This window comes from Erinaceus europaeus, chromosome 6, assembly GCF_950295315.1.
Source record: "Erinaceus europaeus chromosome 6, mEriEur2.1, whole genome shotgun sequence".
Taxonomy (NCBI): domain Eukaryota; kingdom Metazoa; phylum Chordata; class Mammalia; order Eulipotyphla; family Erinaceidae; genus Erinaceus; species Erinaceus europaeus.
In genome coordinates, this window is record NC_080167.1 from 63,326,404 (window position 1) to 63,398,492 (window position 72,089).

General features: G+C 43.5%; 1 protein-coding gene across 2 annotated transcripts; it reads right to left on the reverse strand.

Moving 5' to 3' along the window:
• Window positions 1-499: 499 nt before the first annotated feature.
• On the reverse strand, window positions 500-54,373 carry ODAD2 (outer dynein arm docking complex subunit 2). 2 transcript variants are annotated; one of them, XM_060192645.1, is made up of 16 exons: window positions 54,045-54,373; window positions 50,738-50,895; window positions 47,933-48,125; window positions 47,139-47,245; window positions 46,804-46,940; window positions 45,495-45,611; window positions 43,286-43,491; window positions 41,733-41,828; window positions 40,343-40,490; window positions 16,261-16,407; window positions 15,488-15,697; window positions 14,329-14,571; window positions 13,645-13,755; window positions 12,685-12,839; window positions 11,545-11,787; window positions 500-784 (listed from the first exon to the last, which is right to left on the reverse strand). In XM_060192645.1, the coding sequence occupies exons 1-16, from the start codon at window positions 54,266-54,268 to the stop codon at window positions 652-654; spliced, it is 2,628 nt and encodes an 875-aa protein (XP_060048628.1). In that variant the 5' UTR covers window positions 54,269-54,373; the 3' UTR covers window positions 500-651. The 2 variants fall into 2 exon arrangements, with proteins under 2 accessions (XP_060048628.1, XP_060048629.1); XM_060192646.1 differs by lacking the exon at window positions 500-784 and adding an exon at window positions 817-942.
• Window positions 54,374-72,089: the final 17,716 nt, after the last annotated feature.

Here is a 72,089-nt window from a genome sequence, read left to right on the forward strand (position 1 = left end):
ATGATCAATATAACTCAAAATTTATATTTTCAGTGAAGTCAGTACCAGTAACAGTCTAGGACTGGTAAAGACCTTCAGTATGCTTTTATTATTATTATTATTATCTTATGCCTCCCGCTCTCTCACATGCTCTTGTTTTTCACTTTTTTTGCATGTGTGTTTTAGAGTTTTTTCTTAGGATGGTTTGTAGGCACATATGGCAGCTGTAGTTCTTCTGCTTCCAAGGTTATTACTGGGGCCCTGTGCTGGCATAACAAACCCACTACTCCCGGTGGCCATTTTTTCCATTTTATTGGAAAGGACAGAGAGAAACTGAGAAGGGAGTGGGAGAGAGAGAGGGAGAGACAAAACCAGACACCTGCAGATCTGCTTCACCGCTCATAAAGCTTCCCCCCTGCACGTGGGGAGTGGGGCCTAGAACCCGGATCCCTGTATGGGTCCTTGAGCTTAGTACTATGTGCACTTAACATGGTATTTTTTTCTTTTTAAGTTTTAAAAATTACTTTATTGGTAATAATTTATTTAATGACTTATTTGATTAAGATTGGTGGTTTATGCCGCCAGATAAATTTGATCACAGTAAGTGAAGAACATTTAGTGACCTGTGTTGACAATGTTTGACACAGTGTCAGAGCTTCTAAAACAGACTGATTAGCAGACACTTTTTACCTTTGCATTTTCAATGCAGGGACAGAGGGCCCAAGCTGCACTGGCCTTGACGTCCGGGTGAGGATTTTTCAGAAGGGACCACAACAAGCGAACTCCATCCAAGCGGTCAATTATCCTATTGTGAAACCAAAGATAGTAGCATACACTCTGATTAGAACAGGGAAATGACAGCCACCAAGTTGTAGATGCTGCTATGACGGCCAACCTGACTTCCCTAGGCGGACGACCTCACCGATGTGTCCTGGAACTCCACCTCTCCAGAGCCCTGCCCCACTGGGGAAAGACAGAAACAGGCTGGGAGTATGGATCAACCTGCTTCTGCCCATGTCCGGCAGAGAAGCAATTATAGAAGCCAGACCTGTCACCTTCTGTACCCTGTAAATATCTTTGGTCCATACTTACAGAGGGATAAAGAATGGGGAAGTTTCCAATGGAAGGGGTAGGATATGGAACTCTAGTGGTGAGAACTGTATGGAATTGTACCCCTCTGATCCTATGGTCTTGTTGATCATTATTAAATCAAAGAAAAAAGAACAGGGAAATGAAATTTTAATTGACCTGGCGACTCAAAACTATTTTAACTACCTGTTACACTTGTGACATTTTGCATGGAATTTTATTTTGAAGCAGACTAGTATTTTTTTTTAGATGTACAATTTAATACTTGATATCTACTTACATTGTGAAAGGGTCACCTTGTAAGTGATGACATTGTGATTGGGATTTTTTTTAACAAAACTACCAATAGCAGGGATCTAAGGTGCTATTGAATCATTAGCTCTCTGGTTTTGGTTTTTAAACTAGAACCTGGAAAGCAAACTCCATGATAGTTATGATTCACATAAGCTTAAAATCAACTCATGTAATTTTTAATTAGCTGTACACAGACTGTCACCAAAATGTAAGAATACTGGTTTCTTTCATATAGGAACATCTAGATACTTTCCAAAACAAATATTTATGCCTCAAAACGGTGCAATTACCTCCTTTATTTGGTCTGTGTTTAATTGACTTACCTTACTGTATGACATATTTTAAGCGCCCCCAGTCCTAATCTAGTGTTAGGAATTAAAATCATTATACTACAGAGCATCCTTTGTCGGGCACGAATAACACGTAACTTGTTTTCCATGTGTTCCCTTCCCAGCAAGGCTAACATTGCAGACTGTGTTATAATTGCTTAAACACACTGTAATCAAAATATCTTCATGACTAGCTGAAAAATGAATTATCATCAGAGTCATCTCTACACCATCTGTCTTCTGTTTATATATCAATCAGACCTGGGAGCATAACCTCGAATTAAGTTCCACTGAGGACTTGCAGTGCAAAAGGAGGCCAAACACAACTTAATGTGCTGTACAAACATGGCTTTGTTCTGAAAGATAGCTTAAATTCAAAGCAGATGAAAAAAAAAAAAAGATAAAGAACATCAAAATCACTTTTGACTTTTAAAATCTCAAATCAAGTTAAACGTATGTAGGATTTTAGCCACAGATAGAATAAATACTCCTAACTTAAAATGCCATTCAAATTCTTTCTTGAAAGTTGACATTAAAAAAAAACACCCTATGTTTCTTGATTACCTGAGATGAATTGGCCAGGAAAAAAACAGAGAGAGAGAGAGACAGCATTATTCTAAAGGTTTCCAGAAGGACATCAGTTTTGCAAAATCTTATGAGACAACAGATAATGCAAATAGCTTGTGGTCACTATAGCTTTATATGGTGTATACACTGCCTTTAAAAAAATGATTTGCAATAAGAAAAAGTGAAAAGAAAAACTTTGAACACACAGTTTACCTAAATGGTTCTCCAAAGCAAAGGCCTTCTGTTAGCATTGCTCCAAGAGCAAGTAAAGCTTCAATTCTCAGCTTATGGGGTCTGTAAAGAAAGATACTGAACACTTCACAATTGGGGGGGTAGAAATAAAGTGTCATTACTTGCACATAACATAACTCCATGTTAAAACACCACCACCACCACACTGGGGGGCTAGGAGAGAGTACAGAGGTAGAGCACTAGACTTTTCCGTAAGTTAAAGGTTTGATCTCCAGCACTACCACATACCTGAGCTGAGCAGATGTGCAGTACTCTGGTCTCTCTCTCTTCTTCTTTTCTCTCTCTCTCTTTATCTCTCTCTCTCTCTCTTTCTCTCTCTCTCTCTCTCTTTCTCTCTCATTTTCTGACTCTCACTGGCACTTTATGTATTTCTACCTCTCACAGAAATAAATGAAATCTTTTTAAAAAACATGATGGAATCTACAAAAATGTATAAGAATGAAATTAACAAGGTTATCATTGCTTGTAAAGCTGAACAATAAATTTAAAATAATTACCAATCACAGTCACATAGATACATAGGGAAGACATAATGAAAGGAATGTTAAGAGTTCGACTTTGACATTTGCAAGATACTGCTGAGAGAAATGAAAGAAAATCTAAAAGTGCGGGTGGCAGACAGCTTGTCAGGAATGATAACAATATCCCTAAGATTTCCTTTGCCCCTAAATCAGCTACAGATTCCTGACATATATTAAAATGCCATAAAGTTATTAAACATATTTAGACAAGATGATTCTAGCATCTGTATAGAATTACAAAATATCTAGAATTGTCAAACACATCTTAAAATGTTGGAGAACACATGCTACTTTGTAATCTACAATAACCAAGAGAGTATGCTGTGCATAATGGCAGAAAAATATACGGATGAGAAAAGGACCTCTGAACTAGGCCCGCTTACACAGTCAACTGAATTTCAACTAAGGGCCCTCCCTGACCAATCAAATGAGAGACAGTTATTGATTGACTGATTGATTAAGAAAGGAGACATTAACAAAACTGTAGGATAGGAAGGGTACAACTCCACACAATTCCCACCACCCGATCTCCATATCCCATCCTCTCCCCTGATAGCTTTCCCATTCTCTAACCCTCTGGGAGTATGGACCCAGGGTTGTTGTGGGTTGAAGAAGGTGGAAGGTCTGACAATAAAGTTCCCAAACCTAGATATAGACCAGGTCCCGAGATAGAACATATGTTCACACATGTCCATAAACCAGGGCAAAATATATACCTGAAAGCAGAAGTACAAAAAGAGTCTGCAGTGAGTACCCCACAACACTTCATCTGCACTATTCCAGCCTTTAGCTCCATGATTGTTCAACAATTTGTTTGGCTTTGTATGTTAACTCTCTTTTCAGCCACCAGGTTCCGGATGCCAGCATGATGCTGACCAGACTTCCCTGGACAGACAACCCCACCAAAGTGTCCTGGAGCCCCGCTTCCCCAGAGACCCACACTACTAAGGAGAGAGACAGGCTGGGAGTATGGATCGACCAGTCAACGCCCATGTTCAGAGAGACAGTGTTTTTAACGCATGCTGCTGGCAATATCAGAAGAAAAGAGTGACTCCAGCTTCCTTTCCACTCCACATTTATAAATCCAGGGCAGAGAGCTAGAAGAGAAGAGTTCTGGAAAGCCCAGCAGTACAACAGAGGATTTGCTTACATAGGGCCTAGGTTCAACCCCCAGAACCATATGTAACTGAGTTGAGCAATAAGCACTCTTACTTCCTTCTCACAATAAAAATAATTTTTAGTTATTTGGTTTTTAGATAAGGACAGAGAGATAGTGAGGCAGGCGCACACACACACACACACACACACACACACACACACACACACACACACACACAAAGAGAGAGACTGAGACTGTAACACTGAAGTCTCCTTCAATGTGGTGGGGTCTAGGCTTGAACCTGGGCCGCACACAAGACAAAGCAGTGCCCTGGATTTCAATGAGCTTTTTCACTGGGTCCAAAATGTTTTTTGTTTTAAAGAAAATTTAAAAATTAGTTTGAGGTACATCAACAGGACATAAGAAATAAAACCCAGTAGCAGTGAAAGAAAAATAGAAATTGAGCTTTTTCAAATTAAAATTTTCTGCTCAGACTATAGTCTTAATGTTGACCAGGAAAGAAATTAATGCACAGCACCAAGATCAAACAGTGGACCTGTAACTAGAATATATAAATACATCTATATAAATATATAGATTCTTCAAATCACCAAAACCTCTAGAGTAAAGAGTGATGGATTTGGAAGGCTTCTGAGAAGCTTTTAGGGAACTGATACTGTGTGTTCTCCCTGGTGTTGGATGGCAGTCATGTTTCATGGCTTCCCAGTAACTTACCCATATGGAAACTTACGGTATGCATGTTCCTTTACATTCATTACCCTTTACAAGTTGAAAGTCTACAAGAGTCTGTTAATTTTGTTGCAAACGCCCTATTCTCTATTTTCCTACCTAATGGCAGGATAGTACTGAATAGCCCATATCTTCAGCTACTCAACTAAACACACTGCACAACTGGCTGGCTGAGATATAGAACAAGGAAGCACATAATCTACATAATCCTCAGGTTAATGAAATAGCTCATCTGGATAGAGTGTCTGTTCTGCCATGAGCAAGACCCAGATTTGAACTTGGCCCCAACTGCATTGGAGGTAGCTCCACTGCTGCAATGCCTTCCCCCTCTCTCCCTCAACATCTCTCCTTTTTCTTCCTCCCTCCCTCCCTGTCTCTCTCCCTCCCTCCCTTCCCTCCCTTCCTTCCTTCCTTCCTTCCTTCCTTCCTTCCTTCCTTCCTACCTTCCTTCCTTCCTTCCTTCCTTCCTTCCTTCCTTCCTTCCTTCCTTCCTTCCTACCTTCCTACCTTCCTACCTTCCTACCTTCCTACCTTCCTACCTTCCTACCTTCCTACCTTCCTACCTTCCTCCACCAGGGTTATCACTGGGGCTCAATACCTACACAACAAATCCATTGCTCCCAGGGGCCATTTTTTTCCTTTTATTTTCCTTCTTTTATTTGATAGGACAGAGAGAAGTTGAGGGGTAGGGATTGAGAGAAAGAGGGAGACCTACAGCACTATTTCACAACTGATGAAGCTTCCCTCACGGGTGGGGACCGGGGGCTTGAACCCAGGTATTTGCACATGGCAACTGAATGCACCGCCACCAGGCTCCCTCTCAGTCTATCTGGAAAAGTAGGCCTGGAGCTATGATGTTCCACACATGACAAAAGAAATCGACATAATCCTCAAACAAAATCTCCAGTGCTTGCTTTAAAATGAAAAAATGAAGATTCAGAAGATTAAATGGTTCACATAATTATGCTTTACTTGACATCTAGGTATCAGTTAACTCCTTGTGCTTTTTTTTTAAATGTTATATAGACAAAAAAACAAAATGAAAAAATAAGAAATAATTCTTGTTGATACAAACATGGAAAACGGTGCTCGCTTCGGCAGTACATATACAAACATAGAAAACATATTCTATTTTATGCTTTGCATGAATCCTAAAAGGTCACCAAAAACTGGTTCTGTGGTAAAAAAAAAAAAAAATGTCTGGACAGCCACAAAGAGATTAAATCTCTCTGTGTACAAACAAGCCTGGCTTTACTTTTTTCTCCTTTCTAAAAAGAACAAATAAAGCTAACATAAGAAAAAAATTTTTAACTATGTAAATGTAACATAATTATGTTTAAACCACAGAAGACAGGAAATTTAGAGTTACAGATTCCATGGCAAGTTTTAATTCTATCCTTGTGCATATGTTTTATAGAAAAGTCTTTCATTACATGATCACATAACACTAGACCATGTAACAACAGGTTCAACAAATGTTTATTTTACAGTGTGTGGAAGGAAACTATTTTAGAGGATGGACTATAGGAAATTCGTATTTATGTAGGTAAACTTATGTACAATTTCTTAGAATTCTGGGTATGAACAGGATATTAACAGAAATATTTCTTGATTATCTTCTAACAAAAAACAACATGAAAATGAACTCTTTTTTAAAAGTAGACATATATAACTTGAGAGCTAACCTCCAGATTTTCGGCTTATTTTGAAGTAATGAAAAGCTTATGCCATTATGATTTTAGCAAGTTTTGAAATATGGATGCCAGGAACTTTGTATAAAAGCATAGGAGGGGACTGAAATAAATCATTATGAACTGTGAGTAAACTGAATTAAAAAAAAAAACACCCATCCTCATTACTGTGACAGTTTGTTGGGGCTTCTGACAACACAGTTTTCTATATATAAAGAAAAATTAGGGGGCAAGGTTGCGGCACACATGGTTGAACACTTAACACACATTACAGTGTGTAAAGATCCAGGTTCAAGCCTCTAGTCCCCTACCTGCAGGGGAGAAGCTTCAAGAGCAGTGAAGCAGTGCTGCAGGTGACTTACTTTCTCTCTATCAATCTCCCCCTTCCGTCTTTTTTAAATTTTTAAAATATTTATTTATTCTCTTTTGTTGCCCTTGTTGTTTTATTGTTGTAGTTATTATTGTTGTTGTTATTGTTGGATAGGACAGAGAGAAATGGAGAGAGGAGGGGAAGACAGAGAGGGGGAGAGAAAGATAGACACCTACAGACCTGCTTCACCGCTTGTGAAGAGACTCCCCTGCAGGTGGGGAGCTGGGGGCTCAAACCAGGATCCTTACACCGGTCCTTGTGCTTTGTGCCATGTGTGCTTAACCCACTGTGCTACCGCCCAGCTCCCCTCCTTCCATCTTAAGTTCTCTCTGTTTCTATCCAAAATAAAAAATAATAATTTTTAAAACTTTTTTAATAATTTGATTTGACCTTCGAGAAAAAACAAATTGACTTGACTTTCTAATATGACCTGCATTTCAGGTTAGGAGCATTTAACACTGATACAAACAAGTACAATTATTAGATTATCCGGATAAATAAAAAGTCCTCAAGATCTTCAGTGAAAAGATAAATGACCTACAAAAACAAAAGAACTAGGCTAGTGTCAAGTGTTAAAAGAAAAAGTAAGGAGGAGGCAATAGCAGAGCAGCATTTAAGTAATTCAGTGTTCACAGTGATCAAGTATTTGATTGCTCTCAGTATTTATGGGAAAAGCAGCTGGCTAGACACATGCATTTCTGCATGGGTGAGGGAAAAAATCAATAAAGTTTCAAATCAAATCAAATCAAAACAACCCATTTTGGCAATCTGTAGACTAAAAGAAAATAGTCTATAAACATATACCAAATAGTTAATAAAAATATATAAGAAATGCAAAAACTCAATCCCAAAAGAGCAAATAGCTTGAACAACAAATGGGCAAAGGAACTGCAAAAACATTTCTCTAAGGAAGACATACAAATAGTCGGCCAGGTTTATGAAAAAGCACCGCACAGCACTCATCATAAGGGAAATAAAAACCAAACCACAATGAAGTGCAGCTTTCCTCCCTATTCGAAGGGAGATTATCCAGAAAGAGGAGGCAATATTGGTAAGGACATGGAGAAAAGGGAGCCCTCGCACACTGATGGTGGGAACATAAAGCAGTGTAGTCACTACGGAAACCAGTTACTTGGTTCCTCAGAAAACTAAAAATACAACTATGTGACCCAGCAATCCTACTTCTGAGTATACAGCCAAAGGAAATGACATCAGTATCACAGACATCTGCATTCTTGTGTTTACTGTAGCCAGTGTGTGGAAACAATTAGAGTGTCCATCGAAGAGTAAGAGGATGATGAAATGACGACATGCATATACAGTGGCAAATTATTCACTCTTAACACAGAGAACTCCTGCTTCAGGATTTGCGAATGAATTTGAAAGCATGATAAGGGAAGTGAGAAAAACTCAGATAGATATCACATGATATCACTTGTATGTGGAATCTGGAAATGTTCAACTTTAGGCTGTCAGGAGTTCTAAAAGGGAGATAAAGAACAAAGGCAACAAATCTTCCATAATTAGTATGTAAACTTGTCTACTGTACAGCATGACAAGTTTAACAGCTACATTGTATCGTAGATTTGAAATTTGCTAAAGGACAGGCCTTCCTTAAGTGCTTTCCCAACACCAAAAACTCAACAGTAACGATGTGGATTGCTGGTTATGTCATTTAACTTGATAGTGGTAGCCATTATGCCAGGTAAACATACTAAAAGGCCCTGCTGTACTCTTAAATACACACAACTATTTTGTCAGTCATAACTCTATAAAGTTAACAAAAAAGAAAGAACATTCTCACTAAGTAGGAACTTGGGAAATTCTGTAGCCATGAACCCTTCTTAACTTTTCTACTAGATGAGCTCCAGACAATCAGAGTATGTCTGTGAAATCAGAAAATAAGCGATGGTTAACATTTCAACACGCACTTAAGTCCATCTAAGATTAAAACAAGGGTAAGGTTGAGGGTGGGATAACAGCGTTCAAATGTTATATATAACAACAAGTAGAAATAATATAATTTAAAGGGGGGTGAGAGTGGAGGAAAGAAAGGAAAATATGATAAGCTCACTGCCATCTATATGAATAATGGGTCAAAGTTAAGAAGACTAGCAAAAACAAAGAAATGAACCGTCTACTGACTTCTCTTAAAACTTTTGGTATTTTTTAAAATGTTTATATTTCCTAAAGACCATGTTCCTTGTTTTGTAGTTGTGTTCATTATATTTCTTTTGTTGCTAGCCACCAGGCCTTTAGTTCAATCGACTTTATGCTTCTTCCGAGCGGTAGCCTCTTTCTTTTTACACTGACATATCAATAGACAGTTCGGAAAAAATGTGATGTGGTTTCTTTTGGCTATTTCATATCCTGTCTTAACAGTCTTGTGATTGTAGGAAAATCATTTGTCTGAATTTATAGGTTTCCTTTTGTGATGCGAAATTGCCTCAAACACAATCCTACCCAAACCTGCAATTCCATTTGCCCTTAGAAACATACCTCCACTCAGTTTTGATCACTAAGTTCGTCAATCTTGCTCACTCCAAATCTCTCAAAGTTTATAGTTTCACTGTGCTATTATCTGGCAATCATTGTCTCTGGTATCCCTTTCACTCCAAAGCATCTCCAGCAGTCTCTTTGGGCCAGAAGACTGTTGCAGACAATATAAAATGACATGTCCATATGATTTCTCCTGAGGCCCCACTTATCTCGATGTTTTATGATGTAAACCTCAGCATCTGATAGGACATTCCTCACTTCTTCCAGGGATCATTTGCTCCCCTAATCTCTGTTTTGTTTGAAAAATATGTTGGCTGTGCATCTCAAAACTATGACATTTATTTGAGGGGGGAGGCTTGAGGTCTGAAGACACATGTGTTAGACGTCAGTATATTACAGGTCAATAATAATTCACAGTATTCTGCAGGTGTGTTTAACATTTAAGATATACAATTTTTATTGTTTCCTTGTTTGGGGGCATATGGTTTTTTTTCCCCTCCTACCTTGGCTCTCTCTCTCTCTCTCTTTCACATTATGGATATTAACCAACACATGCTTATTTATTATCATATCATCTGCTCCATTATTTAGAAATTATGTCTCCTCAAATTAATCAGAATGTCCTTGAGACCTGATATTTATTAATGACTGTGTGTGACTTTTATAATTTTGTTTGGAATCCTGCATTTTAAAGAAGCTTTTGGAGCTTTTTCAGAAAAGCACATAGCTGTTTTCTCTATACTTCCTTTGCATGGGTTCAAATGAAAAGTGAATTAGTATAGTTTTATCGAAAATAATTTAAAGGTATACTATGAAAAGTAATTATAATATTTAGAAGGATTTTTTTTTCAGTTTTCAACTATATAACCTGGTGATAACTCATGTGGAAGCCTTTAAATCTGAAATACAAGATATAAGTGGGACCTTTGCAGGAGTAAGTTTAAGTGTATACAAATGAAATCCAGTATACTGAGAAATTAGTAGTCCCCAAGAGAGAAGATGATTTGGGACACAGTTAAGACAGTGAAGACACTGTTAAGACACTGCCAGCAAAGCAGACAACCGTAAAATCCATATGGAAGGTGTAAGGGAATCTCAAGATTGCTTCTCAAGCCAAATTCAATCCCATCACAGGTCTTGTCTGCAATATTCTTCCACTGGGTTGGCGCCTCATATTTCAAGGCCTGGTTCAAACATTATCTCTTTCCTCTTCTCTCTTTCCTCCACTTCCACTGGAACTAAAGTAACTACTTTCCACCCAGTTGTTGCTTCTTTCAATTGTTTTTCTTTCTTTCATAATGCTTAATGCAATCAGTTCGCTTGCTCAATGAGAACTTAAAGCTGCTGTCTCTACACTCAACAGAGGCCAAGTACTAAGAGATCAGGGACTTCAGTCAACAGTATTGATATACCTTTCCCATATTTGGAAGCTACTTACTCTCTTCCCTGATCCAGCTTTCTGGTCCTATTTCCAGCCATGACATCATTGTCTATGCCATCCTCTCTTTTCTCCCTTCCCCAGAGTCCTTTGCACTGGGGCAATGTACCACACCCAGTCCAAGTTTCACTGTGTGTGTGTGTTTCCCTTTCTGCCCTTCCTTGTTTCTGTGAATAACTAGTTATTTTAAATTTTTTTATCATTATTATTTTGCATCCAGGGTTATTGCTGGGACTGCACTACAAATCCACTGCTCCTGGAGACCATCTTTTTCCCATTTTGCTGCCCTTGTTATTGTTATTGCTGTTGGATAGGACAGAGAAATCAAGAGAGGGGGGAAGACAGAGGAGGAAGAGAGAAAGACAGACACCTTTAGACCTGCTTCACTGCTTGTGAAACGACCTCCCTGCAGGTGGGGACCCAGGGGCTCAAACCGGGATCCTTATGCCGGTCCTTGCATTACTAGTTATTTTAAGTCCTTCCAATATGCCCTCCAGCTCATTCAAGGAAACAAATTGGCTTGCTGATTTAGTAACCTGACACTATTTACATGTAAGCACATTTCACTTATTAATCATTCATGCCTATAAATGCGAAGAAATGGTTTACCAAGCATTACCCCCCAACAGTCTCAGACAAAACCCCTCAGTCTCTAGGATCACTTACGCCATACTCTCGGGCTCCACGGCACAGGCGCCAACTGCTTTTGTGACGTTGACAAGAAGAGCCTGGTTTATTCCAACAAGGAGGTTCACAAGTGGTTGAATGCCACCGCACTTCCGGACAATGACTCTGTTTTCATACTCCTGGCAGCACTCTCCCAGTGCGCCAACCACATTTATAAGCACTTCTTCTGGCTGATCAGTCAAAAGGCCCACTAAGGTTTCAATGGCTTTATATTCCCGAAACCTAAAGGATCATGAGCCAAAGAGAGGAGAAAGGAGGGTGAGAGGGGGGGAACGGCATTATTTTTGATAAAAAGTGGGCTGACCATGATCCTGACAGTGATGATGCTGATAGCTAAAACGACCCCATGTCAGTTACATGCTCATCCCGCCCTTACAACTTCATGGTGCAGATATTATTCTCATCCCCCTTGCTGGAGGTTCCCTTATACTGAAGGGTTCACTGGGCTATGTGAGCAAAGCAAAGACAAACACAGTTTGTCTCATTCAGGAAAGAAAGGTTGAGACAGGTTGAGCTGGCTCAGCATTTATTATTAAGGGGGTGAGTTTAACATACACAAATGGGCAAATCTGAAGAGTAAAATAAACCAGGGGCTGGGTGGCGGTTCACCTGGTAGAGCGCACGTTACTGTGTGTGAGAACCTGGGTTGAGATCCCCCGGCCTCACTCGCAGGGGGTAAGCTTCATGAGTGGTGGTGTGGTGTGGTATTGTTTCTCCTTCTCTATCTGTCTCTCCCTCTGTTTCTTACCAGCTAGTTAAAAGGAAAAAAATAAGTGGCCATCACAAACAGTGGAACTGTGCCAGCACCAAGCCCCAGTGATGGCAAAATAAATAAATAAATAAATAAACAAGCAAATAAATAAAATACAGCAGTTGGTCATAAAGTTTAAAAATCCATTACGTTGGATGAAATCCTATTTGAAATTCACTATTTCCAGGTGGTGGTATAGGAAGTAGGAAACTTTTCTAAGTTTCTACTTAATTCCACTAATTTAATTCAGAATATACATCTAGGGGCAGCCCTGGAATTGATGCCTTAAGATAAGATATATATAACACAATCACATTAAATTACAAGAACGTGTTTTGGTCAAAGGTCCCCCGAGAGCCTGCTCTTACTTGGTTACATTCTCTTTGCTGATGGAACATTTCCATATCGCTCCTGTCACGGCAGCCAGCCGTTCCTTATTGTCAGTGTTATTGAGCAGACTGGCCAGGGGTTTAAGGCCTCCGTGCAGCCTGACCAGGTCCCGGGTTTCCTCGTCTTCAGCACACTGTGTGGAAAGGCAGATCAGAGGCTGTCAGTGATCGAGGCCTATCAGGTGTTCAGCAGTTGCTACGTAGCACGCTATTCGAGTTGCTGTTAAACGTCTCAGAGAACCATATTCAGAAGATGCCTTCAGGTAAGACACAGTCCCTCTCTGTGCAGATAGCTCTCTTGACAGTGTCCTTCTGCCCTCCATGTGGCTCTGGCAATGTCTACAAGTTTCTACATATGTGGCCATTCTCCCAAGCCAACTCTGCAGTGGTTTAAGCTTCTATGGAGAGGAGACAGAGAGGCTGGTCAGTGAGGCAGCTAGAAGGCTGCGTGCATGAGTGACTTACAGTGATGCAATTTGAATCTTGAGTAAACACAGTAGAGGAGACAGATGAATGAGTATTCAGTGAGATCCTCAATCACTGACAACTGCCCTGCTCCCCAATCTGAGAGATGAATAATCTGCCCAGTCGAGATTCTAGGCTCCTAATAGAGTGTTATCACAATAACAAATGATGTGTACTCAAACATGTTTATCCGTCTGTCTTTGCCACCTTTAAAATGTCCAGCGTTGGTGTTTCCAAATGACCGAGCTTCTCTGCCTATAGAGTGAAGGATAGCAGATTTGGCATAGGCAAAAATAAAAAGAGTCAATGAAGCCGTTGAGGACACATCCAATTCCATAGGATCTGGACTAGTCTCCTCTAAGGAAAGGATATTAAGACAGGAAGGGAAAAGCAGAAAGTGAAAGTGGGCCTGGCTGTGGCATATTGCACCAAAGCAAAGGAGACCATCACCGAGCGGCCCGGGCGCCCTGGTACCTGGTAGATGGCCATGGCACAGTGCTCCTGCAGCTGCTCGTTCTCACTGTTCAGGTTCTTGACCAGATTCTCGATGATTCTCTCTGCTTTGATGGCAGCTCGGTAGTTTTCCTGAGGAGACAAGTGTGAGTATTTCTGTATGCAGAGTGCACGGACACCACTTTCTATTCATGGTTACTACACAGAATGGCCTTTCGTAGCAAACTAAGAAAGTCATCCCAGCCTAAACTGCTGGCTGAACTAAATATTTGAGGGTTTACTCACCACTCAAAAAGATACCATAAAGGTACCGTTTAATGAATGTTCTCTTAGTTAAGTTTTCTCCGACAGAAGGCTGACTTGGACAGAGAACATTCTGAGCAGTCAATAAGAACCTTAAAAGCTATGTTTTAAGTTGGGGCAGCTGGTGGCATGCTCAGTAGAGCCCACCTGCTACAGCATACAAAGATCCGAGTTCAAGTCCCCAGTCCTGATCTGTAAGGGAGAAGCTTCACAAACAGTGAAGCAAGTCTACAGATGTCTTTCTGTCTTTCTCCTTCTCTCCTCCTTCCCTCCCTCCCTCTCTCATCCTTCCCTCTAGATCTCTATCTGCCTCTATTCAATAAATAATAAATAAACTATTCAAATTATTTTTCAAGTAAGGCAAAGTCAGTGACAAGAGATGAGAGAAGCAGATCCTGGCACCTCAGAGGCACATTCCTGCAAGGTGCCCACCACCGGAATCAGCATGTTCTCGTGAGATGTCTTCAGCAGCCGAGCCAACAGAGGTATGCCTCCCGCTTTGCGAATGGCTTCTTTGTTTGTGTGACTCTTGCTGCAGCTCCAGAGGGCCAGGGCCCCACAACGGGCTACTTCCACATCTCTGGTCTCATAGAGACTCAACTGAGCTGGCTCTGAGGAGTTCTGCCCACAGTCAAGGAGAGCGACCTGGAGAACAGACACAGTAGACATGGAGTTCCTTCCAAAATGAAATGCTGCTCATTTTAGATATGCTGCCAGTTATTCATTGGGCTCGTGTTGCCACTCTCCCAACTAACAGTGAGACGAGTTAGTGTGTGGAGCTCTGACTCCCTGGAGGAGAGGCCTCGTGGTGAGGTCACCTGACTGGGAGGGCCTTCGGTACCCACAGACCAGCTGCCTCTTCCAGGCCCTCGCCATCACACACACACACACCACACACACACACACACACACCTACCTATGAACACAGGTGAGCATTACAGCTGTTTCTGAAAACTTACATTGCTCCAAAACTGGGGGGGGGGGTCAAGTTTATTTTCTTGTTGTTTGCCATTGTAAATACAGAAAAATGAGGGGGCCAGGTGGTAGCACAACGGGTTAAACACACATGGTGCGAAACACACAGACTGGCATTAGGATACCAGTTAGAGCTCGAAACTCCCCACCTGTGGGGGGGGGGGGGTTGCTTTACAAGTACTGAAGCAAGTCTGCAGGTGTCTATCTTTCTCTCTCCCTCTGTCTTCCCCTCCTCTCTCAATTTCTCTCTGTCCTATTCAACAACCACAACAGCAATAACAATGATTACAATAATGAGGGCAACAAAAATGAGAAAAATGGCGTCCAGGAGCAGTGGATTCGTAGTGCAGGCACTGAGCCCCAGTAATAACCCTGGAGGCAAAATATATATATAGAGAGAGAAGAGAGAAAAATAAAATCTCAAGGTCTTGTTACACACACACACACACACACACACACACACACACACACGTGCACACACGAGCACACACATGAGATTCCCAGAACCCTCGGTGTCCAGTTAGAGTCCAGGAAGGGGTGGTGGGAGGTGATGCCTGAGTGGCCGCCCATGGTACTCAGTACTCACCAGCTTGGTGATGCCCCCGTACTGCCTCACCACCCGGCGGGCTCTTCTGAACTTGGCAACGTTCGCAATGGTCTCAGCTGCCAAGCACTTGAGACTCTTGTGTGGCGAATCGAGTATATTAACCATAATCGGTAAGCCCCCAAGGTCAACAATACTACGTCTGATTTGAGAATTATGACTTATTTCCTTCAGGATTTTCAATGAACCAATCTAAGTGAGAAAAAAAGTTACAGGTGAAAGCACGTGTACTATGAAACTGGCACTCTGCTTTTTAACATTCCTAGTCTACCTAAGATACCCCCCCATTAACTTTTCTTTTTTTAAAGAGAGTTTTTATTCCCAGGTGCTATGCACAGCCTCTGCATTTTCTTTCTTCTTCTTCTTTTTTTTTTTAATAATTTACTTATCTATTCATGAGAAAGATACGTGGAGAGAGAGAGACAGAGAACCAGAATCACTCTGGTACATGTGCTGCCAGGGATTGAACTCAGGACCTCATGGTTGAGAGTCCAATACTTTATCCACTGCGCCCCCTCCTGAACCACCAGCCTCTGTATTTTCCTTCCTTTCTGTAACAAACACCCATCATCCAAAAAGCACAGACCGATGGCAAAGCCCAGAGGGAGAAAGAAGAGCAGCTGATGTTGACAGCAGCAGGTTATCAGTAATAACGGCTGCCAAAGAGAAGAAACAGGAACAGGGAACACCAAAAGCTGAGGACCAGGGGGTGCCATGAACAAACATCTCCCTCCTCCACTGCATCACCCACTTACCTTACACTTGACTTCATCAGTATCAAGCAGATTTATTAAAACTTCAAGGCCTCCAACGTCCCTGATGGCCAGCTGGCAGGTCTCTTGGGCCAAGTTGAAATCCTTCATGGAGCACAGTGCGATCACCGTGGCAGTTTGGTTTCCTCCCTGCGGAGACACATCATCACAAAAAAAGGGGGGGGGTGGTTTAAGACCACACTCCTTTGCAAAACGGCTCATCCACAGACGGTACATTCATATTTTTTTTCAGCTCTCTGAGTGGGCTGGAATTTACTAAGTGGATCACTGCAGAGTTGTGAAGCCCAAGAAGGCTGTACGGAGCAGCATAAAACATTATTCCAGGGAGTTGGGCGGTAGCACAGTGGGTTAAGCGCAGGTGGCGCCAAGTGCAAGGACTGGAGTAAGGATCCCGGTTCGAGCTCCCAGTTCCCCACCTGCAGGGGAGTCGCTTCACAGGGGGTGATGCAATTCTGCAGGTGTCTATCTTTCTCTCCCCTCCTCACTCCATTTCTCTCTGTCCTAACAACAACGACATCAATAACAGCAACAATAGTAACTACAACAATAAAACAACAAGGGCAGCAAAAGGGAATAAATATTTTTTAAAAACATTATTCCAATTAAAAGAGTTGACATTTAAAGGTAGACTGCCTGCTTTAAATGGCTAAGCTCTTAGGCCGTGTGAGTGCATTAAACAGAGCCAAGGGACAGCCTTCACAAATCAAGCAAGGGATATAGGGACCCCACCCCCAGCTCCAGAACAGAGCACAGCACCACGCAGAGCATATGTAAGCATATTTAGAATAGTCTGGAACAGGGAAATTCTCCAGAAAAGGATGTCACGTGGGAAGCAATAAAAAAAAAGAGGGGGAGGGCAGGTGGTGGCACAACTGGTTAAGCACACACACTATAATGCTCAAGGACCTGGGTTCAAGCCCCTGGTCCCCACCTGCAGGGGGAAAACGTCACGAGTAGTGAAGCAGGGCTGCCTGTGTCTCTCTGTCTCTCTCTCCCTATGTGTACTTTCTCAATTTCTCTCTGTCTCTATTAAATAATAAATAAAATTGTAATATTAAAAAAAAAGACCCATGTTGAGGCAAATCCTGAAGGACTGTTAAGTGAGATAAGCCAAAAAAGAGAAGGATAAATACCAGATGACCTCACTCATAGGTGGAGCTTAAACAAAGACGGGCAAACACTTGCGCTGGGTCTGGCATATTACACCAGAGCAGAGGACTCTGGAGAAGGAGGGTGGAGGGGGCTTTGGGATTCTGATGCATGATGGCGGAGGGGATATAAATTGGGGATGAGAGTGCTTTGCAGACACCTATCACAAGAGAGATGAGAAATTGTACCCACGTGTCAACAACTGTACTGTAATCCACTGAGCCCCCCAATAACACGGAATTAAAAGAAACCCATGTTAGGGCCATGAGTAGGTGGAGTCATGCATGTGAGCTGGGACAGGGAAGGGAACCCCATGAAGACCTGAAGATGAGCCCAGTGGGTAGCAGGTGGAGATAAATGGAAACTCTACCGCTGTAAGTGGAGGTCAGGATCCCAGAGGCTTGTGCATAGCAGCGTCTATGGTGGAGAGGAGTGGGGAGGAGGTCCTTTAGGTTGAAAAAAAAAATCCTGAGAGTTTTTTTTAGAAGATAGAAAGCTTGATCAGTGAAACAGACCTACTAGGAAATCAAGATCAGAATTTGTCACAGGAAGTCTTAAGCAATGCCCACCAACAGTGAATGCTGTGAGCATCTGCTGACGTACACAGCCCACTCTTCACCACTACTGAGAAGGTTCCACCCTAAGCGTTCCAGGGGGGCTTGACTGGTGCATAAAACACAAAAGCAGTAGTTCCCAGTGAAGAGGATAAACAGTTTCTTTGTCTATTTATCTTATTGTATTTATTTATCAGACAGTGACAGAGAGAAATCAAGAGGGAAAAGGCAGCTAAGGAGAGACACCTGTAACACTGCTTCACCACCCATGAAGCTTTCCCCTGCAGGTAGGAAGCAGGGGCTTGAACCTGGGTCCTTGTGCATTGTAATATGTGCTCAAGCAGGTGTGCCACCACCTGGCTCCTAAAAATGAAGTGCTTTTTCCTTTTTTTTTTTTTTGCCTCCAGGGTTATCTCTGGGGCTCAGTGCCTGCACTACAAATTCACTGCTCCTAGAGGCTATTTTTCCCCATTTTCTTGCCCCTGTTGCTGTTATTGTTGTTGTTGCCACTGCTGTTGTTGCTGTTGGATAGGACAGAAAGAAATCAAGAGAGGAGGGGAAGACAGAAAGGAAGAAAGACTGACATCTGCAGACCTGCTTCACCGCTTGTGAAGCGACCCCCCTGCAGGTGGGGAGCTGGGGCCTCAAACCAGGATCCTTCCACTTCACGCCATGTGTACTTTACCCACTGTCCAGACCCAAAAATGAACAGTTTTTATAAAAGGTGCTTTCTAAATACAGTCTTGTATGTCTACCTCAACACATAGCACTGATAGCCCCAAATAAATCTTTTTTATTTTTTTGAGAGAGGATATCTTCAAATTACGTCTTTATTCACTTGCTAGTCATTGTTTAATATTGCTATAAATGTTACATGTGACGATATTTATAGACTAAGCACCAAAAACAGAAATCCTATTCCAGCTGCCCAACCCCCTATCACAGACTCATTCACCCTGTTATATATTCAACACAAGATGCTCCTTTTCAAATAAGAGACAAATGAGGGAGCCAGCTGGAGTGCACGCATTACCACACACAAGAACCCGGGTTCAAGCTTCTAGTCTTCATCTGCAGGGAGTAGTGAAGTGAAACTTCAGGAGCAGTGAAGCAGTGCTCCCTTTTCCCCTCTCTATCTCTCCTTCCCCTCTCACTTTATCTCTGTCTTATCAAATAAAAAAATAAAGATTAAAAGAAGAAGCTGAAATTTGTAGAGGGCAAACACCTTAAGTGAAGATGGAAAGATTTAGACTTCAGCTTTCTCTCATCCTCCTTTCCAGAAAATTCCCTCTCTGTCTCTAAAAATGGTGTGACCCACACTGTCTTTGGGGACTCTGACAGATTTTATTTTTTCCCACTAATTCTGCCCCCTAGGTAATTCTAGGCTGTCCTCTATATGCTAGATTCAGTTTAAAGTTACAAGAGCCTTGACTTTATTATTTGCACTTAACAAGCTTTGCTCTTACAGTTTCTGGTGTCTTTTCCTCAACATCAGGAGACTGTCTCCTGCCACCAATTTTCCCACTGTTGTTTTTATTTATTGATTTTTTCAGAGTTTAATTTTTATTCAATAGACACAGATAAACAGAGAAAGGGTAAGAAAGGGGAGAGAGACAACTGCATTACTGCTCCACTGCATATGAAGCTTCCCCTGTGGGTGGGGAACACGGTTGGTTTTAAAACATAACAAGCCCTCTAGCTCCTGTCAACTTCACAAACTCCCTCACTGTGGGACAAAGGACCTTCACACACTTGTATTTGTGGCGCCTCTTGTAGAAAAATAGCAACCTGGGGGCCAGTTGGTGCAGCTTAAGCACATATGGCACAAAGCGCACGAACCGGAGTGAGGATCCTGGTTCAAGCCCCAGCTCCCCACCTGCAGGGGGGGGGGTCGCTTCATAAGCAATGAAGCAGGTCTGCAGGTGTCTGCCTTTCTCTCCCTCTCTCTGTCTTCCCTTCCTCTCTCCATTTCTTTCTGTCCTATCCAACAACGATGGCAGCAATAACAACAACAATGATAAACAACAAGGGCAACAAAAGGGAAAAAAATAACCTCCAGGAGCAGTGGATTCATAGTGCAGGCACCAAACCCCAGTGATAACCCTGGAGAAAAAACAAAAAAGAAAGAAAGAAAGAAAAACAGCAGCCACACAGGAGAATGTTAAATGACACAGGACAAAGAAAACCAGAAAAACAACTTTTAAGTGGGGTGCATTCTCTGAATTATTAAATGTTACTATTTTACATCGTGTACAAAAGTTTTATTGGATTATATGTTTCTTCTCTTAAAAAATTAATCAATTTACTATTATTATTTTGGAAAGTTGGGGCCTGACACGTAACACCACTCCCAGGCCTCTATCACTCAGATCAAGAGACAGAAAGAGAAGGACAGAGAAAGAGGAGACGGCACGGAACTATATTTGCATGCGGTGCTGGGGCTTGAACCTGAGCCAAACGCAGCCAAGATGCAGGGCATGTGTCTGCTGTGGTGAGCTAACTCTCCAGCTCTTGTTCTGAGCTTCTATTGTTAGAGGAAGCCTGAGTATTCCATGCGAGGCAGTTGAAACAGGGCTGGGCACTGCCACAGAAGTCTGGAAATGTAAGTCGGGGAGGGAGTCTTTAGGCAGTGGCTTCAGATTCCAGAACGATGAGAAGGTGAAAAAGATGTCACTTGGTGTGTCCGACACTACCAGTCAGTCAAGCAGAAGGGTCCAATACCAGACCCCACTTGCTGGAGAAGCCGCAACTGCCCTGAGTGTCCCTGTTGTGTGTGATGGAGGCCTTTGCTGGCCTGTTACCCCTGGGTCCCATTTTCTCAGGTAGTAATCATCTCCTTATATACTTAGCACAATCGCTTCCTGCTTTGTTTCACATTCTCTTATTTTTCCATTTCTAGACTCTTTCCAGATTATTTCATTATTGACACAAAGACTAATAACTTGGATCCACCTGCATATCAGATTTCAGTCTCAGGGGGAAAAGAAAAGAAAAAAAACTAGTACAGCCACAGGCCCTTTGGAATATAACTAAAATATGCCTACTAGCTATCTACAAAATGGAGACATACCCCAACCCCCACCAACTCTTCATCTGCACTACTCCAGCCTTGTTGCTGGCTTTGAAAGTGACTGGGATCCATGTGGATTCAGTCGGCTAGGAAGGATCGTCAGTTTCCCCAATGAATGGGTACTCATGAGATGCACCACGGGAAGGTCAATCCAATGCATCCCCATGTGTTACAAACTCCTTGAGAGGCTGTTTCTGTCACGTATTTCTCATCTTACAGAGAAATTCCTATCACCCGCCCAGGCTGGTTTCCGCCCAGGAAGATCTACCTGCGAACAAGCCCTGGCCCTCTCAACTTACACTGAAAATGGATTCCAGAAGAATTTAAAGACGGGTGCTGTCTTTGTTGATCTCACAGCAGCCTATGACACGGTCTGGCACCGTGGTCTCCTAGTCAAGATCTCAAGATGCCTGCCTCCGTGGGTGGCCAACACTATATCGTTTCTTCTCCAAAACAGAAGATTCCGGGTGCATCTGGGTGACAAGTCTAGCAGATGGAGACTTGTCTCAAGTGGCCTCCCCCAGGGCTCTGTTCTGGCTCCTACGCTATTTAATATTTACATCAATGACCTCCCAGAAACATCTTCAAGGAAGTTCATCTACGCCGATGACATCTGCTGTGCAACTCAGGCATCCAAGTTCGACATCCTCGAGGAAACACTCACGAAAGACATGTCTCTGATATCTGATTACTGTAAAAAATGGCGACTAATCCCTAGCACTGCAAAAACGGTATCATCTGTTTTCCATCTACACCATGCCTCGGCCTCGCGTGAGCTTAATGTGCAGCTTGGCGATACGAGAATCCGGCATGAAGCCCAGCCAGTCTATCTTGGCGTTACTCTCGATCGCACCCTGTCATTTCACGAACATCTCATAAAAACTGCAGCAAAGGTGGGCACGAGGAATAACATCATTGCAAGACTGGCCAGCTCCTCATGGGGCGCGAGCGCTTCCACACTACGATCATCATCTCTGGCATTATGCTATTCCACTGCACAATACTGTGCCCCAGTATGGTTTCGTAGCCCCCATGTCCACTTGGTCGATTCCAAATTATATTCCTCCATGAGGATAATTTCTGGAACCATCTGTTCCACCCCAGTTCCATGGCTGCCAGTTCTTAGCAACATTGCCCCGCCAGATATTCGTCGGGATGCGGCACCATCTAAGTTCATTTCCCACATCTACGCTCGACCGGACCTGCCAATATACGCGGATATCTTCGCCCACCCTGTTCAACGCTTGAGGTCTCGTCACCCAATCTGGTCCCCTACGCCTACACTGAACTTCTCTGTTCCAGTCTCTTGGAAACAGAGTTGGCAGTCAGCTGAGGTAAAGAACAAACACCTCATCACAGACCCCTGCAAGCGTCAACCCGGCTTTGACCTAGCACGTTATGATCGGGCCCTCCTCAATCACTATCGAACAGGCCATGGCCGGTGTGCCGCTATGTTCCATCGCTGGGGAGCCAGAGACGACCCAAACTGCCCCTGCGGCTACAGACAGACTATGACCCACATAGTCAACGACTGCCACCTCTCCAGATTCTAAGGAGGTCTCGAAACTTTCCATCAGGCTCAACCTGATGCTGTTGACTGGCTACGGAAGAAGGGCAAACGCTAGAAGAAGAACTCCAGCCTTTAGGTTCATGATTAGTCAGTAACTTGTTTGGCTTCATATGTTAACTCTCTTTTCAGCCACTAGGTTCCAGATGCTACCATGATGTCAAACAGACTTCCCTGGACAGGCAACCCCTGTGTCCTGGAGCTCCAATTCCCCAGAACCCCGTCCCACTAAGGGAGAGAGAGACAGGCTGGGAGTATGGATCGACCTGCCAATGCCCATGTTCAGCAGGGAAGCAATGACAGAAGCCAGACCTTCCACCTTCTGCACTCCCATAATGCATCCCACAATGACCCTGAGTCCATACTCCCAGAGGGATAAAGAATAGGAAAGCTATCAGGGGAGGTGATGGGATCCGGAGTTTTGGTGGTGGGAATTATGTGGAGTTGTACCCCTCTTATCCTATGGTTTTGTCAGTGTTTCCTTTTTATAAATAATAATTTTAAAAAAACTTTTCTTCATTCTCCTAGGTTCTTTAAAATTTTTTTATTATCTTTATTTTTATTGAATAGAGAAATTGAGAGAGGAGGTGGAGATAGAGAAAGAGAGAGATAGAGACACCTGTAGCCCTGCTTCACCACTTGTGAAGTTTTCCCTTTGCAGGTGGGGACCGGGGGCTCGAACCCAGGTACTTACGCACTGTAACATGTGCACTCAACCAGGTGCACCACCATCCGGCCCAACCAAACCTTATTTATTTATTTATTTTTAGTGATATACTTGGAGGTGCCTTTCTTTCCCCAAAGAAGATTTCATATTTTCTGAACTATCTCTAGGCCCATTTGAAGACAAAGGATGGAAATTTTCCATTTATCACTGAGAAGTTAGATCTTTGCAGAAACAGAAAAAAAAAATCCTGTAAATCATCTTTTTTTTTTTCTTTCTGAAAATCTGGAAACATTCATAGGCTTGAGGGATTTTTTTTTAAGAAGAGTTTTATATTAAGGAAAGTTAGTTTTTCCACATTTCAGGATTTAGTTCTACTCTTGTCACTGACCATACTCCCCAAAGGACTGTAAATCTTTCAGAATGAATACCAAGGGGGAGAGAGCCAAAATATGCAACATACAAATGTTGAGCCAATTGCTGTTCTTTAAATACCAAACTATGTCACAGGATTGTCAAACGTTCCTTCTGCTCTGACCAGATTCGGAGGCCACTGTGCAAATAAGGTTTCTTTTTTCATTGTCATCTCCCTGGAGAACGTTATTAGTTTCCAATACTTATTTTCACATTTTATCACTCATTTGCATTGGGGAGGTTTTAAGAGATGGCGAAAAATACAGTCAGAGATGATTTGATTCGCTGCCGGAGGAGGCACTTGGTCAGCCTTTCCCTTTCTGGAATGAACGTGATTCCGGCTGCTCCTTTTCTTCCAGCCTGCTGCCTCTCAGGTGGCTCTGGGCTCCTGCTGCTTTTGCTTCTTCCCCTCCTGGGGCCGGATGGCAAGTGTTCATTATCACGACCTGGTTTTGGACATGGAGGTGTTGCGTGGATGTTGTTTTCTCTCAGTATTTTCTTTTTGAAAGACAAGGAAGCATCAAGCCCATGGTTCCCTCCCCAGACAGTGTTTTATATCACTATCATCAAAGTCTTTGTTGACTCCTGTTCAACAGTGAGTGTTGCTATGAGGCCCATGGTAGCACTGAGAATTGAAATCATGCTCTTCAGTACTTAAGGCTCCAGATACTGGCCCTTTAGCCTTTAGTTAGAGCCCAAGCATATGCCCTCTACCAAGTGTAATACTTGTTCTTGTGCATGTCAATCTCTATCTCATTCTGCCAATCTGTCTCATGTATATATACCAAGGCAAGCATCCTTTTAATTGAGATTCAATATGGTTTATTTGGAATATTTTCCTAAATTATCTGTCATTGAAATGCAGTTTTATAGCTCCAAATAGCTTAATTAAAGAGACTGTAAATTTAAAAAAATTGGGGGGGTTGGGTAGTAGGGCAGCGGGTTAAGCGCACATGATGCAAAGCACAAGGACCGACGTAAGAGTTCTGGTTTGAGCCCCGGCTCCCCACCTGCAGGGGGATTGCTTCACAAGCAGTGAAGCAGGTCTGCAGGTGTCTGTCTTTTTCTTCCCCTCCTCTCTTGATTTCTCTGTCCTATCCAACAACAACGATAAACAAGGGCAACAAAAGAGAAAAAAAAAAAAAACAGCTGTCTCCAGGAATAGTGGATTTGTAGTGCAGGCACCAAGCCCCAGCGATAACCCTAGAGGCAAAGAGAGACACAAAAAAATTTTTTTTGCCTCCAGGTTTATCACTGGGGCTTGGGGCTTGGAGCGTGGTGCCGGCATCATGAACCCACTGCACCTGGTAGCCCCCCCCTTTTTTTTTCATTTTATTGGCTAGGAAAGACAGAGAGAAATGAGAGAGGAGGAAGGGAGAGAGAAAAAATAGACACCTGCAGACTTGCTTCTGCTTCACCACCTGTGAAGTGACTCCCCCCTGCAGGTGAGGAGCCAGGGTCTGGAACCCAGATTGTTGAGTGGGTCGTTGCGCTTAGTGTGCTTAACCAGGTGCACCACAGCCCAGCCCCCTAAACAAAATCTTTAGGTTCAAATCCCCGGGGCCCTGTGAAGGGAAGCTTCACTAGTGGAGCAGTGCTGCAGGTGTCCTCTTTATCTCTCTTCCCTCTATTATAAGAAGAGAAAGAAGGGTGGGGGAAATGGCCACCAAGACTTTGGAGTTATCATGGAGGCCCTGAGTCCCAGCAAAGACTCTAGTGGCAAATATACAAAGAAGTTTTAAAATGCCAGATGGTTCCCAGGGGCCCGGTGGTGGCTCATCCAGTAAGGTGCATATACTTTCCCCTGTGTGAGGTCCCCACCTGCAGGGGGGAGCCTTATGAGCAGTGGAATAATGCTGCAGTATGTCCCTTTCTGTCTGTCTGTCTGTCTCCTTCTGTGGCTCTCACCCTCTACCAAAAAGAAAATAAATAGAAATTAAAAAAAAAAAAAAACAACCAGCCAACCAGCCATCTCAAGGAGCAGTGGAGTGGTGCTGGCACTGAGTTCCCTGGTGGCAAAAGGAAAAAAAAAGAAGTGTTGCCCCGCAGCCATGAAACCTCTCGTGATCCAAAATGGGAAGAAAATAGACGTTCATGTTAATTTTTTTTTTTTTTTGCACAGCTAGAGCCTTGAACAAGTGCAGTTTCACTGCTCCCAGATGTTTTTCATTCAGATAGGCAAGAGAAAGAGGAACAGAAAGAGAGACAGCATGGTGCCTGAGCTACTCAGAGACACAGCACCTCCCACGTGGTGACAGGACTGGAACCCGGACTGTGCACACAGCAAGGCAGGTGTCCAATGCACCAAGCTATCGGGCCCTCGTGGCTAATTCATATGAGGAAAAATAGTCTTTTAGCATTCTCAAATCTAACAACTTAGCACACAAAATCATCCTAAAACAATACAGTTGAAAAAACACAGGTATATAGTGAAGGCAGGAATGATGAACTCACAGCCAGCAGAAAGCAGTTCCCGGCAAAGGAGTTTGGTGGGGTCACGCTCGATACGCTAGAACAGGAGAAGCTGCCAAGTCCATGCCAAAGGCTATTCTTGCATTTGCCATAGAAGTGGACATCTTCCCCGGGTTGCGCCCCTCAAAGCAGAGGGGCGTAACCTGAAGAGAGCAGGGGCTACCCATGCAGGGAACACTTGCAGCCTCCTCACTGCGGGTAATCGGTGAGCATCTACTCAGCTGAGACGGAGAGACGTGTTTCAGAGAAAAGCCAAGTCTGAGCTGCACCATGTGCTCACAGCCAGTTCCCCACACACTCACTGTTCAGGAGCCGGGACCAGACACCACAGACCTCCTGGCAACCAGAAACAGATGGTGCTTCTACCTGCTGGAGCTCCTGACTTAACCAGGAAGAGTGATCGCGATTTCTTTTTTTTTCTTTCTCAAAGCTCATCCAAAGAAGTAAAAGCTTTATGTGTGAGGGCTGCCACTGGGGAGAGTGATAGGGGGTGTGGACTGAAGCCCCCGAAAAGAAGCCTTAAAGTGAGCCTGGAAGGGAGCCAGGTCAGTGGAGAGGCCGCCACCACCCCCCCACCCCCCGCCCTGGGAAGGGCTCTCTGGGCGGGCAGGAATCTGGACCAAGTGGAGATGCATCTCTGGTGGCAGAGGAAGTAGAGGTGGTAGGCAGCGTCTCAGAGGACCCACAGGAGGCCAGTGTGGGAGCCTCAGAACCTGTAGGGCCCACAGGTTGAGTTAAGAACTGTGGTTTTAAAAATTATCTTTATTTATAACTGGGGAGATAGCATAGTGGCTATGCAAAAAAGACTTTATGCCTGAGGCTCCAAGGTCCCAGGTTCAATCCCCAGCATCACTATAAGCCAGAGCTGAGCAGTGTTCTGGTCTTTCTGTCTCTCTCTGTATATATACACCCCTCTCCTTGCCCTCCATTACAATAAGATGAATATATATATAAATATATATACCACTCAGGGGGCTGGGTGGTAGCATAGTCCGTTGAGAGCACACTTTAGAATATTCAAGGACCCAGGTTTCAGCCCCCCACTCTCCACCTGTGGGGTGGAGGAGGCTTCACAAGAGGTGAAGCACATCTGCAGGTATGTCTCTGTCTCTCTCCCTATCTCCCTCCCTCCTCTCAATTTCTGTTCTATTAAATTTAAAAAAAAAAAAAGGAAAAAAGGCTGCAGCACGGAGCCCCAGTAATAACCCTGGTGGCAATTTAAAAAGATATATATTTATCATATAGAGACAGAGAGAAGTTGAGAGAGGAGGGGGAGATAGAGAAGGAGCAAGAAAGAGAGACAGCTGCAGCCCTGCTTCACCACTCGTGAAGCTTCCTCCCAGCTCTCTGTGCATGGCTAACACATGCACGCAACCGGGTGCACGACCATGCAGCCCAAAGAATTGTAATTACTACTCATATCTGACAGGAAATATTAAATGCTGTTTGCTGGGGGCCTGGTGGTAGCACAGTGAGTTGGGCACACATGGTGTGAAGCACAAGGACCGGTGTAAGGATCCCGGTTTTGAGCCCCGTTCCCCACCTGCAGGAGCGTTCACTTCACAAACAGTGAAGCGGGTCTGTAGGTGTCTTTCTCTCCCCCTCTCTGTCTTCCCCTCCTCTCTCCATTTCTCTCTGTCCTATCCAACAACAATGACAGCAACAACAACAACAACAACAATAAGAAGAATAATAATAAACAAGGGCAACAAAAGGGAAAAAAAATAGCCCCCAGGAGCAGTGGATTTATAGTGTGGCCACTGAGCCCCAGAAATAACCCTGGAAGCAAATAAATAAATAAATAAAAATACATGGTGTTTGCTTTGGGAAGAACTGGGGAGGAAAGGCAAGCTGAGCATTATTGAAAGGATCACACTGGGGGCCAGAGAGAGAGCTCAGTGGGTGGCATGTGTGCCTTGCCATGGGCATGGCCCAGGTTCCAGTCCCACGGGGAAGGTGCCATGACAGGTCCGGTGCTGTGCTCTACCTCTCTCTCTCTCTCCCTCTCCCTCTCCCCTTCCTCCTCCTCTCTCTCTCCCCTTCCCCATCTTCCTCTTCTTTCCCCTCTCCCTCTCCTGAATGTAAAAGCAGCCTAGATGGGCTGGCAAAATAGCTCTTTTGGATAGTGCGCTGTTTTGTCATGTGCAGGTCCCAGGTTAGAGCTCAGGCCTCTCCACAATGAAGGAAGCTTTAGTGCTGTAGTCTTTCGGTCTCTCTCACTCTCTCTCTCTCTCACTCTCTCTCTCTGTGTCTCTCTCTCTCTCTCTGCCTTCTCTGTCTCAAAATAAATAAGCAAGCAAGCAAATGCAGCCCAGAAGCATGTGCAAGGCCTGGTTCTGGAAAATAAAAGCCTGGTGTCTTCCAGGGCCTGGGCTGGAGAGGACTGTGCATCACTGTGGAGAACACTGAGCAGAGATCCCTCCAGCCCTTCCCCCTGTCCCCTCCCTCAACCAGGAGGCAGCAGGTGAGACCCTATGGGGTGACATGGCTGTCACTGTCACGCAGCTACCCTGCTGGCCTAGAATGTTCTCGGCATATTTTCCTGCAAACATGCCACTCTGAGGGCAAGGAAAGTGAACTCCTGCCAACACCTGTTTATTAATGAAGACAGAGGTTGGCTCGGAGATGCACTTCATTTCCCAGGCTCAGCGCTGAAGGTGAGTGGCATATAATAAGCGCGTGAGTCAGAGCGCTAACCTATATTGCTTTGCCTTCTGCTTATTTGCAAGCAGGTATCACACTGATGATCCCAGGACTCATGGTCTTTAGGTTCAAATGAAACTCAAGAGGGAAACAGAGAAAATAATGGCCTGCCTCTATCCCCAAAGGAAAAGAAATTAGCCAGAGGTGCTGATATATTACACCCTTACTGAAATGTGTATGTAGAATAGGTAATGATTCTTTTTAAATGACCGTGGAATAATTAAAAAAATTGACAGAATGAAAGAGGAGTCAGCTAAAAATCTCATGTGGCAAGTCCGTTTGTCACTAGAGGAGGCCTGACTGATCCACACATCTGCGTTTTTGTTTTTTGTTTTCTTAGTGTGGGTGCCCAGAAACCAGTGGTTTGGGGCAGCTCAGCACTGCAGTCACAGCTGGAGCAGGGTGGATAGACAAGCTGAACCAGCTGAGGACCATGTTTGGGGACAGTCGAGACTCTGGGGGTATCTACGGCTCCTAAGAACCTGACTCCAGGAACAGGTGCCTCCACTACCGACTTTTACCTGTCATGGAAGATTTTATTTTACTTCACATATGGATAAGAGACAGAGAGAAATTGAGAGGGAAAGGGGAAATAGAGAGGAAGAAAGAGACACCTGCAACATTGCTTCACCACTCATGAAGCTTTTCCCCTACAGGTGAAGGTTGTGGATCTGAATCTGGATCCTTGATCCTTGTAACACCTGGCCCCTGAATTTCACCTGTCTTATCCAGCCAACTATGACACCGGACACCCCCCCCCCAGACAATAACTTAGGTCATCTGCATATTAGATGTCAGGCACAGGCAAAAACTAATAGGGTCATGGGTCCCTTGGAATATACCTAAAATAGACCTACTAGCTTTTTCCAAAGTGGAGACCCCAAATCTTCATCTGCTATATTCTTGCCTTTAGGTTCATGATTAGTCAACAATTTGCTCTTCTTTATATCTTAACTCTCCTTCAGCCACCAGGTTCCAGATGCGTGTTGTCTTTCTAATGATCTTTACACTGATTTTTCCTCCTTACTAGTCTGTGATAACCAACTGAGAAATATGCCATTGTATTTTACTCAATTATATGATTTTTTTTTGCCTCCAGGCTTATTGCTGGGGCTAGGTGCCTGCACCACACCACTACTCCTGGAGGTTATTAATTTTTCCCCTTTTGTTGCCCTTGTTGTTTTATCGTTATTGTGGTTATTATTGCTATTAATGTCGTTGTTGTTGGATAGGACAGAGAGAAATCAAGAGAGGAGGGGAAGACAGGGAGGAGGAGAGAGAGACACCTGCAGACGTGCTTCACCGCTTGTGAAGCGACCCCTCCCCTGCAGATGGGGAGCCCAGGGCTCGAACTGGGATCCTTATGTCGGTCCTTGCCATTTGCACCATGTGCACTTATCCCTCTGCACTAATGCCCGACCCCCAATTATATGATTTATAATGAATTCTCATTTTATTTCTGGGATACCGGTTCCCTAGTGGTGATGAGATGCCTCTCCTTTTTTTTTGCAGGCAATATAAAAAATAATGCAAAAACTTAAAACACGCTCACTTCCTCTATGCATTACTTAAGAAGTACAAATCTTGTTCGACAAATTGCATTTAAATGCCTTATGCTTTCTAACAGGTATTACAACGCAAAAGTTCTCCTAAGTTTATCACATTGAGGTTTAAAAATGTTAATCCACATCAGTGTAGCAACAGATGTGTGGACTTAACATTCCCCCCGGAAAGTCACACTCACTTTCCTTTCGGACCACTGGAGTTGATTTAGGTGCATAAACAGTAACCACTGTTTTCTGTCTTTGAAAGATTCTTTTCAACAAGAATAACACCACACCACTGCATTCTTTTCCACCTCCTTAACTAAAAGCCAAGTGAAAGAATGAGTCCCAGCACTGCCTTCCAAAAATGCACAATGAGTTTGATTGGTAGGTGTTTCCTGTTTAATTAATCTCTTACTCAAATAAAGGACATCACACTAGAGATTAGACAGAAGCACAAACTAGTGATGTCAGTGGACCTCCTGGACCCTCACTTTGGGGCTGGAGGGATTAGAATATCAGGCAATTTGCAATCAAAATAGAATCCTGAAGCTAGCCAGCCAGCAGACAGCTTCTGTGCGTCCTCTTCCTCAGCTTTTCCACAATGAAACTGGGGTCACAGTACATGCTATTCCAAACCCAACCCCGAGGAATGGGAAAGGAATTTAATTAACTGTAATGCATTGCAGAGGACATAAAATTCCTGTGATGAAGACTCATAAGACTTCGAAGAACTCCTTAAGCATTTGCAGTGTTTTGTTTTGGTGGCTGGCTTTTAATCACTGGTCAGAGATCACTCAGGAACCGAGAACCACAAATGCAGTTCTTAGAGCAAAGCTTTTTCAAGTTCTGAAAATGTCTGTAGTGAGAACACTTAAAAAAAAAAAAAAAGGAAATTCAACACCAACCTGGGAAGAAGTCCTGAAGGTCCTTTTGGGGAAGCTTTCTGCAATTTTTGATGTGACTATCTTATTAATGATTTAATATTGATTTACAAAATTTTAACAGGTGTATAGCTCCACACGATTCCTACCACCAGAGTTCTGTATCCCCAGTCCCTCCATTCAACTTCTAAAGTTGCAGATACGGGATGACTTTTTAAACTATCTGTCTATATTTATACATACTTGTCCATTTTTTTCTATGATCCTGCCTCCTCATCCTTTCTCTTTCTTTCTTTTTCTTTTTTTTGCTTCCAGGGTTATCATGGGCCTCAGTGAATCCCCTAATTCTGGAGGTTATTTTTCCCATTTGTTACCCTTGTTGTGGTTGTTATAGCTGTTGTTGTTGTTGTTGGACAGGACAGAGAGAAATCGAGAGAGGAGGGGAAGACAGAGAGGAGAAGAGAAAGATAGACACCTGCAGACCTGCTTTACCGCTTGCAAAGCAACCACCCTGCAGGTGGGGAGCTGGGGGTTAAAACCAGGATCCTTACGCCAGTCCTTGCTGGGCTGGGCTAGCTTTCACAGGCAGTAGAGAGACGACCAGGGACTCGTGGCTGAGCTGGGAAGCAGTATCTCATTTATGAATCAGATACATCGCCTTTTATGCATCTCTTCACAGGCGGTGACAAGGGAAAGGAAATGACTAGGAGAGGGGGTGGAGCAAAAAAAGAGCGCGAAAAGAACATAGAAAGCTTCCATCTAACCAGTGGGGATTAAACCAATACCCTGCAGGCAGGGCAGGACCCAGATAAAACAGTGATTATGTAAATAGACCACATCGTAAGTAATACAAGCGAACCTAATGTGATGATCGAAACAGAAGGTCTTAGAAGCAGAATTTAGAAGCATACCAACAAGTCCTTACGCTTAACCTACTGCACTACCTCCCAGCCCCCCTCCTCATCCTTTCTAAGCCACATCTACACCTATTACTGCTTCTGAATGTCCCTTCTTTTTTCCTCTTCTCTCTCTGGGTCCTGATAGAGTTGGAGTTCGGAGCTCTCTGGTCATCTTGCCTTATCATTTCTCCCCCTCTGGGAGTATGGAACAAAATTATTTGTGGGGGGTCGGGTGGTGGCGCAGTGTGTTAAGCACAGGTGGCGCAAAGCGCAAGGACCTGCGTCAGGATCCCAGTTTGAGCCCCCGGCTCCCCACCTGCAGGGGAATCACTTCACAGGCAGTGAAGCAGGTCTGCAGGTGTCTCTCTTTCTCTCCCCCTCTCTGTCTTCCCCTCCTCTCTCCATTTTTCTCTGTCCTATCCAACAATGAACAACATCAACAATGGCAATAATAATAACTGCAACGAGGCTACAACAAGGGCAACAAAAGGGGGGAAAATGGCCTCCAGGAGCGGTGGATTCATGGTGCAGGCACCGAGCCCAGCAATAACCCTGGAGGAAAAAAAATATATTTTTGGGATGCAGAAGGTGGGAGGTCTGGCTTCTGTAATTGCTTCTCCACTGGACATGGGCATTGGCAGGTGAATCCATACTCCCAGCCTGTTTCTCTGATATGACTGTCTTAAGGCCAACTCTCAAGTGGAATCTTGGTCCCTGATGAGCTGGGAGAATTGCCAAGTGCCTCCACTTTTCACAGCCTGAAAATTCTGAACTGATGGCCACAGAACAAGACAGGAGGCAAACTGGCAAGATGACTGGCTCACATGAAAGGGGACCTCAACAGCAGCGCTGAAGGAACGTAAGCAGATAAAGGTTGATGCCACATCTCGCCAACATGGTGTGTGGAAAGAACAGATGTGTTTTCATCCAGCACTCTAATCAGCCATTCTCCACTACCTCCGAGCCGCAAGTGTTTGCATCACATCGTCAAGCCTCTCAAACTCCAGAACTACTGCTGCCCCTATGTCATTGTTGAGATTCTGACACACCATTTATGAAGTCCCCCAGTTTTCAAATCAGAAGTTCTCACAGAGTTTTGTGTGTAGAAACTTTTGACTGGAAGGACACAATATAAAAATAGGGAATTTGGGGCAGCACTGGTCATAATGAACAAGGGTCCAGGTTCAAGGCCCCATCCCAGTCCCCAACTGCAGGGGGCAATCTTCACAAATGGTAAAGCAGTACTTCAAAAGTCTCTCTCTCTCTTTCCTCTCTCCTCCTCCTCAATTTTTCCCTCTTCCTCTCCCTCCTCCTCTATCTCCCCGTTCCCTCTCAATTTCTCTCGATCGTTATCAAGCAGAAAAAGGGCAAAAGAGGCTTCCCAAAGTGTTTTGATTCGCCATGCAGACACTGAGTCCTAGCAATAATCCTGGTTGGGGGGAAAAAGACAACACCAAAACTTTCTTCTTTTGTTTTAAACTGTCCTATGTATCTGAGTCTACCTCACCCCTCCTTATCCCTCTGACACCTCATCCTTTCCCTGTTACACCATGAGGGCAGAGGGTGAGATGCCAGTCTGTGCCCACCAGCAGGAGGCTTTGCAAGATACACAAATGAGATTTATCTGGCCTCTCCATTCAAGAAGCTGACTCAAGACAGACCAACTGACCCAGAAGGAAAGCAGAAAGCAGAGGGGAATTCCTACGCATTACGGTAGGTAAATACCAAGTTATTACTGCACTTAGAATTAGAGTCCAGAGGGAGTCGGGCTGTAGCGCAGCGGGTTAAGCACAGGTGGCGCAAAGCACAAGGACCAGCATAAGGATCCCGGTTCGAGCCCCAGCTCCCCACCTGCAGGGGAGTCACTTCACAGGCGGTGAAGCAGGTCTGCAGGTGTCTGTCTTTCTCTCCTCCTCTCTGTCTTCCCCTCCTCTCTCCATTTCTCTCTGTCCTATCCAACAATGATGACAACAACAATAATAATAACTACAACAATAAAACGACAAGGGCAACAAAAGGGAATAAATAAAATTAAATTAAAAATTAAAAAAAAAAAAAGAATTAGAGTCCAGAGTCCTCAACCACGTGGGGGAAACACTGAAAAGACTGTTGAGCAAAACACAATGTATTCACTAGTTCAAACACTACATTGTGTTCCAGACATTTAGATCAAAAGAACATATACACCTATATAAAACTTATAGGTCAAAATGAACTGGATAGCAAAGCCAAAGAATTAAATACAAATGCCCTTATGTATATGCCAAGACCTGAGCTCATACCTCTGGGTATATTCTGAGCTACAGTTCCCTGACCTGCTTGGAATATTAATAAGATCATCAATGTGTCCGTCAACAATGACAGATACTACTGTACTCAGAAAACGGTAAGTAGAAAGTCAGGTCAACATTAATATTTCTCTGCTAAATCCAAATCCACATTTAAGGCAGGATCTTGCAAATTAAAATGTCAGCCGTATTTATTTTGAGATTACCTAGAGACATTCAATTTTGCATTTCACAGACTTTTTAATATCCTTTTGTGTCTCCATATAAAACATTGATCTGTGTCAAAAGTCTTGAAATCATTTGTAGATATACTTTCTCTTTTATTGGCTACATTAGGAATATTTACCTGTGGGGACTATAATAATTCCATGCAATTTACTGTCTGGCCAAAAGCACCATATTAGCACATGATTTATTGATGGGTCACTTGTGCAAAGCTTAAGTAGCACTTCATCAATAAACGTTTCCCTTAGCTGTTCTGGGACAGAAACAGTGCATCACTTTTTGGCCTCCTGTTATGTAGACTTACCCCTAAGAGCTGAAAAAGCTCAGGACAGCCATTCAATAATAAGGCTATTATGAGAGACTCCCTTTGCCATGTTCCAGGGGAGGAGATTAGTGAGGTTGCCCCGTAAAATCCTCAGGGAGAGAATTCTTTCTGCTCTTAGTCCTGGGTTCAGTTACATGTTGGCAACTGGGTTATTTTGTTACTCTGTGATGGTAAAAGTCTTTTCCTCACAGGATGAAGGTGCTGTCAGTTCTCTCCTTTTCTTTCTTGCTAGAAAACTTAAAAGCCAACAATGAAGGCCACCTGTACTGGCCTATTAGGCTTCTGTCAGTACAACAATAGGCGTGAAGTACTTTGTGCTAAGCCTAAGGTAGATCTCATTTAATAGTCATAACAATACAAAAATAGGAGATAGTTTGTTGCCTTGATCCAGAAGTTGGCTTACAGCACAATCGTCCATCAACTCCCCCCAGGCCCCTGTACCACCCCCAGGCCACTGAGTGACTCAAATGGAGTCTTTCTCACACACACACACACACACACACGCACACGCACATGCACATGCACACACACACCCAGCTTCTGACTGCTTGGTTACTCTATTTCCTGTCTCAGTTGCAATGTCTGTGCTTTAATTCTTTATTTGCTTTTACTCATGAAATAACGATATTCACCCAGGATTCTTTAGAAAAACACTAGGGCTGTTCTGATCTCTCAGAAGGCCATCTTTAAACTGTGGCAAGGCTGAAAACAAAGAACTCAGCTGCCAGGTCCTTTCCCAGGATGAGAAAGACTTTCTGAGACAGCTCTGTGGGTTCCCTTTAGGGGCAAAGGTACTGGAGCTGAGTGTACCCTAGTTTCACAAGTAGTTTTTTCCAACAAGCTTTCCTGAGCCTGTACATCGTCACCCCATTGGATGTGCGTGATATGTGCAGACACACTCACCAACAGGGTGACCAGACCCCAGGGCTGAACTTCAACCTGTGTTTCCAAACTCCCCGCAGATATGCATCTTCAAGATTCCAGAATGAGAAACGGCAATGCCCAGAAATCCCTCAAGTCATAAGTAACTCTGCTTCCCCTAAATTGCATATGTGTTTCGAAATGAAAAGGATGACCATACAAGTGAGTAAATAGTAACGAACAGGAAGTCATTCTTTGTGACAGATATGGCAAATGTTCTCAAGGGTTTTCTGTAAAAATAAAAAAATAAAGGGGCCAGACAGTGGTGTACCTGGTTAAGAGCACACATTACAGTGCACAAGGACCTGGGTTCAAGTCCCTGGTCCCAACCTGCAAAGGGGAAACTTCACAAGTGGTGAAGCAGGGCTGCAAATGTATTTCCCTTTCTGCCTTCTCCTCCCATCTGAATTTCTCTGTTTCTATCCAATAATAAGTTTAAAAATAATAAATAAACAATAAAATAATGAATGAATAAATAAATGGAAAGCTAAAAATATTGCAGAACATATAAAAATGATCACCTGCTTTTTGATAACAGAAAGTCCTATAAAAAAGGGGATCATGCAAAAAAAAGAAAGAAAGAAAGAAAGAAAAACCACTTGAAAGTCAAAAGCTAGTACAAAAGCCTTGCAATCTGGATAATTCTTAACATGAAAGTCCACAACGCATTAACTGTTCTCATCAAAAGTCTCTCTTATTTTTTAACTTCATGAAAAATTTTCCAACATTTTTTTCTCGACTTTTGGATTGACATTGGTCAAATCGTCAAGAGGTTTCCAAAAGCACAGCTAAAGGGAGCATTAGAGTTTGTTGCATATCAGGTCTTTTTAGTGAAAACTCATTTTATCCTGAGAGGTGGGGGTGTAGGGAGGAGAGCCTAGCATCTCTCTTTTTTAACTTTTAATTCCAGGGACGGGATATAGGGTCTCACACAGGCAAGGCGTGTGCCCTGCTTCTGAGCGAACTTTCCTGTCCCCTCACCTCCTTTCTAATGGTGAACACATGGCCTCTGCTCTGCTCTGCTTGTCCTGAGATGGTTCACCCACTGGCACCTGTGTCACCTTTGCTAATTCAGACTTAGATTGATTTCTGTTTTCATGATGGTGTGTTACCCAACACAAGAAACAACTTCTTCTCTTTGCATTTCCTTTTTTTTTTTTTTTCTCCCTCCAGTTGCTGGGACTCGGTGCCTGTATTACAAATCCACTGCTTCTGGTGGCACTTTTTATTTTAATTTTTCTTTAATTAGATAGGACAGAGAGAAACTGAGAGGGTTTATAGAGAGGTAGAGAAAGATAGACACCTGCAGACCCACTCTGCTGCTTGTGAAGCAACCTCCTTATAGGTGGGAGACTGGGGTGGGGGTAGGGGGGCTTGAACTGGGATCCTTGCTCTTAACACAGTGCACCACTGGCCACCCCCCTTCTCTTTGCATTCTGTCTGTTAAATCACTTGCAAATAACAGATTGTAACAGAGAATACACGGACACCTATGCTCACACAAACATCTTCTTATTCCCCCAACACAGCCAGCAAACAGCACTGGGTACACTCAGCAAAGGGAACTACTAAGATAACCTCTGGGGGTCAAGCCATGGTACCTGGTTAAGCACACAGAGCACTACGCGCAAGACAACCTCTTAAGCTTGCAGCCTGGGAGGTGGTAAAAGGGATTAAGCATTGAACTCTTCAGCATGAGGTCCTCAGTTTGATTCCCTGGTATCATATGAGAGAGAGTGATGCTCTGGTTTTCTCTCTTTCTCTCTCAATAAATGAATAAATAAATATTTTTTAAAACATGCTGAATATGTTTTTAAAAAATATACATTGAATTTTCAAGCTTCTCCCCCCCCCCCCCCCCCAGTGCTTAGCTCAGGCTTATGACAGTACGGCAAGCACAACGTTGTGCTCAGTCTAAGCACACAGCGTGACTGCCTGGTCTGATACACACATACACACACCATGGCGAGATTAGCAGCTCAAGATGGTGCTCTGCTCTTGCTTTTCTAAGTGTCAGTAGATCTCTTCAAATCAGTAATGTCCTCCTGAGGACTAACATTTACCAGAGGAACAGAAAGATTTTCTCATTCTCCAATCTCTTGACTCAGTTTTCTTAGGATTCATGGAAAACTGTCTTTTTCTACTCCCCCCCCCCCAGGCCCCCAACCCAAGCACAAGAAACACTGGAGACTGCAGCTCAGTCTGGGTCCATCAGAGAAAGGAAGTTCTCCTTGCAGGAGGAATGTGCTTGGCTCAGTTATCCCTGGGCGGACACATCCCTGCAGAGGGCCTGTGTGGGATTCACAAAACGAGCACATTGGCTATTCTACCTGTCAGTTAGGGGCAGTGTTGTATGTTTCATATTGGTTTGGTCTCCTTCCTCCCACCTCTGGAAGAATTGGTTTGGCCCTTGCTAGTTTCACGCCTCACTTTCTCCCCGCCCCCTATGCTACGTACTGCCAGAGTTCTGCTGGCAGCCACCAGAGGAGAAGGATGCAGGACATATCTGTGTGGTGATTAGTTTAAGGGTCTCTCTCCGCCGCCAGAGCAGAAAGACAGGAGAGCACATGTTTGCCCGCTCGTGAATAAAGCCTCTCTGCCCAGCCGTGTGTCTGTCTCTGGTCATCTCTGTCTACCACCGCAAAGCTAGCCCGGCCTGCTGGAGCCCCGAACTTTAACGACAGGGCAGTGTCAAGGGCACAGGACAAATACCCTTCAACAACTTAGGAATCACTAAAATATCCTGAAATACGCACAGTCACTGACAAGTGTCCTTGGTGGATTTGTCTAGAGGCATACAAAAGCAGGAGGAGAGCCTGAGTAAGTCGACTGTTTCTACAACTGGTTCTAGACTCCAGCTTTAGAAGTGCTCTGGACTTGACAGACATCTGCTACTCAAAATCAGAACTTAGTATCAATCTAGGGTTTGGGAAGCCACACTCCTTGCTCTGCCCTTACAACATTATACAGGCCAGGCATTATGTAAATGTTTCCACACACAGCCTGTTAAGAAGTAAAAGGGACTGGGGGGTGATGTATCCAATAGAGCACATGTTACCATGCACCAGAGCCTGGGTTCAAGCCACTAGTTCCCATCTGTAGGGGGAAAACTTCAAGAGCAGTGAGCAGGTAGCAGATTCCCCTTCCTACTGTCTCTGTCTCTGTCTCTCTCTCTCTCAATAAATAAATAAAAAGGACACTGGGAACAATGCAATAGTACAGGCACTGAAACTCAGTGATAACCATGAAGGCAAAAAAGCGAAAGCACCTCATAGGTGCACATCTAGAAACAAGGATGAAGGGCTGGGCAGTGGCGGACCTGGTTGAGTGCACGTATCATCATGCACAAGGACCCAGTTTCGAGCCCCACTCCCCACCTGCAAGGGAGACTCTTCAGAGTGTTGAAGCAGGTCTGCAGGTATCTATCTTTCACTCTTCATCTCCCCCTCCTCTCTCAACTTCTCTCTGTCCTATCAAACACAATGGAAAGATGAACAAAATGGGGGGGAGGGCATCTGACCTCCAGGAGTAGTGGATTTATAATACTGGCACTGAGCCCCAGCAATAACCCTGGTGGCAATAAAAAAAAGTAAAATAAAACAGAAGGACAGTAAGGGAAAACATAAGGTGACACTTGGACTGGGTATGGTGCATTGTGCCAGAGTCAAGGACTCGGGAAGGAGGGAAAGTGATGAGCCGGGGGGAAGGCTAGGGTCTGGGTGCGTGATTATGGGACTTGACCTGGGTTGGGGGAAGAGTGTCTTGCAGACACTTACCATGGGGAGAGGAGAGGTTATATGACAACAACTGTAATGTAAGGTGTTAACAGCCCACCCCAAGAAAGTGAAAAAAAAAAAAAAAAAAAAAACAACCTGATACCAGAAAAGAAGAATGAACATGGACCAGTCGATATTTTAAGCCATGGTGTCAGTTATATGATTCAAATATGTTAACTTAATCTTCAATTTCTATAGGAGAGGTACTCATTTTATTCTACGGGTTGAGAAAAATTAGGCTCAAAACTCTTATCTTTTTTCAAAGGTCACACATTCTGTAAGTGATACAACCTCAAATTTAGTCAAAGTCTAATTCTAACCCCTGTGTACCCCCTCTCTTTTAATGACACCGTACACCAAAGACAGTGGCAAATTCTCTTCGTCTGGTGGCTGACGTGGTCCACTGCCTATTCCACAGTCAGAGAGGGCTGGTATCAGGCAGCCTGCTTGCTCCATGCGCAACTTCCCTATGCACACTTAAATATGAACAGAAAAGCTTACTACTTTAATGTGAGCAAAGTATCGAATAAACTTGCATGCAGAATACACATTTTTGGGAGAGGATCTGAAGTAACACGCTGCCAGCATGGTGCCAAAGGTCTGTCTTACCTTTAAATATTTCACCAGCTTCTGGATCTGCCAATATTCCGACGGCAAGTCTGCGTTTGCTTCCTGACGGTGATCGGGCGATTCTTCGTCTTCCTCACTCTCTGAGGAGCTGTCGCTGATAATGTCCTCAATCTTCTCAACGCTTTTACTGAGAACAAGAACAATGATGACAATGCTATTGCATAATAAACGAGTTTGAGAGTTGGGGAAATAGTGCATCTGAGGGGGCCAGTGGTGGCAGACTTGGTTAAGCTCACATATCACCATGCACAAGGATCCAGGTTCGAACCCCTCCTCTCCATCTGCACGGGGGAGGCTTCATGAATGGTGAAGCAGTCTGCAGGTGTCTGTATTTCTCTCCCCCTCTTTTTTATTATTAAAAATTGTTGAATAGATACAGTCAGAAATCGAGAGGGGAGGAGAAGATATTAAGGGAGAGAGACAGAGAGACACCTGCAGCCCTGCTTCACAACTTGCAAAGCTTCTCCCCTGCAGGTGGAGACCAGGGGTTCAAACCTGAATCCTTGTGCATTGTAACATGTGTGCACACCTCAACCAGGTGTGCTACTACCTACTTCCCTTCTCAATTTCTCTCTGTCCTATTGAATTAAAAAGGGGGAGTCGGGCTGTAGCACACCAGTTTAAGCACACATGGCGCAAAGCGCAAGGACCAGCACAAGGATCCCAGTTCGAACCCCTGGCTCCCCACCTGCAGGGGGGTCGCTTCACAGGCAGTGAAGCAGGTCTGCGGGTGTCTTTCTCTCCTCTTTTCTGTCTTCCCCTCTCCTTTCTCAATTTCTCTCTGTCCTATCCAACAACGATAACAACAATAACAATGACGACAACAACAAGGGCAAAAAAATGGGGGGAAAGTCGCCTCCAGGAGTAGTGGATTTGCAGTGCAGGGACACAGCCACAGTGATAACCCTGAAGAAAAAAGAAAAAATGGCCACTGAGCCCCAATGATAACCTTGGTGGTAAAATAATAACAATAACAATAACAATAAAAATAGCACATCTGGTAGAGTATAGGACTTGCCTTCCTGAGGACCCTGGCTTGATCCCTTGCATAGCATCCACCAGAGCGGTGCTCTGGCTTCTCTTGTCTCTCTCTAGTGAAAATCTCCCACATATGAATTTATAAAACACAGTTATATCTATAGCAATAGATATATTCATCACTGAGGTCTCATTGCTTCATGTTAACTTTTTTTTTTTCTAGATAGAGACATGGAGACTGGACTGGAGCTTCCTCTAGGGCAGTGGGGATGGGCTCAAAGCTGGATCACAACATGGCAGTTAACTGCCCATCACTCCCTTCAACCCATCCATTTGTGTGAGAGGAGGGGTGTCTTTGAAGAACTAATTGCCCTCATGATCAGACACATACCGAATTAACTGGGCTCGTCCGTGTGAAAAAGATGTTCCTGTCTTTTCGTGCCGCCCATGTTTTTCTTCTTGGGGCTCTTTGAATGAGCTCTTACGACTTCAAAGCAAAACAAAATACATTAGCTATTAATTGCTTTCTGCTGCTTAAGACGAAGTAAAAAAATGCAAAGAAATATTTCCTATGCAAAGAAATATTATTTCCTATGTAAAGAAATATTATTTCCTATGCAAAGAAATATTATTTCCTATGCAAAGAAATATTATTTCCTATGCACCCCACTGGTGTGTGCTCCTAACACAGAAACTGACGAAGTTCCAGCACTATCTGACACCTGCAAAGCCGCTGTTGTCCTCCAAGTACTAGCCGCACACTCTGTATTATGGAGAGACATTGAGCCCAGCATTAATTTCTTTCTTTTGCTCCAGGAATAATTCTTCATCAGCATCTATGTTCTTTACTTTGTGGATTCTGCTTCACAAGCTTAGTGCCCTGGGTTCAAGTTGCCTGCTTGCTTAGAGAACCCCGCCTCCCACCACTGCCGCCAATAGTCTGACGGGATGTGCACACTCACTGGCTTATACTGGGTTTAAATATCTGTCCCACAAACTCATTATTGAGAAGGAAATACAGTTAAAAAAAACAGTACTTTAACTCTGCTACCCGGTAAACAGGGTGCGTGACACTCTGGCTACTCTCTCGTGTAAAGAAGCAACGGTCAAACACCCCAAAACTGAAGAGAGTTGAGGAACAAGAGTGTCTCCTCTCTCCACAGGACTCCTGACTTCTGTGAGCTCTCTGGATTTGCTTTCAAAAGGGACTCAATCACCCCCCTTGGGTCCTTCGAATCCTTGCAGCTTAGGGTCCCCATGTGACTGGCCAGGAGTCTAACCCACCCTATCAGGTGACACCACAGAACATTCAGAAGAGACGGAAACCTGTAAGTTGGCTCAATTGTGAAGGACCCAGACATTGATTGTCTCCACATCTTAACAGTGCTGGTCCTTAAAAATCTCTGCTTTGGCACCTATTTATAGGAAATTATAAATAATAAATGGAACTAGTTCTGTCAATTTCAGACACACATCAAACCAGAGTCTTCTTTACTTAGGGCTCTTAATATTTATGAGGCAATAGCCTTTCAATAATATTTAAAGTTCTGCTGTAGAAATGACTATGCAGGCTTCCCTAGTCGACTCCACATGGTTTTGAATACTCCAAACTCTCCTAACACTTAACCCAGTTCCTGCTGCTACGCTCACACTTGACACGTAATTTCCCCAAGCTCTTCCATGGGCTTTTAGTCCAAACTCATCGGACCTGAGAGAGTTGTGCTCTTCCTCCCTCTCTGTTGCGGTGCCCCACCTAGGACACTTGCTGGTGTCAACTATTTGTTTGGTCTATGAAAAGGAAAGGGAAGAAACCAACAGGCATTATGGAGGCAGGTGTGAGGGCTCTGTGCTTTTTTTGATTATGAAACAGTCACAAGCACACGAGGCAAAGATGGCCACTGAGTATGCATCAGAAAACTCACTGAGCAAATTTTATGGACATACTCTTTGCTGTCAACCGTGGCTTTCCAATTCAAACTTGGCGCTAATCGTTTGGCCATGTGGCTTTTCACCAAATTAATTTGGTTCTTCTCCAATGTACTCCTGTGGGAACCAGAAGTGGATCTGTTACTAGGAATTGCTTCTTCCTCCTTAGCTGTCTTGCTAAGTTGATTGACTTCCTTGTGGTGTTCTTCATTGAATTTTAACTCCTTTGGGAAAAAAAATTGGTATATTTCAGAAACTAATCATTTTCACAATTCTGTCTAGTCTGAATCTTAAGGCCAATCAACCAAGAAAAATAAAATAAAATACCAATGAACAGTATCACAAATGAGAGTGGTGGCTATAGTTACAGATATTTAATAGGGTGAGAGAATATTATCAACACATTTATGCCAATACATTCAGCAACCTGGACAAAAAGAATAACCGCCTTGTCAGGTCATCTAATAGATCCTCCTCAAAAAGAAACAGAGATGGTGGATATTTAGACTTTAATGAATACTCCAGGCTCAAGTGGCTCACTGGTGAATTCTCCTAAATGTTTGAGATGGGAAGAATCTCAATTCTACACAAACTCTTCCAGAAAACTGAGCTACAACTTCACTTCCCGACTCATTTGACAAGGCCAGTATTACAAGATCAAACAGACATGACAGAGCATTACACATTGCTGACCTTATGAAGATAGATGTAAAACAACACAATTTTAGCAAACTGAATTTTCAAATGTATAAAAGGATGGTATATCGTGAACAGATGATGTTTGCCCCAGAATAGAAGATTAGTTTGTCATCTGAAAAATCTATATGTCCGTTATGTTACCAGACTAAAATACACATACACACACACACACACACACACACACACACACACACATTACCTTAGATAGAACTATTATTTAAAAGACTTGACTCCACATCCCTCCTATACCAGAGTTCTTAACAGCATGGACTAGAAAATAATTTCCCTAACACTGGATACCTCTGGAAATTCTACTGCCAACATCATACTTAATAATTAAAATCGGACAGCTGGAGAGGTAGCTCAATGGGTAGGGTGCAAGACCTCTTTGTATGAAGCACTGTAGCTCAGTGGGTAGGGTGCAAGTCCTCTTTGTATGAAGCACTGGGTTCAATCCCCAGCTCAAATAAGATGCAGCAGTGCTCTAGCTGATCAGTCTCTACCTCCCTCTCTCACTCTTATAAAGGAGAAATAAACGTTTAAAAATGAAAAACTTGCAGCCCAGGAAGTGACACAGGGGCTAGAGTGCCAGACTCTCAAGCAAGAGATCCTGAGTTTGATCACAGCTATCACATGCGCTAGAGTAAGGCTCTGCTTCTCTCCCTCTCTCTCTCCCTCTCTCATTGATAAATACATTTTGGTTTTGTGATCATCATTATCAGGGTTTCACTCCTCCAGTCTGTCTTATTCAGAATGAGTAAAACAGAGACAGAGGGAGAGAGGGAAAAACACATAGCACAGAAGCTTCCCCCAGTGTGGTAGAGAGGTCGTGAACTTGGCTCATACACATGGCAAAATAGAAGCACTAACTAGGGGATCAATCTTGCTGGCTCAGTTGAAATTTTAATGATAATAGTGAGAAACTAAACGTTTTTCTTTTCATCATCAATTACAATTCCACTCTGTACTGGACGCTCCCAGCTAGTGAGTTAAATGCACTAAAATTAAAACACAGTAGGAGAAGAGCCTTTATTCATAGTACTTAACCTAGAAAACCTCCTGACATCTACAAGGCAGGTATTAAAAACTAGTGTGTTTACTCAGACTTTGTGAGAACAGTGCTGATTACTGGAGGGCACGGAACTTTGCAGAAGAGTATAGAGGCTTATACCCATCAGGCATGGGGATGGAGTTATGCCCCTGAAACCCTATAGCTCTGTTAAACCCTGTTAAATCACTAGTAATATTTTTAAGCTATTTGAACTTATATGGTTTCAAAATATAAAGTCAGTATACAAAAACCCATTGTATTTTTATGTAGTCATAGCAAATAATCAGAAATTGAAAGTTTGACATCCACAGCAGATCTTAAATATGAAGTCATTACAACCAGGTTTCAGGAGAGGTTCGTAAGGCCTGTGCACTGAAAGTTACAAATCCTTGCTGAAATTAAGATCTAAGTAAAAGGAGAGCAGAAATCTGGAGCCAAGGAACACATTATAAATATTCAAGAAAACACAAAACTTACCTGTCTTGACATATTTTCTGAAAACTTTGCAGATTTATCTTTTAAAAGTGTGACAAGGTCTTTATAAACTTCACTCTTTCTCTCATAATTAATTTCTCCTTCATCATCTGTTTTGCCCTTTGGGAGAAAAAAAATTGGTGATAGGAAAAATAGCTATAGAAGAATTTAGTTAATAACTAGAATAATCTAGTTACTAATAATAATAGTTAATAACTCAAACGTAGTTTTTGCTACGCTTTTGCTTTTGCATCCACCCACTCATCTACCTCCTACCCATCCAACCATCCACCCACCCCACCCATCTATCCATTCAACCATCCATCCACCCACACAGCCTCATTCCATCCATCCATCATCCATCCATCCATCATCCATCCATCCATCCATCCATCCATCCATCCATCCACATGCTTATTCATCCAACTAACCAGACTTTACTGGGACCTTCTTTTTGTCTGCAAGGCACTTCACAATTCAGCAAAGAAGTCAAGAATTTCCACCCTTCTTACTCCTCTGTGTGAAAACACCATTGTGACCTCAACAGCCTTTGGTGAGCTCATCCAAGACTTCAACAAGAGGATGTCACCAACAGAAAGCTTATTTCTGTTTGTCACACCCAGCTCTTGTTCTGTGTAGCACAGTGGCAAGAGGCTTATTTTAGGGTTAGGATTTCTATGGAATCATTAGTCTCTCCACACCCTGGTTTTATTCTCATCTTTACCTACCTTTTTTTTTTTTTTGCCTCCAGGGTTATTGCTGGGGCTCAGTGCCTGTGCACCATGAATCCATTTTTCCCCTTTTGTTGCCCTTGTTGTTGTAGTCTTGTTGTGGTTATTATTGTTATTGCTAATATCCTTCGTTGTTGGATAGGACAGAGAGAAATGGAGAGAGGAGAAGAAGACAGAGAGGGGAAGAGAAAGACAGACACCTGCAGACCTGCTTCACCACCTGTGAAGTGACTCCCCTGCAGGGGAGCTGGGTGCTCTAACAGGGATCCTTATGCAGTCCTTGCTTTGCACCACGTGCACTTAACCCGCTGTTGTGACCATTAAAAAAATTTTTTTTGGATAGAACAGAGAGAAATTGAGAGGGGAGGTACAGATAGAGAGAGGAGGTGAGAGAGAAAGATAGATACCTGCAGAACTGTTTCACTGCTTGTGAAGCAACCCCCTCTTCAGGTGGGGAGTGGGGGGCTTGAACTGGGATTCTTGCATTTTCATGGGTCCTTGCACTTTGTACTATGTACGCTTAACCCAGTGCATGTCACCACCGCCTAGCCCCCAAGACTGTTTTTCAAAAGCTTCCTTACCCCATTTAAAAATACTCCTTCTGAGCTACAAGTGAGGCACAGAGTGTCCGCGTCATGTGGTTTCACCAGCACATAGCAGATCTCCCCGTGAATCTGTCTCCAAGGCGGGGCCCGGCACCCATTTGAAAATTCATAATCTGAAACAGATCATCAGTCAGTTACAAGATGCCCAAACCTACAGCTTTGTGAAATGTGTTGTCGCCGCCCCCCCAAATGCATACGGTTATATTTCAAGCTGTCATTTTCTTGAATAATCCCTGTGAGTGGAGCCACAGAAGCACCTTATAGCATATTTAAGAAGCCATGCAACAAAATAGACCCGAGGAAACAGAAACCTGAGGTATATTCGATAAATTCTAAGACCGTCTGTTCTCCTTTGCCTGAGAAACGCTTGAGCAGCTCAATGTCATTCTTAACAGTCACTGGATTTAAACGTATTTCTCTAGAAAGGAAAAAGAAAGGATGAAGAGGGTGGTTACAAATTATTTTTCAAGATACATTAAAATAGAATCCACAAGAATAATTTTTCAGGATATCAGGGAGACTATCTTTCTTTGTAATTAAAACTGCAACTGAATTTCCCAAGAACAAACACCACAGTCTTTGCCATGTTATAATATTAACACCGTTAAAACACTGAAGTTAGTTATTTGTGTTTGTTTAACAGTAAATGTACCTGTTGACATGTTTAATTCATTTCCTAAAGATAGTGCTATACTAGCAAAGATTAGAAAAGCAAGTTTCAAACTTTATATAGACTCAAAATAAATAAAAAATAACTTTACAGACTCTACATGACATTTGCAGCACTTACCTAATTGTTTTCTGAAACATTAAAAAGAGCAAGGATGCCCGATGCCTTCAGAATTAGATAATACCTCAGTACAAGATTTTAACCATGTTGACTACAAATTTTTATTTATTTATTTATTTTTGGGAACTAGAAATACTTGTGTAATAAGTAAGCTAAAAGTTCATCTTAATAAGATAAAGTTAACTCAAGAGGAACATGTTTCCTCTTTTTCTTGTATTCTCTCCCCTGGAATTCTGAAGGCATTTGTTGTGACTAATGTGCTGAGCGTGTGTGTGTGTGTGTGTGTGTGTGTGTGTGTGTGTCTCAAAGACTTACAGTGAAATATGCTTTAGGGAGTTATTAAGTAGGTGCAGATCCAGTTGGTAAAGCAGGTGGGCCACCTTCCTCTTAATCTCATTTTCAGGATCGTCACCTTTGGTGAGTTTTTCAAGAATACGCAAGGCTGATGACTCTTCTTTTATTGTGTTATAATCCAACCCCAGGATTTTTTCTACAGGATTTCTGTTAGCTGATTGAAAAAAAAAAGTAAATAGATAAAAATCGTCACCTTGTCTTTTATTATGAAAACAAAAAGATGAAAACCCACTCAAAACTGTTTCTATTATTAAACTTTATCTTATATACCCAATTAAGATTATTAATCTCTATTTCTCAGACTCTACTATACTCAGAACTTTTTTTTTAAATATCCTTTGAGCTGTTGTTCTACCTTGAACTGTGTGATTTCATTTGTAGTTGTTAACTTCCAACTAGGATAAAGACATCCTTTGTTTTTTGTTCCAGGGTTATCACTGGGGCTTGGTGCCTGTACTATGAATCCACTGTTCCTGATAGCCATAGTTTCCTTTTTTTTTTTTTTTTTTTTTTTTTTGATAGGACAGAGAGAAAATGAGAGAGGAGTGGAGATAGAGAGGGGGAGAGAAAGATAGACACAAGCAGACCTGCTTCACCTCCTGTGAAGTGACTCCCCTGCAGGTGGGGACCTGGGGTCTCCATTCCTTCTTGTTATGTTTGATTGTTGGCCATTGTTCAGAAGATCCATTCAAATAATCCTACAAAGCTGAACTTAGTGAACAATCATGCCTCTATTAACTGCTTTTTATGAGATTTCACCTCTCTTGCGGAAAGAAGTTTTGATATACAGACAGCCTGATAAAGAGAAGGAGGCAGGAGAGAAAGAGGGTGCTCATATCTTTAAAGTCATTTTCTTCTGGAGGTCAGATGGTGGCCTACTGGGTTAAGTGCACAAAATTTGAAGTGCAAGGGCCAGTGCAAAGATCCCACTTAAAGCCCTCGACTCCCCACCTGTAGAGGAGTCGCTTCACAGGTGGTGAAGAAGGTCCACAGGTGTCTATCTTTCTCTCCCCCTGTCTTCCCCGCCTCTCCATTTTTCTCTGTCCTATCCAACAACAACGATGGGAAAAAAAGATGGCATCCAGAAGCAGTGGATTTGTAGCACAAGCACCAAGCCCCACTGATAACCCTGGAGGCCAAAATATAAATAAATAAATAAATAAATAAATAAATAAATAAATAAAATCACTTCTTTTTTTATTGCCTCCAGGGTTATAACTTAGGCTCAGTGCCTGCACGAATCTTCTGTTTCCTGCAGTTACTTTATTTTTTTTCTTCCATAATAGGACTGAGAAAATAAGATGGGAGAAGAAGGAGATAGAGAAAAACAGTGGAAAGAGAGATGCTTATAGCCCTATTCACTACTCCTGAGGCATTCCCCCTGAAGGTGGTGTCTGGAACTTGAACTCAGGTCTTTAAGCATGGTAACATGTACCATCAATTGGGTGTGCCACCATCTCATCCCTAAAAGCTCTTTTTCTTCTTCTTTTTTCCTTTACTGGGGAGATTAATGGTTTACAGTTGATAGTAAAATACAGTAGTTTGTACATGTGTAACATTTCTCAAGTTTTCCACATAATAATTCTACTCCCTCTAGGTCCTCCTCTGCCATCATGTTCCAGGACCTGAATCCTCCCCCACCCCTGCCCCCACCTCAGAATCTTTTACTTTGGTATAATAAACCAAACCCAGTCTGGGTTCTGCTTTGTATTTCCCCTTTCTAAAGAGCAATTTTCCAACCTCACTGAAAACAGACAGAAGCAAAGAAGGGTAAGAACTCAGGTAACTTGTGTCTGAGTCCTGCCAGCTTTGATTCCAGAAGGAAAACTTATACACAGTCCTATTACCTCCTGTTAGACAGGTCTACTTTTTTCTATTCTTATTTATTTATTTATTCCCTTTTGTTGCCCTTGTTGTTTTATTGTTGTAGTTATTATTGTTGTTATTGGTGTTGTTGTTGTTGGATAGGACAGAGAGAAATGGAGGGAGGAGAGGAAGACAGAGGGGGAGAAAAAGATAGACACCTGCAGACCTGCTTCACCGCCTGTGAAGCGACTCCCCTGCATGTGGGGAACCTGGGGCTCAAACCAAGATCCTTACGCTGGTCCTTGTGCTTTGTGCCAACTGCGCTTAACCCGCTGCGCTACTGCCTGACTCCCATGTCTACTTCTAACAAATATGTAGGAACCAACTAAAGTTAACAATCAACCCTATTCTATTTTTTGCATGATTATTTAATAATAATGAGAACATTATATATTCTAAATGAACAGGTTATCTGATTCCTATTGAAGGAGACTAAGGATTCACTGAAGGCTTTGCAGTCTACAGTGGAATACCACTGAGAAAACAGAAAGCAGATTATTATGGGCTAGCAGCTAGAGGGGGGATCGACATGATTTTAAAGGAAGCAGTTCTATCCATCACCCTCAGGATTCCAGTGCTGGCTATGCGCATCTGTCTTCTCTCTTGACACAGCCCTGACTGGGCTGTAGGCCTCTGGTCATCAGAAGCTATGAAGGTTCTACAAGCTTAATAATAATGAAGGATCAGGCCTCTCTGTTAAAGTCAGAATTTGATAAAAGCACAACATTTTGGCCAAGGGAAATTAATGACATTTTTATGAAGCTGAATATATGATTTTCTTCTTTACTTTTGAGGTTATAGTACATTTTTCCTTAGAGACTATATAACAAATGGCCCCTACCCACTACCCCTACCCCCTATTTTCTGAAAGTTTAAACCAGACTGGAGTATAAATATCACCTTCCACACACAGTTGTGCTTCCTTCAGCTTTGAGTCTTTCGCAATAAATAAAAACTGTGACAGCTGTCCAAAGCTCCTAATTTGGACGTGTGGTACAGACAGAGAAAGCAAAGGCTGTCCATTGTTATCAACTTCTTTTGATTCGACTGCTGTTTCGCTAAAAAATGTGGGGGGGGGGGGTTAAAAAAAAACCTGAAGGTTACTTGGATTCCTGTAGAAGCTGGCCTTAAGACATTCCCTTATGTATCATTATAAAATACAGAATTTAAACAAACATCTCTTGCTCAAAACTCATCCGTTTGATGACTTTCAGGAGCAGTGGATTCCTAGTGCAGACACTGAGCCCCAGCAATAGTCATTCTCAGGGGGGAAAAGAGCTCACTAACAAATTTCCCACCCCTGGCATTGATACCATGGCTTACATATGTTACCAAAACACAGTAATTATTGTCTCATAAAACAACACAACTTCAGGACTGGGTCCAACCACAGAGATCATGTAATTCAGGCATTAGTGATACATCAGAAAACTTGGACACAGGGAGGTCTGAATTGTGAAAGTTGTGTCCATTACTGGGAGGAGGAGGTGACCACTGTGCTCAGACAGCTGGCTCCTCCTCTACGCAGAACTGCTACAATATGACGGTCTGTCCCCACTCACACACACCAGTGAGTCACTGCAGAATGAGACATGAAGCTAGAGACTAACATACGGCCATATTGAAGTGGATGTGATTCCAAAAATCAGAGTTCAGCCAGAGAAAGAAAAGAGTAGGCAAGGGAGTCGGGCAGTAGCACAGCGGATTAAACAGAGGTGGCACAAAGCACAAAGGACCAGCGTAAGGATCCCGGTTTGAGCCCCCGGCTCCCCACCTGCAGGGGAGTCGCTTCACAGGTGATGAAGCAGGTCTCCAGGTGTCTGTCTTTCTCTCCCCCTCTCTGTCTTCCCCTCCTCTCTCCATTTCTCTCTGTCCTATTCAACAGCAACGAGATCAGTAACAACAACAACTACAACAATAAAACAAAGGCAACAAAAGGGAATAAATAAATATTTAAAAAAAAAAAAAGAGAAGGCAATAAGATGTCACATCAAGGGACTCTGAATGGTTCTCCACTTTACAAATCTTCCAAGGGACATGCTAAGAAAACAAAACAAAAAAAAAAAAAATCAAAGCACCTCAGCACTGTGTGCCTCTCCCCAACAGATGGTGGTCCCCTTGAGTGGCCTCATCTGTCTTTAGTTTAGAGTGGATTTGGGCTTCAGTCTGAAGTGTTTAAGAAAGATTATTAATCTCACCCTATCTGATAAGAACAAAAGAGATGGGAAATGATCATATAGAGAGACCGACGGTTTCCATTAAAATAAAACAGATGAGTCCTCCCCCTAAAAAAAGAAAAAAAAGAAAACAACATGAAGAGATGATGACAGATGTTTTTACAGGATGAAGAGCTGTACTTTGGGGATGATTCCAAAGGCAAAGAATGAATCATGCAGCACATGAAAAGCGTTGTGCCTTGCTAGTCCATTTATAACAATCTGCACCAAAGGGAAGAAGTTGGCTGGTGAAACATGTGTACAACCTTTTCAGCCTGTGAATAAGGGGCTAGCTGCAGTGTCACAGGTCAACTAGCCTGAGTCAGCAGGCTGATCCGACTCTGTACTGACTGCCTGAGAGACAGCCACTAAAACACAGACCACATCGGATGAGACATGAGGATACAGTACAACTGCATTGCCACTAAGTACCTGCAGGGATCATTAAAAAGGAGTAGGGTTACCTACTTGAAATGCCTTTCGGTACAGACAAAACTGACTTTGGAACAAAAGGCCAAAGACAGTGTATGTCCCCAAGGAGAGTCATGTGGCTTTTTTGTTTGTTTGTTTCCCTTTTCCATTTTATTGGATAGGACAGAGAGAGATTGAGCGGGGAGGAGGAGAAAACAGAAAGATAGACACTTACAGACCTGCTTTGCCACTCATGAAGTGTCCCCACTAAAGGTGGGGAGCAGGGACTTGAACCAGGGTCCTTAGGCTCTATAGAGTAGTATGCTTAACTGGGAGTGCCACCACCTGCCTCTCAAGAGTCATCTGTATTTATCTGAAAGCATTAACCAATATTCCAATTTGGTGGAAATACATTCAGAGACTCTAAGCATTAAGTCCTTTATGATGATTCTGGCCATTCACATGTGTTTTTAGACTTAAATCTGACCTGGAAGGAGAGGGGTAGCTTTCCCAACTTTAAAGATGCAGATAAAAGTTCTACGAAAAGCCAACAGCTAAGAGAGAAGTGTGCAAAGAATGAGGCGGGGGTTTCATAGTACATCCTGCTGGCTCCTGAGGACCCCTGACATCACCTGTCCAATTGCTGGAGGCGGCAAATGCCCACTGGCCACAGGCTGCTGAACATGCTTTGGTTTGGGGGCCAGCAGAAAGAGTGTACATGATCAAGACCAACTATGGAAACATCCGGTATCTTCCGATCTCACCAAAATCCCAGTCATGTCCAAATTTTTATATGAATATGTATCCCCCTATCTGAGAAAGAGGTAGGGTTTTTTGTTTGTTTGTTTGTTTTTGTTTGTTTTAGATAAAGACAGAAAGGTAGAAAGTCAAAGAGAAAGTGAAAGAGACCATAGCAGCAAGCTTCCTTCAGCGTGCTAGGGGCCAGACTCGAACCTGTGCTGAGCACATGGCAGAGCAGGACACTATCCAAGTGAGCTATCCTGCCAGCCTGGTAGAATTTTTTTTAAAAAAACCTCAAGTGTCATACTCATTGGAGGACAATGCTGGTTGCCGAGAAATATTACCCAAAATATACATCTCTCTATCTCTGCCAATCAATTAACCGGTAGACCTAAATAATGGAAGGTGTTTTGTCTACTTGAGACATCACCAGAACAATGACTTAGGAGATGGCAGGATGTTGGAACACAGGACTTGCCAGGAGACAGTTCTGAGTTTGGTCCCTATGTGTTAGAGTGATGGACTGGTTTTCTGGCTCTCTAATACATAAATCTTTAAAATAGGTAAATAAATAAATAAATAATAACAATCACTGAGAGTCTGGGAACATGGAAAATTTATATCCTAGCAAAAGAAATGTGAATTTACATGAACGTAAATGAGACGGTGACCAAACAAAATATCCTCAGATTTCACCTGAGTGCCTCTAGTTTGCAGCCCTTAGTTGAGAGGATTGCTGAGACAGAGAAGTGAGCGGCCTTCCTGGACCCACAACCAGTCAGCAAAAGTATCTACAAGGAAGACATTCAATTCCAGAAGCAAAGAAGGAGCCAGCTTACCTGACGATGTAACCAGATCCGAAGGCTGATGGTTCCAAGTTTGTCTTCCACTCAAGTGGTTCTGCAAAAACATACTCTGCCTCTTGGGGATGGTTATAGAGAAAATTCTCTATAAACTCAATAATTTCTTTCAATATCGCTTCATTTAGAGGGGTAACTTCCAATGCTGTGGGCCCATATCCAGCTGCTGTCCACTGTGCTGACTTGGTCAGAGCCACGCCCATGGGGTCTGCTGATGCTCACTCTGTGCCCAGCACACACTCTACATCAGAGCAGGAAGCCTTAGGAAGGAGTCCGGGTGGCAGAGCACAAGTTAACTATACACAAAGATCTGGGATTCCCACCTGCAGAGGGGTGGGGGGTGGGGGGTGGCGGAAGAAAGCTTTAGGAGCAGTGTAGCAGGTCTGCAGGTGTTTCTCCCCCTCTGTATCTTCCTCCTCCCCTCTCAATTTCTCTGCCCTACCAAATGAGGAGGGGAGGAGAGAGGGGGAGGGAAAGAGAGAGACAGGAGGAACAGCCACTGGGAGTCTGGAAGTGATAGGTTCTTTGTGCAGGCACCAAGCAATAACCCTGGTGGCAAAACAAAACTTAAAAGGGCAGGGAAGGGGAGGGGATAAAGAGATAACAGTATCCACCTTGTCATGGAAACACAGCCCAGAGTTTAAGCCATCAGCATGCCAGCCCACATTCTGCTTGCAAATCTGAGAGACTCGTTTCCCAGTCAAGTTGTGCAGTTCAAATAAAATAATTATCCGTGAACCAGCTCTAAGCAAAATTGACGAGTACTTAGGAATGTCCAATGGAATTCAGTGAAAATGAGAATTTTTTCCCCCTCATTTTCCAGGGATTTAAGTCAGGAAACGCAAATTACTGGGGGTGGGGTGGGGGTGCAGACATGGAAAAGGAATGCCCTAAGTGAAGGGCAAAGTGGAGGAAGTAGACAGGCCTTTAGTTCTTAGCTCTGAGGGGTCTAGCTGAGTGGAGCGAGCTCCTTTGGGTTGGCCACACTTCACTTACAACTAAGGCACTAAGGTGAATGCTAGTGTTTTGGCTTTCTTACATATGTTATACCTATCCCAGTTCCAGGATGAATCAGCATTATTCTGAGAGCAAGTTTCCCAGGTGCCTTCTGAACTAGTACTGGGGTCAGAATACTAAGTATGATTTTAATTTTTTTCCTGAAAAAATTTCTAGTAGATATTGATCCTAATAACCAGGGGTTTTGAGCAATCTAAATATACTACCTGCCCAGAATATTTTCCTGTCACTCACCCAACTTCCTGAAGAATAAATGTGAGAAAGCAAATGAGATCTGCTCTTTCCAAATCAGTTCTCAAAAGAATCTGTCATTAAAAAGTTTTCAGACAGAAATTCAAATGAAATAAATTTTGTCATGGCTAGATAAAAATCAGACCAACTTAAAAATCGGTCTGAACTGAATATGAGCCCCAGATTAAATCAATGGGGTTTATAGTTAACGATATTTATATACGTTTCCCATATTTGGAAGGTACTCTCTTCCTTGATTCAGCTTTCTATTTTCAACTCTGATACCATCTCCACAGACAATACCTTGGGTCCATCTGCATGTTAGCTGTCAGGCTCAGGCAAAAATTAGGAAAGTCATGGTCCCTTGGAATATACCTAAAATAGACCTACTAGCTTTTTCCAAAATGGAGACCCCCAAATCTCATCTGCTATATTCTTGCCTTTAGGTTGCTAATTATTAAACAATTTGTTCTGCTTTGTATCTTAATGCTTTTTCAGCCACCAAGTTGCAGATGCTACCATGACGCCAGCCTCTCTTCTCTGGGCAAACAACCTCACCAATGTGTCCTGGAACCCCACCTCTCCAGAGTCCTGCCCCACTAGGGAAAGATAGAGACAGGCTGAGAGTATGGATCAGTCTGTCAATGCCCATGTCCAGTGAGAAGCAATTACAGAAGCCAGACCTTCCACCTTCTGCATCCCACGATGATCGTGGGTCTATGCTCCCAGAGGGATAAAGAATAGGAAAGCTTTCAAGGGAGGGGATGGGACATAGAACTCTGGTGGTGGGAACTATGTGGACTTGTACCCCTCTTGTCCTATGGTCCTGTTAATATTTTTATTTTACAAATAAAATAAAAATTAAAACAAAACATTCTGAGATTCATTCATAATGGAAATTAAAGTTTCTTCCCCCTCTCTTGTTTGTTTGTTTTCTCATTTGGAATAACACTGATCATTAAAACCTCCCTTCCAGAATATTAGAATGCTTATCAAATTAAAACCAGAATAATAACTTTCTCCTTTCCACCTCCATCTTTAATGCTCAAAAGATTCTAGAGAAGAAACTCAGAGATTTTCATCTTGAGTATGAGCAACTTCTTACAGCTTTTTAATTTACCAAGAAAATCAAAGCTACAATATTGATTCCACGAACTCCAGTGATGTTCAAACATGGTCGGCATAACTTGGGTAAAAATACGAAAAGTAGAGCCTGTGATCCAGACAAGTGTCCCCCAGCTTCTACCCCGCCTAAGAGTCCTCTGAGCTAAGAAGCACAGCTACAATAAATACATGAATAAGATCGTAAAGACCTTTAACGATTAAAAGAAAAAAAGTGCCTGCTTGTTTCTATAAATAGAGGATAATTTAAAAAAATTAATACAGCAGATAAAGAATTTGCTTTTCCTTGCAAAGGGTCAGTTGCAAAGGTCCAGTATCATAAAGAAAATAAACCAGGGAGTCCGGCAGTAGAGCAGTGGGTTAAGCGCAGGTGGCACAAAGTGCAAGGAAAGGCGGAAGGATTCTGATTCGAGACACCTGCAGGGGAGTCGCTTCACAGGCGGTGAAGCAGGTCTGCAGGTGTCTTTCTCTCCCCCTCTCTGTCTTCCCCTCCTCTCTCCATTTTTCTCTGTCCTATCCAACGACGACGACATCAATAAAAATAACAGTAATAACTACAACAATAAAACAACAAGGGCAACAAAAGGAAATAAATAAATAAATAAAATTAGAAAAAGAAAAGAAACCTATTCTTGAACAGCCTGTAACACCTGAACAGAAGATGGACTCCTTTATAAAAGACCACAGAACAGGAAGCAGCATCTGATCTACAGATGTGGTTGGTGACCAGGAAGTCAGTCCTTACTTAAAAGGGCTTGCTGAGAAGCTATTTAGGGAAACGTACAGAAAAATCAGAGGGGGCAGCTGGTGGCGCACCTGGTTGAGTGCACGTATTACCATGAACAAGGAACCAGGTTCAAGCTCCTGTTCCCCACCTGCAGGGAGAAAGCTTTAGAAGTGGCGAATCAGTGCTGCAGATGTCTCTCTCTCTCTCTCTCTCCCTCCCTCTCAATTTCTCTGTTCTATCAAATAAAATAAAGTTTTTAAATAAATCTAAAAAGAAAAAATTCAGCATTTCACAAGTGACATGAATGAATAGGATCCTGAATTTGGCCAAACTCAAGCCCTGTGTACAGTTACATGACAAAGGCACCAAGCAGGACTCCCCACCCTCCCTCCAACATCACTACTGTGGAAGAAAGAACCCTTGTGAAGATTTGGGGGACAAAGTGGCTGTAAGGGGCAGGCAGTGTGTCCACAAACTGCAAAGGCCACAGAGAAAGACAGGGAAAGAGAAGCAGGAGGCTGCCAGAGAAATAGATCTATTTAATATATAAATTTAAGACAGAGATGTAGATCTATTTAATATATACAATTTTAAAAATATTTATTTATTCCCTTTTGCCGCTCTAGTTGTTTTTATTGTTGTGGTTATTATTATTGATGTCATTGTTGTTGGATAGGACAGAGAGAAATGGAGAGAGGAGGGGAAGACAGAGAGGGGGAGAGACAGAGACCTGCAGACCTGCTTCACCGCCTGTGAAGCGACTCCCCTGCAGGTGGGGAGCCAGGGGCTCGAACCGGGATCCTTACGCTGGTCCCTGCGCTTTGCAAGGCACGTGGCAACGTGCGCTTAGCCTGCTGGCCTACCGCCCAACTCCCTGATATATAAATTTAATATATAAATACCCCAGGGGCAGGGCAGAGAGGTGTGCACTGGAGGGGCAAAGGAGCAAAGGAGTCCCCAGATCCATGCAGGGAGGGCGAGGCGTCCTGGGGCTGGAAGGCGTAGAGATGGAGATGGAAGAGAGGAGGGGGGGGCGAATTTCGAGCCCCAGGAATGAAAGGAAACAATGAGTGATGGAGAGAGAGAGAGAGCATGACTCACAAACTGGGCCCAGGAGTGTCTCCCAGCCCCCATTTTTCGAACCAGGGGGGCAGAGGCAGAGCACTGGCGGCGGGGTGAGCCCCCGGACGCGGAGGGGGACCCCAGGGAGCAGAGAGGACCCCTCATTCCACAGCCCTGCAGGCGCCCCAGCACTCACCTACCTGCAGCGCCCAGGCTCCTCCTCACCCGCCTCTGCGCTCCGCGTGGCACGGTTGCTAAGCGACCGGTAAACAGCACGTGAGCAGCCACGTGCAGCCTGCATGCTGCTCCCACTGACCTCCTCCAGTTGGAATAAGCTTTATTTTTTCCCCCTTCTGTTACCCTTGTTGTTGTAATTATTGTTGATGTTGTTCGTGGAGGGGAAAACAGAGAGGGGGAGAGAAAGATAGACACCTGCAGACCTGCTTCACCGCCTATAAAGCAACTCCCCTGCAGGTGGGGAGGCGGGGGCTCGAACTGGGATCCTTATGCTGGTCCTTTGCGCTTTGCGCCACGTGTGCTTAACCCGCTGAGCTAGCACCCGCCCGTACCCCCCCCCCCCCCCCCCGTGGTGGGATAAGCTTTTATCTTCCTTCAGCTCAGAGGTTTTGCAGCAGCTTAGCTGCAGAGAGCAAGTTGGAATTTTGTGGTTTTCCTCACAGGCTTCCCTTGCAGGCTCTGGGCTCTGCTTCTCCAGAGGGTGAGGCATTGGAGGCTTGCATGTCTCTCCCCCCAGGCAAACTAGGTAGAATGCTCTGGTCCAAAGTGGAAAGGCAGGCACAGCCCCTCAGTAGTTCTTCTTCTTCTAGCGTTTGCCCTTCTTCCGTAGCCAGTCAACAGCGTCAGGTTGAGCCTGATGTCTGCTTATTGCTGGCTTTGAAAGTGACTGGGATCCATGTGGATTCAGTCGGCTAGGAAGGATCGTCAGTTTCCCCAATAAATGGGTACTCATGGGATGCACCACGAGAAGGTCGATCCAATGCATCCCCCCTCAGTAGTCTGGTTCAGAGAATTGGAATGAACTTTAAAAAAATAAAAAATTGTAACTTTCTTTTTTTTACCTTTGCTGATTTGGTTGTCACCCTTCACCAGTAGACATTTCACCAGAAAGAATGTCTACTCCGAAAAACCAATGGGGCTGGCTTCAGGAGTAGAGGAAAGAAAGAAAACGTTGGGGCGTGGACTGGGGAGAAAGAGAATGAACCATTTACTATTTATTTGTTTATTTATTTATTTATTTATTTATTTTTGCCTCCAGGGTTATCGCTGGGGCTCGGTGCCTGCATTATGGATCCAGTACTCCTGGAGGCCATCCCTCCACCCCCTTTTTTTGTTGCCCTTGTTGCCATTATTATTATAATTGTTGTCATTGCTGTTGTTGTTGGATAGGACAGAAAGAAATCGAGAGAGGAAAAGAAGACAGAGAAGGGGAGAGAAAGGCACCTGCAGACCTGCTTCACCGCCTGTGAAGCGACCCCCCTGCAGGTGGGGAGCTGGGGGCTCAAACTAGGAAACTTGCAAGGGTCCTTGCACTTTGGGCCATGTGTGCTTGACCTGCTGCACTACTGCCAGGCCCCCTATTTATTTATTTATTTTTATTGCTGTGGTTATTATTATTGTTATTGGTGTCATTGGATAGGACAGAGAAATGGAAAGAGGAGGGGAAGACAGAGATGGGGAGTGAAAGACAGACACCTGCAGACCTGCTACTCTGCTAGTGAAGCGACCCCGCCCCCTGCAGGTGGGGGTTCGAACCAGGATCCTTATGCTGGTCCTTGCGCTTCATGCCATGTGCACTTAACCCGCTGCACTACCACCAGACACCCTGTTTATTTATTTATTTATTTATTTATTTATTTATTTATTACCAGAGCACTGCTGAGCTCTGACTTATGGTGGTGTGGGGGACTAACTTGGACTTTGGAGCCTCAGGCATGAGAGTCTCCTTGTATAACCATTATGTTATCTACCATCACGCCTAATGAGCCATTTGTAATGGAGGGGTGGGTGTAAGGATATATAGAGAGCAGCACTGGATAATATAAGGTGGGAGAGTATTTAGGGACTCGAACTGGATTATTTCCCTAAATCAAAGAGTCAGATACAAAGGGACCTTGGCGGCGGGATAGGGTCATGTCCCAGCTCAAAACTGGAGCCTTCTGCAGACACAGAATAATGAGATGGGTTTGGGCTCTTGTCTATTTGAGTACAGAAGTTGGAATAGGAAAGGAGTGGATCGTTTTGCCTAAGGAGCCTTTACCTCCAGAATATAATCTTTCAATATAGTGTAATATACTCCAGAATATACTCTTTCAATATAGTGTAAACCCAGTTGCGTGAGATCTGGTACCCCACTGTAAAATAGGCTTTTTATCCAGTGATTTTTCTTAACCGGAAGCTAACAGAAGTCCTCTGAGCGTCTTTGTGGGTCAGCTAGTCAAAGTTGTGGTGTTGGGTAGGTAAGATATGTTCAGTGTATTGTACAATAATTGAGTCTCTTAAACACATAGTACCATGTGCAAGGGCCTGGGTTCAAGCCCCCGTTCCCCACCTGCAGTGGGGATGCTTCACTAGCAGTGAAGCAGGTCTGAAAGTGACTCTCTTTCTCTCTCCCTCATTATCTCCACCTGACCTCTCAATTTCTCTGTGTCCTATCAAATAAAATAGAAAAGGAAACAAGGCTGCCAGGAGCTGTGGGTTGAGTGCAGGCACCAGCCCCAGTGATGACCCTGAAGGCAAAAATAAATAATAATAACAATAAATAATGGAGATTCGTTATGGAACAAGATTGACTCTGTGGAATTTTCCAGGTTTCACTCAAAGTTCTGATAAAAGGAAAACAATGGCCCAAGTTCCTACAGACCATATTTGCCAGTTCTCAACTCCCCTTGCAGAAAGAAACCAACAAAGAATTCTGTGCCTCCCTAAGCCCTAAGGCACTTCTCAGTGGTGCCCTGTGGGTCAAGGGGAATGGTCTGGAAAGGAATCTCCCCAGATTCTAACTTCCTGAACATTCTGTTATTTGGTGAATACTTGTTTTGGATACCAGCGTGTGGATAGACACTCTGTTGTAGGAACTGGGTCATCCAGTGTGAGTACTGCCCATCTCCAGCACCCCCTAACCTTTACCGACCCCCCCCTCCCCGAAGTCTATTAAGCTGTATTAAGAAACTCTGGAATAGAAGGAATACCAGCAGCATGGAACTCAGTAGGCAAAGAGCAGGGAAGAAGGATGAGTGTGAGGGCAGGATAACATTTGGTAGCTAATTGCCAGCATGTTAGGACGGCATCTGGTTTTTGCTGAGAAGCCATTCCGGCCCTGCTAGGGAAGGAGGCCACAAGAGGTGCAGGGGAAGGAACAGAGAGACTATTGACAAGACATCTTGGGCCAGGTTCCTTAGGAAGTAGACACTGATGTGAGGAAGTGAATAGGACAGGTTTATTAAGGAATCGCTAGGGGCTTGATGTGATGGGGCTCCACAGACCCTGAAGCTCAGTGCATTCCCGGGAAGAGCTCACAAGCCGAGCAGCTCTGCTGAGATGTCCATACTGAAGCAAAGGAGCTGGACTTGACTTTCCCACCCAAGGTGGCCAGTACCTATGAGTCCTTGGAGGCAATCTGTAAACTGAGTGTCATAATGTCCACTCTCCCCTGAGGGCAGGAGGGTGTCTTGAGTCCTGGAGGGGGGTGGGCAGAGGGGCAGGGGATGTGGAGGGACCCCAGCCCCCACCATAGTCTCCATACCTCAGCTCCACCAGCATCATGGAACCCATGATAAGACGTACCTCCAAGCACCCCGTGGATCCGGCTCCTGGAGAAACTCACCAGAGAGCAGCAGTATCAGCTAGACCTGTGGTCCCTGCCACCCCTCGGGCTTACACACAGCTGATGGTCATCACATCCCTATCTACTGGATTGGGACTCGCCTCCCTCCCTCCCTCCTCACTCACACCTGCCTCGCCTTCTCTCCAGGGAGAAGTATAGACACCAGGGCAAGGGAAGTTGTCTTTGGAGGTGGAGTGGTCCGCCTGCAGAATGCCTGGTCCTCCTTGCCCAGTTTGGATGGTCAAGGCACAAAGCAGCCAACACACAAAGCTTGGGTTGACCCCAAGCACTCAGTCCCTCAGAGAGGCACGTTCTCATCTCAGCTCAGTAACACCTGTAGCGATAACTGGAGAGTCAGATGCATTAAACCTGCAAGCTGTATCTCCACAGGTGCTGTCAGTGACATACATGCTGTGCAGACCCCCTCACAACGGCAGTGGGATGAGAGCACAGGAGGGGAGATGAAATGGACAGACTATGTCAACAAACTGTGGAGGACAGACAGCAGAAGGGTTCAGATGACTTAGCAGTGAGCAGACAGCTGTGACCTAAGAGCTTGGAGAATTCAATGCCAATGAAAACAAAACATTGGCAAATCACAGACTCTGAAAAGACCACGAGTTTGGAGGCATTTCTGAAGGTGCAGACCAGACTGAAAAAAAGGGAACAGCTTGAAAAGCCTTGTTCCTGGGTGGCTGACCCACTCTGTGCCCTTCCCCCCCCCCCCACAACAGAAAACTTTGTAGCTGGGGTGCTGGACACAGCTGAAAACACCACTAAAACCACAAGAAGTCAGTAAACAGGTCCATTGCAGGGCACCGAGTCCCACCAGCCCCTGCTGCTCACCTGCCTCACTCTGACAACTGTGTGATCTCTCGAGGCCCCTGGTGGAGCCTGGCCAGCTCCAAGGCAGGGACCAACAGGTGCTGCCTTAAGGGGCCCTTCCAGCCACTGCATCCAGGTGTGGAGTGGGGAAGTGGGAGGGCGGGGTGATGGCAGCAGATTTCCACCTTTATTTCTAGAGCAGTCAATCTCAAAAAAATAAAAATAAATGTAAAAAAATAAAGAAATAGCAGTGAAACATCTTGCTTAGAAACTGGGAGGTGGGTAGCACAGTGGGTTAAGCGCATGTGGCGCAAAGCGCAAGGACTAGCTGAAGGATCCTGGTTTGAGCCCCCAGCTCCCCACCTGCAGGAGAGTCGCTTTCTCTCTCCCTCTCTGTCTTCCCCCCCTCTCTCCATTTCTCTCTGTCCTATCCAACAATGACATCAATAACAACAAAAATAACTACAACAATAAAACAAGGGCAGCAAAAGGGAATAAGTAAATAAATATTTTTTAAAAAAAGAAACAGAAGTGTTGGGCAGGGGGTAGATAGCATAATGGTTATGCAAAGAGACTCATGCCTGAGACTCTGAAGTCCCAGGTTCAATCCCTCGCATCACTATAAGCCAGAGCTGAGCAGTGTTCTAGTGTTTCTCTCCCTCTCCCTCTCTCTTTCTATATCTCAAAAATAAAATAGTAAAAAAAAAAAAAGAAAGAAAGAAAAGAAAGAAAAAGGAAACCAGAGGTATTGTAACACCAGGCAGTTGAATATTTGCCCATAACTGTGGTTGAGGGGAGCAGAACAGAAGCAAATCTGCTTCCCAAGAAGAGCCAGGGATCGATCACCTGGCTTCCATACTCATGGGCCTGTGGGTCGTCAGTTGACCATTACAGCTCAGCTGCGCTAGACTAGTTCTGACTCAGGGACTCTGCTTCCAGCTGTGTCTTCTGGGCTTAGCTGCAGGCAGGGCCTTTGCCCCTTGGGTCTCACTCCAGAATCCAGGCTCTAAATCAGTGTTCTTATGCTGAATCCTTCTGTCGGTGTCCAGCCATACCAACCTGAACACGCCCGATTGTCTGAATCTCCTGTGAACTTTCCCAGTCTCCAGACTCACTGTGTCCACTGACATCCCACTGGTCCAAACAAGCCTCATGGTCAAGTTCCAAATCAGAAATAGGGGAGATTTGATCATTTGTTTACTTGCTTGTTTGTCCTTCATGAAGCCATGGCAAGAATGTGGCTATCAACTCCAGAACCACCACTGAGTGAAGAAATGACTGGAAATTATAAGTCAGTCAACTAAGACTCCTTCGTGATCAATCCTGTGTCATCAGTGTGTTCTAATCTTAATCCTTCTTCCTCATCACATTACCATGGGGGTTCAACAGCCATAGCTCATTTTTTTCCCCATCTTTATTTATTTATGGGGTAGAGACAGTCAGAAATCAAAAGAGAGACACCTGCAGCTCTGCTTCACCACTTGCAAAGCTTTCCCCCTGCAGGCAGGGACTGGGGAGCTCAGACCCAAGTCCTTGTTGCACTGTAGCGAGTGCACTCAACTAGGTGTGCCACGCCCGGCCTCTGATTCATTCTCTAGCAAGGATATCTAGGATAACTAGCCAGAACTTATGGTTCAGTGATGAGATATCCTTCTTTATTTTTGTATGGTTATTCTAAATCTCTTTTTAAAGAAATCATATTGCTCAAAAATCTTTTCCTTTCTTGGTTATCTACATAAGAATACAAAATAATTGTAAGGAGCTTTTAACGCCATTTTGTATCACAAGCAGCACTTGGTCTCCATTACTGGTTTTCAAAAATTTAGAAACTCATGAACAAAGTCCACTGGAATGTAGGGAAGGTTATTTGATATAGAAAGTGTGTAGTCTAGCCAAGAAGTGATTACTCTAGAAATCCTCACGGAGAAAAAAGGATTGAATGTGAGACTTGATATTTTGGAAAAACAAACTGAGGATTAATAATATCCGGGTGATGTCTCCCAATAACACCAAAGGAAACAGCAAAGACGTCTTAACAGAATGGCTTCCAGATGCCTAGTAAATCAAGTGTCTCTTCCAAATGAGACCACGGCCAAGGGAGGATATTACTGATTTTGAGAAAAGAGGCATTCTTTGGGTGACTAGTAGTATTTTGATCATCAACGTTGTAATGTCATTATAAAGACAGAAGTCAAGAGCATTACCCTTTCCAAATAACGAAATGACAGATGAGTTGTGTGCAAGGCAAATCAGTTTTACCATCCAGTGTAATTTATTCACAAGAAAATGAGTTTTATAGCTGGATGACTTGTCTCTCTGACTGGGAACCTGCTTTGACGTAAAGTGAGAGAAGGGTGACTGGGAGAAAGGAGTTACGATGAGAGAACCAGGATGCTGCCTTGAGAAACATTTTCAGATACATAAATTTTAGAAAGAATCTGGAGTCTGGAGATGTATTCTCTACCACCTGTCTACACTCACAGCCCCTTTGAGATAAGTTCATGTGTTTCCCAGTTTGAAACCACTTAGTTCACTGACAGGGCACCCTATACCCCTAATGACCTGTGAGGTCTTTAGGTCACTTGCTTGAGTACATCTGATATGGATTTGAATCAATCAAAATGCACCAGAAACTACTAATGTCAGAATTGTGATTCTAAAGAGTGTTTAGCGAAGTCACTGGCTCTGGTTCTCCATCTTAAAGGTTTCCTTTAACTTTCTCCGAGATGGCTTTTCTCATCCCTCTAATATTCCATGACAAATGTTGCAGTGTGAGCAGCCCTTCTCTGGATCTTGTCACAGAGTTGAAAAACAATAGCGACAACAGATGGAGTAAAACAGTGGCCTCTGGGGACCACAAGTATATTGTCATCACTGCTCTGAGAACAGAAGTTAGATGTGCACTTTCTCTTGGGGGTAGTCCATTTAATCAATGACATTTTTTACAGAGGATGCTAAGTGCAAATGGACTACTTGGCAGTTTCCAGGGGTATTAAGTGCTTGAAGCAGGAAACCCAGGGGACGATATCTAAATGAACTAAATTAATCTTGTGTTTCCTTCCTATGTGGCAAGACAGCTGAAAGGCAGAGGCAAAGGCTCAGACTAATAAACTATAAGCAATACATACACTTTACCACTTTTTTCTTTCTGTCATATGGGTTACCTCGGTGCTGGAGTAATATCACAGGAACACTTTGGGATTCAAAAAGCCATAATGCTGCCCCCTCCCCCAACCCTACACACACACCACACCACACACCCCTTTGCAAGAGTGTCTGCTTCCTGAACTTCTGTAAATTCATTCAGTAGCTGATTAAGTTTTGGTGTGAGAAACAGACCTCAAGCAGTGGTTGACAGAAGACACAAATCAGGATGAGAGCTGGGGGTGTATGTGGTGGGGTTTTAGTATGTATATCAGTGGCACACAGGGCTTGCGTTCCTGAGGGGTCAGGTTCAATTCCTGGCACCACCAACAGTTGGGGCTGAGCAGTGCTCTAGTAAAATTAAATACCACAGAAGACATCAATTGATTATATAGTAATCCAGAGGGAACCCTGTCGGGAAATTGTGAGGATGTGGTTGAGCTTGGCAGTGCTTGACTTGAGGGGACATCCATCCTCTCATCTTATCAGACTTACTATCTACATAATCATTGTTTTGCCTGAAAGATCCCCACCCATTCCATTCCTTTGGTCTATCTTCTTTCTACCCTCAAGATCCTCCCTGCCTGCAGGGTATTATTATTAATCCTACCAGTTTAACCCCTAGCAACAGTTGCTGGGGAGATCCATACCATTCCTGGCCCCTTTTGCCTTTTCTCCGCCCCTTTCCTAACCATGTGTGGTATTGTCAAGCCACTTCCGTTTTGGTCCTGTCTCTTCCGTGTCCCCAGCTGAAGGAGGACGGGAGGCTGACTCTGGGGTGCTCGAATGAATAAAGATTTGTATTGCTTTGCCACCATGAGCTTGGTTCCTTGGTTCCTGGGTCATCTCTCTCGCACGCGTGGCTAGCCCGACAGAACCCTCAAGGTCTGAAGAGCTAGGCGTCCCCCACAAGGCCCCTCCACTGCCCGGGGCACTGAGTTTCAAGATCTGTAGCCAGCCTGACCATGTTCAGCTGACAGGAAGGATGAACAAAGGAAGAAAAGGGGCAAAGGCCACAAGTTGGCTTTCTTTGGAGGACAAGCTGCCACATGACAATTCTACTAGTCTCCTCTCAGAGACTAGTTATTTCTTGATGAAGTAATCATACAGGATACTTTACAGTTTTACACCCTGGCACCTACCTCCAGTAGGTATGGAGCCCTTTAAAATTGGTGGATGTTTTTGGAATATAAGGGATGCATGTATATAATAATAGTAGTAATAAAATAGAATAGAGTGAAAAATCCTAACAGTCAGTCTGCAGCTTGGACTGCCCTGCATGGATTGGCTGCAGGTAGGCAATCAAAAGCAGCCAATTGTAATATCTATCAAAAAAAAAAAAAAAAACTCCAGGTATTCTTTCCCAGTCAGGGGTGAGGCTCTGATTGGTCAGATATTTTTTCACTCAAATAGAGCTCCAGCCACTTTTAACAAAAGAGGGGGGGGGGGTCGGGCGGTGGCGCAGTGGGTTAAGCGCATGTGGCGCAAAGCGCAGGGACCGGCGTAAGGATGCCAGTTCGAGCCCCTGGATCCCCACCTGCAGGGGAGTGGCTTCACAGGCGGTGAAGCAGGTCTACAGGTGTCTATCTTTCTCTCCCCTTCTCTGTCTTCCCCTCCTCTCTCTATTTCTCTCTGTCCTATCCAACAACGAATTGCATCAACAAGGGCAATAATAATAACCACAATGAAGCTACAACAAGGGCAACAAAAGGGGGGAAAAATGGCCTCCAGGAGCGGTGTATTCATGGTGCAGGCACCGAGCCCAGCAATAACCCTGGAGGAGGGAAAAAAAAAAAGAGAGAGAGAGAGAAGGAAAGACAAAGGCTTGGAATGACACCCCTGGTGATCCGGGACTCTTGGTAAAGAAAATAGCTCAATGGGGAGCTTGCTAGGAGTGGCTATCCCACCCCTGGGGGCTGGTTCTGGGGTGGGGGGAGGAGTGAGCTTCAGAAATAATCAAAAGATTTCCTTTCTTTTTCCTCTTGGCCTCTGTTTTCTAACCAAGAGTGGTATCACCCTTAGGACCCCTTATTCACCCTCCTGCTGCCAGCCCAGTATCCTCCCCTATCCAGAAAATCCCCGGTCACAGGCTGCTGCTTGTTGGAGCTCACACCAGCTGCTGCATCCAAGTCTTCTACTTGGCTCTGCACCACTAGAATTATAATTTCTATAGTTAAGATTGCTCTTAGGTATAAAAAGATAGGCATTTACAATTATCCTCAACACATTACATTATTATAGCTTTCTGTCAGTTCTTCACCACTCTTCACTTTACATCATGAATATTACAATGATCTCAGTGACTTCTTCAGAATCTGTTTTCTTTCATTACCTTTCCTTACCTAAGGTTGGTGCTTAAATTAGAAAATGTTTCTACTCTACTTAAGGCAAAAAGAATTTGTCAGTAAATAGTAATTACATATTTTGTTACTGAAAAAAATGAAATCTCATTGTTTCCTTAATCTTTTCCAAAAATGTTTTGTATTCAAGTATTAGTAGTCATAATGAGGATGCTAATTCTGGTTAGCTAATGGATGCTTTACTAGAGACATAGTCATTCTCAAGAGACTTCAACTTTTGTTTCTATTTCAAGTGCTTAGCATAGAATTCATTTCCAGCAGATGGTTCCATCTTCCACATTTCTCTAGAACAGTGTCACTTATATTTAATAGCTATTATTGGAGGAAGATTAAGGCATTGTTGGTATTTAAAGTTCTATTAATTTGTACTTGACTATTTTGGGAAATGCCACTTATTTCAGATGCCTATTCAAATCTGTTTCTTATAAAAATCATAAAGTTAGTTATTTTTTGGTTATGCTTATTTTGTAAAGTTATTAGGAAGCAATTTTGTAAAAAGTACAAAACCTTAACTGTAGCACTGATAATATTTCCCAGTTCTTTGTAATGTGGATGGAATTGAGCTTTAGATTAAAATAAACAGAAAATACTAGAAGTTTTAATTCTTTTACAGGAACTCTTTTCCTTGAATGGCCAGATACATAGAATAATCTAAAATGACACATAGAAGGTTTTAAGAACTAGTTTGATTTCAAAGCCCTTATGCATTGAATGTTTTGATTTTTATCGAGGGGGTAATGGTTTGGACTGTAATCATTACCCATGGGTAAAGTTTCATTATGTAACAGGACTCCCGAGTTCTCTTCCTCCCCCAGAGTCCTTTGCTCCGATGTAATACACTTTGTCTAGCCCACGTTTCAGTTTGTGTTCTCCCTCCCTGCCCCCATCTATTAAGTCCTGCTTATAAATGAGACCATGCAGTATTTGCCCTTCTCCTTTTGTCTTATCTCGCTTAACATGGTTTCTTCAAGTTCCATCCATGATGATGCAAAGCAGATGACTTCATACTCAAGACTTGGTGAGCTCAAGTTGGATAAGCATCTAGTTGAAGAATATGATAATTCCCTTAAAAATTAAATCTAGGGGGTCGGGCTGTGGCACAGTGGGTTAAGCGCATGTGGCGCAAAGCGCAGGGACCGGCGTAAGGATCCCAGTTCGAGCCCCCGGCTCCCCACCTGCAGGGGAGTCGCTTCACAGGCGGTGAAGCTTGTCTGCAGGTGTCTATCTTTCTCTCCCCTTCTCTGTCTTCCCCTCCTCTCTCCATTTCTCTCTGTCCTATTCAACAACGAACAACATCAACAAGGGCAATAATAAGCACAACGAAGCTACAACAAGGGCAACAAAAGGGGGAAAAAATGGCCTCCAGGAGCGGTGGATTCATGGTGCAGGCATCGAGCCCAGCAATAACCCTGGAGGAGGAAAAAGAAAAAAAAAATTAAATCTATATTTTAAGGATAAAATTGGCTGGGGCTGGGTAGTGTGGCACACCTAGTTAAGTGTACACATTACCATGAGCAAGGGCCCAGGTTTGAGCCCCTGTTCCCCACCTGCAGGGGAAATCTTCCTGAATAGTAAAGTGAGTACTACAAGTATCTGTCTATCTCTCTCCCTTTCTGTCTTCCCCTCCCCTCTCAACTGTTCTCTGTCTTATCAAATAAAGAAAGAGAGAGTGTGTGTGTCAGAGCTGAGCAATAATTTGGTCTCTTTAAAAAAAAGAATAAAATTGGCTAAACCTCACAGAGTTAAGAAGCAACAGAATTTAGAAATTATAGTTCTTAAATATTCCCAAGCACCTTACGAATAAACTGCTAATAAATATCAGTTCATATTATTCAAGATTAATACAACAGTTAAAGAGATCTTAGAAAGCTTTGTATAAGGGAGTGTGGCAGCGGGTTAAGCGCACGTGGTGCAAAATGCAAGGACCAGTGTAAGGATCCCAGTTTGATCCCCTGGCTCCTCACCTGCAGGGGAATCGCTTCACAGGTGGTGAAGCAGGTCTGCAGGTGTCTCTTTCTCTCCTCTTCTCTGTCTTCCCCTCCCCTCTCCATTTCTCTCTGTTCTATCCAACAACCACAATATCAGTAACAACAACAATATAATTACAACAATAAAACAACTAGGGCAACAAAAGGCAAAATACAAAAAAAAAAAAAAAAAAAGTCAGTTCCCGCTTCCCTACACCTTAGAGTCCTTGTTGGAAGATAAGTTCTTTTTCCCCATGAATCACCCAGGACCTTCCAGATAACGGCTGACTACCATGACAAATAATATAAAATAATAATAATAAATAAGAAAGATACATCCCCCAATACTCAGTTGGCTAAGGCACCAAACCTCTTTTTCTATAAAGCATTCAAATCAGATGCCCTGCTAACCACGAGAAGCAGATTGTTTGTGTTTCTTCCACAGGAATCCCAGAAAAAACCATCTGGACCCCTGCACACCCTGACATCACCCGCTAGATGGCACGACTACAGTGGCACACTCCCCCAAACCCTAGATGTCACCTGACGCGATCTGAAGAACCTGATTCACAGACTCCAAGGACAGAACTTTTTTACTGCCTGTCTGCCTTTCCTGCTTCTGCTTTGACCTGTCACGTTTTGGCGGTTCCAGCTCACTCTCTACAGAAAAGCAGAATTCCAGAGGCTGACCTTCCTCATGCAGCATTTCATCCCCTGCCATTTCTCCCCCTAGTCGCCTACTTTGGACTGAGACTTCTATCGGACTTGCTGGTATACCCTTTGGACACTTTAGACAATTTTACAGCAGCTTCCTTCCCTTCATGTTGCTGGTTTTTCATAGACTGACCCTGAGTAGTTCATAGACTTTACACACTGTTGCCCTGGGCATTAGATAAAAGGAAAGGGGGAGATGCTGGGAAATTGTGCAGTCACATCTGCCATGTTGTCCCCTCAGGCTATTGCTAGTTCCCGCAAGAGTTGGGACATTCTCGGAGCGCCTGTTCAGCCATGTTGTGCCCTCAGGGCATTGTCTATTTCCCCGCCATAGTTGAAGTGCTTTGGTTACTCCTCCCCCTTCCCATTCTCACGAGAGTTATTATCCTATCCTGGAGTGCTATGGTTACTCCTCCCCCTTCCCATTCTAGCGAAAGCTACTCCTATAAAAGCCCTTCTTCTTCCGCACCTCACTCTCTTGCCAGCGCTCCACTTCAGTGTTCAGATGCAGGAAAGGTTACTGCGTGAGGTGGCCATTTTTGCTACCTCCACATGGCCCAACCTGCTTCTCTAGCACCCAACTCTGAGGTGCCAGCGCAAATAAAGATTTGTGTTCCCTCTTCGCTCCAGACCTTCTCTCTCTCTTCTCTGTGGCGCAAAACAACAGTCCTAGCCACCAACAACGATATCAGTAACCACAACAATGTTAAACAACAAGGGCAACAAAAGGGAAAATAAGTAAAAATAAATAAATAAATAAATAAAAGTTTTGTATTTTATTAAATTATGTGACTAAATTTGTTCAAACATTCTTTGGCATTAAGATGCTATCAGTTATCCTATCATACTGTGCACATATATTATAAAGTTATAGAAGATTTATATATATGATTTTTTAAATATTTATTCATTTTCCCTTTCATTGCCCTTGTTTTTCATTGTTGTAGTTATTATTGTCGTTGTTATTGATGTTGTTGTTGTTAGATAGGACAGAGAGAAATGGAGAGAGGA

Bases quoted from the DNA above. Each gene is read 5' to 3' on its own strand.
- ODAD2 (XM_060192645.1), bottom strand. From the start codon at position 54,268: ATGGGCGTGGCTCTGACCAAGTCAGCACAGTGGACAGCAGCTGGATAT. The intron at 46,941-47,138 runs GTTTCTGTTTCC...GATCTGTTTCAG, and splicing joins ATTTATCGAATATACCTCAG to ATTATGAATTTTCAAATGGG. The intron at 13,756-14,328 runs GTGCCAGGATCT...TTGTCTCCTCAG, and splicing joins TGCAGGAATGTGCCTCTGAG to GAAAACTACCGAGCTGCCAT.